The following is a 51,658-nucleotide window of genomic DNA, read 5'->3' as shown; positions in this document are numbered from 1 at the left end:
AACCCCATCTCATTGTCCACTCTCTCCCCCACCCTTAAATATACTCCTTCTTACATGTCAGCATTTAATTTTCTCCTTTATAAATTTACCTAGAATTTTCCATTCACATCAGCCCATGTCAAAAAAAAAAAAATCAAAGTCAAGAGTTCAAAGGCTGTCTGAAAGAACTGGTTGAAAGAAACTTATTTCAGTTTCAGCACTTTCTGATATTGCAACACCATCTCTGCTTGCATAATCATGTGCTGTTTTTTTTTTTTCTAGAGAAGCGTTACCCCAGTGCTCAAGACAAAGATTATTCAGGAACTGCCTCAAGGCTCTTTAACAAGTCTGTCGGATATGTAAGATCTCTACCCAGTACTTGCTGGGAGGAATAACAATGAGTTGTCCTTCAGTCATCTCATTTTACTGAATATAGAGGCAATTAAAGAGATCCGCTTCTTATATTGGGTGTTTAAAGCACTAACAGTTGATGTTTGGCATATGGAAGTATAAGGGAGTGAAACAAGGGGTGAGCACTGAAGAAAGGAAGTGAGTAGATAGATGTGAGCTTTGCATGGAGTTACATGACAAGTTCACAGGGATGAAGGAATGGGATGGAATTGTCTAGCAGTGAAGTAGAAGACAGGTACAAAATTGGTGGGAGAAACAAGCACGTTCAAAACCTGTAGCTCTCCCATGAATGTGTCTATGGTAGTTTTCCTGTTTTTTCACTTAAAGGGCACTTTTCCTCTTCGGTGTGCAGGACACCACTGCCCAGCCCCTGCCGTCTGCTGGGTGCCAGAGGCGGCCCGAGGGGCTGCGGGGAGAGCCGGGCGCCCTGCTTTGGCTGCCGGGCCACAGAGGTGCTGCTGGGGAACGGACGGCCTGCAGGAGCAGCCGCTAAACTGGAGAAGTCATGTTTTCTGCGAATAACCTGCTTATTTAGCTGAGCGGGTGCTGGTGTGGCCTGTGTGGAAGGCGCCTCTGAGGGGCACCCGCCTGCCCCCTGCCTGCTCCTGCAGCCCAGCAGGGGATGTGGTGGGAGAAAAGGGCAGCACATTTGCACCCATCTCCCCCAGGCTTTTGGAGCTGCTGGGAACTGTGGTGAAACGAAGAAATAACAGCAGAGTCAATTATACTGTTAAGCGTCATTCTTTATTTTATCAGCGTTGGGGAGCTCTGGGGATCATCCTCCATAAGGGCTCCAAAGACTGGATGCTCTTGCGTTGCTTATGTTCACATAATTATTACATGTGCATTACAGTTTTTGAAAATTTTGACATACCTCTATACTAAGAAATAATTGATGATGTTAGTTATAATTGTTTAGTTTCTTACTTACATCTATTAATTAATAGTTAAATACAAACTAAGCACTCTGCCTCTAAACAGTATATCACTTAATCTTCCATCTCCCTCTCGTCATCTAAAACTTGAAAAATATCCCCTCGTTTTGCAAGTGGTCGGAAAGCATTTATCATGTCAATTGGTTAATGATGGGTACGTCTTCTGTAACTTATTCGCAGTATACCATAATTTAGCAGCTTCTCTTTGAGCCTACGGGCCATCTGGGCGATGAGTCGCCGGGGCCGCTCGAGGGGCAGCGCCTGGGCGGGTGGACGCAGCCGCCGCAGCCGGGGCCTGCCCGGGGTGGGTGTTCGGCCGTGGGCTCCCTGGGAGCCCCGTCCTTCCTCCCACCGGCGCCGGGCGTTGCCCCCGCTCCCCTTCTTCTTCCCATTACGGTTGATACCGAAGGGAGTCCAACCCGTGCCGTCCCCGAGGCGCTGCGAGCCGAGAGGCGCAGGATGGCCAGCCTGCGAGGAAGGCGAAGCCTCGGGCGCCATCTTGTGTGCGCAGTTTGCGTGCTCCTTTTTGTTTGCCCGGCTGATGTATCATGTACAAACACGCCGAAGGGATCTGGAAAAAAAAATAAAAATATGTAGGAAGGTTAAACCGTTCTCTCTCAGGTTAGCTTTTCTGTACATTGTATGATAAGTACTGGATTTACAGCATGAGTCTGTCCCCAGCAGATTCCCAGGAATAAAGCACTAGTAAGGGCTGACTAAATCCTTGCATCAGGTCCCTTTATATTGCAGGTATTTGCTGAATATATGTTTAATCCAGAAAAGCCGACAGCACCCAGGCTTTGTATTGCCAGCCAGAAAACCATTTTCCATCAAATATAAGTTGCGGTGGTCTGGTCGTGGTGCAGGACAGAGCTCTGGGCCCTCTTGGGGTATGGACTGACCCCCACCGGGCTGAACAGGGAAATGAACCAAAATCATAAAATAACGGCTCTCAGCATTTATTGCTGGTTACTATCCAAAGTAGAACAGCTTCAGGGAAGGTGAAAATAAGCTCTCCTTTAAAAAAGAAGGGTCAAAATCAGTCATCTATGGCAGTATTGACACCCTAGCCCAAATCACAGACCCGGTATCTACACCTGGGTAGGCTGCAAGCCAGACTTAAGACACCTGTTTTATGTCGGAATTTACAGGCTGAAAAGGCTTTTGGCGAGTTCACCCCTCAGTCCCAAGCCCGACATCCTTCCTTTGCCCCTGCAGTGTAGGTGAGCTTCCACCGAGAGGTCTGGGCCCCAGAACCGAGGCGACGTGCTGTGCTGCCTGCCCCAGGGGGTGAGCAACACCCCTGTGGGATGGGGAAGCTTCAGCTGGCAGTGTTTTCCCAAGCTGACGTAAGCCATTGGACTGGTGTTCTCAGTGACACGAGGCGTCTCCTGTTTGCCATCACACAACATTCTGAACACACACACACACCCCCACACCCCCACACCCACCCACCCTCCAAGGTACTGCACCCTTAGCAATACCCTTGGAGTGAACGTCTCAGATTAGCTGCAGACTGTCGACCTCGCACCAGGCCAGCCCGCACCTTCTTTGCATTTTCTCTCTAAAGCAGCTGCCTCCCAGCTGGTTTTGAGGTCTCTTAAACTGTCTCCATCCACTTACGTGCACAAACTACCTGGCAGGCTGAGGATCCCACTAGATGGCAGAACAGTTTAAGCCCTTCCTATTTCTACCCAAACCACTTCAGAGCAAGTGCCCTGAAACTCCAGTGCGCTCAGCCCCACTGGCCTGTGCTGTGTGGACCCTGGGGAACCAATATGTACCACAGTGGGTCTGGGGCTCATGTTCACATTGCTCAGCAAACACAGCCTGTGCCAAAACAGTGGAGAAATCCATGCAGAAATCTCTGTTCAAGTCATTTTCATGGGCTTTATCACATAGAGCACCAGCAAACAGAATCATAGAATGTCCTGAGTTGAAGAGACCCACAAGGATCATCGAGTCCAGTTCCTGTCCCTGCATATGACAACCCCACAGTTCACACCATGTGTCTGAGGGCGTTGTCCAGTCTCTCCTTGAATACTGTCAGGATTGGGCTGTGACTACTTCTCTGGGGAGAAGAGAGGGATATGAACTGGTCCTAAGTAATTTGCTAATTCTTGCAGCATTCCTCTTTGTAGACATGATACATAAAGAATATTTGGAATACTGGTGGTAAAGTGTAGTTTAAACATCTTCTAACCACTGCTCTGTTGTCATTTTTAACTAAGGCAAGTGCAATTATATTATTTTGTATGATCACCATTGTATGAAAATTGCGCAACAGAGAAGTGGCCACTGTGGGTCAGATCGTAGGTCCATATAACTAAATGTGATGTCCTGGATAGTGCAAACATATATGAAGTTTCCACTGACTAGCCTCCTTACCTCCAAGCATTTGTGTTCATGGACTGAGTTGGAAGAAATTTTCTGTATGATTAGTAACTCATGACTTCAAACTAAAGTTAGATATAATTCACACTGTAGTTAGTATAAAACTAATCTTTATCTTCAGTGACACCTAGATCTGGCCTGTATGTTGCTGTACTATCAATGGTTAGAAAATTTATTTTAAAATACATCACTTTGCAAACTGCTTTGCCACTCATTTAATCCATCCAAGCTCAGCCTATGCAGTATTATACCAGAATTATGGTATATGGCACAGGTGGAGATGGATGTATGAGGAATCATAGCAAATAAGCCTCATTTTTAAAAATGCTTAATTACTTCTCTTAATCTCTCTAAATGTGAACATTCTAATAATCACTCAACTGCCTCAAAACATATTTAGTCCTTTATTGCCTTCCAGATAACAAATTGAACTTGTCTGTTTTATAGCAACGAAAGGTGCACCTCAGCATGTTCATCTGTCTCTTACATGAAGCTTCTGATGAAGGGCTGACCCAAAGAAAATTACCTTCTTAATGACATTTGGAAAAGATTGAGGCCAATTTTCTATTTATTTAAAGTACCTAAATTGTTTTATATATGCACAATGAAGTTACAAGAGTATTTCCTGCTTTTTTTGCCTTATTTTTATTTTTTTAATAGGCAGAGTGGCTAAGAATGAATAATTGCTTCACTATGTTCTAAAATTTGGACACAACAAAGTTACCTTTTTTGCTTAGTACTGAAATGAACGTCTTTATAAAAGCCCAGGATAGTGCTGTAAGCTGATGAAAAAGATGCTATTACCTGTGCCTCACTTGCTGGAATGGAAATTGGGATTAATGCATTATAATACCAGATTAGCCTTAATAGAAGTTTGCCGCAGTAATTTATCACGGTAATTAAGTATGTACCTAATTTTAGGCACAAAGTAGTTCTGTTGACTTCTGTGAGACTAGTCTGCATTTAAAGTTAAGTATGTTTTAAAATACTCTGCTGTTTCAGGGCCATAACTTTGTTGCCCTGTGGATGAGGAGAATGCACTGCCAACAATTACAGTTGAGGGTGGTATGGCCTGGATAATGGTTGAAAATGGATATACTTGCTCAGTGAAAAACTGAGTATTCAGAAGCACTTCATTTGGTCTTTACAGACTCAGCCAAAGTTTAATAGGACTATTACCTATATTCGATATACAAGAAAATGAACCAGAGCTTTCCCAGCTTCAGCTGTGGTTAAAATAATAACCCTGCCTAAACCCCAGACTGCTGGACAGCATGGCATAGAGATCCCCAGACAGCTCTAAAGGGGCTAGCTAGCTCCTGTCTGGCTGAGACAAGCATAATACACAACTAATAAATTCTGCTGGACCAAAGTTTATATGGCGCAATGTCTCCCACATCAACCAGTATTTGTGGTCGTTTATACTGGTCAGAAATATGCAGCTGGCTCAGAACTGGAAAGGTTTATTTGACAAAATCCAGGGCATAGCTAGATATTCCTCTTCTATGTCTGAACTAACTACAAAAGAGCTCTCTCATGCAGCCTAGACTAATAATTGTTTAGACACAAACTGTACATGCTTGTGGCAAAGAAGTACTTCTGCATCTGTAACTTGGTTAATCTGCATCTAGACAATACACAGGCAAATGAGGACTGTGTAATATGTGACCCACATATTATAGATAAAAAATGTTCATCCTGCTTTTGAGTTGCATTTTAAATCTTCCTGTTAGTCTTATATGTTTTTTCTATTTTTCTGTTAAAATTCTTCTTTCCGTGAAGCATTTCCTCAATGACAGGTTCATGCATCTCAAAGTGAGCACCAATTTTCCAGTGCTGAGCACTCTAGTTCTAAGCTGTACATCTGTGAGCAGCTAAGTAACTCCATGTACGTATACAGCTGTGGAATGGTTTTTATACAGAGTTTAGCATATTAATAATTTGCTAAATTCAGATGGTTCATAATTGCTGTTTTAATAGTAAAATACTTCAAAGCACCTTAGGCTAACTAACACAATACTTTAAAAGTATCTGTTCTTGTAACCCAAATGTCAGTGTCTGTATTCTGTAAGAGAAGAATCTAAATATACCCAGCGCTGCAACTGTGAAAGAGGAGAATTCAATATAGGCCATGACCCAGAAGAGCACTTTAGCATATGCTCCACTTAAAGCATATAAGGAATTTTGTTTCAGTAGTACTCGGCTACTTGATTTCCATGGGATCATTTTAACTTCTTAAAATTGGACAATTTTATGTCTTGTGATGCTATAAAGGAGGCTGCTATATGAGAATGGGACTGCAAGCCAGAACAAGGGTATGTACCACAAATGTAGTTAGCTCCCTCTCCACTGCAGTTTTTGACTCTGGCTCTCCAGTGTCGGCTAGTTCAGTCTCTCAGGCTTTCCTAAACAACCTGTTTTGCTCCAGTGGAGTAAGTTATTTTACCTTTCCAAACCTGAAAGTAATTCTGGGATGTTGCACTTGTTAAATGAATACAGGTAAGTGGAGGGAACCAAGTGTCCGTTCAGTTGGATGTGTGAGTAAATGCACACTAAGGATGGCCAGCATACAGAAAAGCCTCTTACAAGCTCTCTGCCACTAATATTTTACAGATGGAATGCCAGTCAGATGTGGAATGTACCCATCAGAGATGCTTCCTCTGTCTGGCTGCAGCCCAGCAGAGAGGTTTTGTGGGCAAATAAAAGCATTGGATTGGCAGTGATGGTTGGCTTCAAGAAGTACCTGAATGGCTGCTGTCCCACGCTGCTGTAAAGGTCCATGTCTGCACCTGAATCCTAGGTCTCCTACAATAAGGGAATGAATGCTAAGTATTTTCAGGAGCATGACCTCCATAACAAAACAACTCCTCTCAGCAGAGAAAAACCTTTGCTTAAAAATCTTTGTAAAAATCACGACGATTGAAACGTTTTCATTGTCAGCAAATAGTAAAGCAAAAAACAGATGAAATAAAAGAAATATGTGTTATGAGGTTCTAAGTCTTGTCATACAGGAAAAACATTAAGGAATGGACAGAAGACAGAAAAGATGACAGCTATTTAATTTCCACAGTGAGATTAAACAATTGTAATCACTTACAAACACGGGTACTTTATTTTAGATACACACGAACAGCTACAATATTCAGCCTGAAAACAGAAATGAGAGAAGTGGCAATGCTGTTAAAGTGAGAGAACTGAAATGATCTACCGTAATTAAATAGAGTTTAAAGAGAGTCTGAAAACAAACACTGGTGTTGAAGTAGTTTACAAAACATCTTGGAGACAGGAGGAAGAGAGAAAAAAAATGTTTTGTGTTTTTTTTTTTTTTATTTCTCACACCATTTACATTTGCCTAATGAGAACAAAAATCTCAGGAAATAAATTACAGATAATGTCTGTAATCTAATATATACTTAGTATCATTTTATGGTGGGGAGAATGAATACACTATTTTGGTCAACTGAGAAACAGGATTTTTATTCTGAAGCAATTGTTAGTTGGTGGTACATCTGCTAGGTATATTAATTGAAACTGTCAAAGAAGATTAGTTAGGATGAATACTACAACCATAAGAAAACCCAAAACAAGAGATACATTCCTTAATTGTCTTTCCATTTGGATGTGTAGAACATTGGTTTTGAAGGACAAGAGTAGAAAAAACAGTAGTTCCACATCAATGTCATCTAGCTACAAGTGTGTTGCAAAATCTTGTCTGTGCTGCTAAGGTTGCTACCACACTTCAGACAGGGTGACACAGGGAAACTGGAAAGTCTGTCAGTGGGTTTCATTAATCCAGCAGTCCTTAGGTGTTAGGAATCATTGCTTTTTCCCTCTGCCTCTTGACTTTCCAGTAAGGCTTTGGATGATGGCACTTCGCCACCCTCTGCTCCTTCATCTAAAAAAAGACAGAATTAAACATTTATACCACACACATTCATGCAGCTTTTTTAATGCAGACAAATATTTGGGTTCACTGATCACCTCTGGATTGGCTCTTTTATTACCACACTCATAGGTCCTTTAGAAAGAGAGATTAACTCAAAAGATAAAGAACTTGCAGAGGCATCTTCCAAAAGCAATTGGTGTTGATTTGCCTGCTCCTTGCACATGCTTATCAATGTGCATTTGGCTGTAAGAAGCAGATTGGAGATAACTTTTTATTATGGTTATTCTTTTCATTTCCAAAGTCAAGTTAGAATATTGCATTCCTCTGAGCATTTTTTGGTTTCAGGCAGATAACATTACAGTCTATGAACATGCCAGCTATCTGGCTGACCTCCTTTGCCAAATAATACGGAGAAGAATTCACCCTGTCTTCACAAGATGATTTTTTGCTACTTTGATTTAGAAGTTCACTCTTCCATAGGTTAGAGTTGAACGCTTACATGACTAATACAAGTAAATGCTCCCCAGTGTACGTGATCATTAGATGAAGAATTCCATGCTGTTGCTTTTGATGCTCAAATTCTCTCACTGAGAAACAGGAACCCCTCTTGCCTTCATTTCCTTGCAAAGCATAATCATTTTCACATTACCTTCCAGTCCCACATGGCATTTATCAGTGCTTACAGAACAGTTTGTACGTGCAGATCTAAGACAGCCCATAGCTTTTGAGGTCAAGGAGAGGTCTGCTCAGCATATTTGGCTCTACTGTCTTCCACTTTAATAGTCGTAATCTAAGGAGTACATTTTCAGCTATTTGCCCTGGAGACTTGCCGTAAAATATCACAAACAGCCAAGAGTTAAATATGTTGGTCTCGACATATCACAGCAAGTACATCCTGCTGTACACAATTCAGCAGCTAAAGCTCTTTGCAGAAACCACTTAATGTTTTAAGTCTGCTCAGAGGCTTGGAGACTTCAGAGTTTTATACTGGTAAATTAAGAACTGAGTTAGTTGACACCTTTCAGCATGATGTTGTACAGCACTATTGAGGAAAGGGAGACAGAGCGACCTCCTCTTTTGGCTGTCTCTGTGTGGGGCTGGATGTGGAGTCTTTCAGACAGGGTAGAGGAAACCAATTTGTTAGAGGAAATCTAATCTGATAGTTGGTAGCACTTAGAGGTGCAACAGGTGCTAAGCTGCTGAGTATATGAAGATAGTTATACACAGCCACCTAAAAAAAATTCAGCAAACAATAGAAGTTATTGGCAGAACGGTGCCCTAGAGCAGATTATCAAATACAAGAGGCCAGTGTAGCCTCTTTGCTCTCAAAGTTCTTGTAGACTCCTTTTCAACCTCTGGATCACCAGTGACACCAATCAACTGTTTAACATGGTTCCAGTATAGCCTCCCACCACAGCACCTGTGGAAAGTCTCAGCCTTCCAAAACTTAGGCAGCATCAGAGAATGATCAGACAGGAGAGACAGTCTCGTTTCAGAGTTAGGCTCTGAGACAAACAGCTGGTGCAAAAAATCTCTCCAGTCCATCTCATGAGAACATCAATTTGGTGCAGTTTGCAGAGTACCTGGGAATTTATATCTTACAGCTCCAATCCTTGTATATTCATAAATAATAAAGCAAAGTCTCTTTTTCTCTTCTAAGCCAGACAAAAGGTATTAGCACATCCTGTTCCTGACCTTCCACTATGAGAGCAGCTGACAGCATTTTAGAAAGAGAGGAAATGTATGATCCAATGAGCATTAGCTAAATTCGAAGCAAGATGGAGAGAGTCCTCCTCACCATTTCCCATAATCTTCACCGAATCTTTCAGAGTGGAAAAAAATGAGGGCATGCTTTATATAGCCACATGTTCCATCTTCGCCACTTTTCTCATTTACTCAACCTCTTTGTTCTGAGCTGAAAATGGCTTTCATTTTTTAACAACTTATTGTTAAAGCCAGAAACAGGCAAAAATAGATGCCTGTGAGAGCGCCAAACATCTCACAACCAAACTGTTTCCCTGTTACAGCATTTGAATGTCCAAACTTTCTTTCAGTTTTGATGAATTCTTCTCATTTTGTGTGCTGTCTCATCAGAAGTTTAACTTATAACACAACGAGGCTGTAATTCTCATTTGACACTTGTGGAATTCCCAACCCCAAAAAGCATCCAAACAGTCAGAATGGACCTAAATTATCTTGTATCCATTTCCTATTATCACTTCTGCAAACTCCTGATAACAGAAACTGCTCCTCCAGGCATGCTCTGGCACAGCTACCATCAATGACAAAAGCAAAGGATAATTCCATGTTCTTAATTGTTCTTCAAATCCTGGCAGTGCTGTTCCTTGTGTTTGTAACAAAGCAACAGTACATTTTGCTAAAACTAATGTAGCTATGTTTTATTTCCTCTTCTTAATGCACTGGGCACCAGGAGAGAAAGATTATTCTGTCTGGAAGGCTAAGTACTTATTTTATGCTGTGCTGTAACATTTCTTTTAACAAGACTTTCACTCTTTCATGTTTATTTTTATCCAGGGGGGAAAAAAATCCAAGAGAGAAATTTTGCGTGCTTTAAAAAGTATATTCTTTCCAACTGCTAAACTTTCCGGAGGCCAAAACGGAACAAATATGAGGAACTTATCTACAGCTGTTGTATTCTTTTGTGCTTTGTTTAACATGGTGCATCTCCCTCAAGGTTCACTCTTCTGAATAATACAAAGGTTAGTTACACATAATGTAGCAATGAATATTTCAGTGGGCTGGACTGGTCACTTCACCTCCATAGCTCCTGACACTGATAACAATATCAATTCCTGTCTAACTTCTCTTTGGTAAGGGAAATGTTTCTCTCCTGCTGGAGCCTGACCCCTGGTCATGGTGCATGAACTGTGCCAGGCAGAAGAGCTATTTGGAATAAAAACCCCCATAATATTTGAAAACCAAAGCACTGAATGTTAAGCAGCTGTCTATACTTTGGAACGGATTTCCAGTGCTCCAGTCGCACACACCAGAAGGAGAAAATCTGTAGGGACATACTTTTCATATTCCTAAGGAAAAATTTCTCATCAAAATAAAGGAGATCTAACTGCACTCACAGGGCTCCCAGCTTTACTTTGAATGTACTCTGACACAGTGCTCACCGTCCTTCCCACCTGCTCTTCCAGATTCTCCCAGTTCCCCTCACCACCACCCTGCACTCTCAGAGTATCTGACCTTGTTGTTTTTCCCTTTTCTTCTTTATTTCCACCCTCTCTCCTTCACAAATCATTGCACTTTCCTTTTGCAAAAATAATGCCTCATTCCAGCACCCATTCAGATTCTTATTTTCCTCCGTTTCCCAGGTTCAAGCCAGGATGTGGTCATTCACTTGGTCCCTTCTCACTCCTCCTGGAAGTGCTGTTTCTACCTGCCCTCTTCTTCACCAGCAGTCCTTCAACAGGGCCATGTCGTGTTTGGGTTACAGAACCCCAAATACATGAATATAAATTAAATAACCAAAGCAAGAACAGCTTGTAATCAAAGGAATCCCCCCCATTCCAGCCTTCATGCTGCTTGAGGAGGCTGTAAACTCAACATCTTATAATTGCTTTGAGCAATGTACAAGCAGGAATCCTCAGAGCCTCATCCTCAGAGCCTGGGCAACCTTCCTGTAACCTACTTCAGTTCAGATTCATGGACACTCCAGCACAGGCCTCCCTCCCACTGTGCTGCCCCCATACCATCACTGCTCCTGGATGTGGGACCACCAGCTGTGGTGGCATTTTCACAGCAGCAACAGTAATGGGCATGAGAAGAAAGCTACTTCCAAATCAGAACGTAAGAAGTAGGGGCAACCCAAGCTCAGGGCCAACCTATAATTCTCACTTCATACGCATCAGAAAACAGATTTTTCTGAATATGAAAATCCCCCTGAAAGTAAAAAGAACTCAAATGTAAAGCTGGTGTTGATTAGACCTGTGCTAAATTAACAGAGCACCTTATCAAATTAAAGGACATGACAAAACAGGACATTGGTCTCTGATAACAAAGTTGAAAGCCTACTAGCAGGAGTAAATCACTGTAGACCCTACTCTTAAAGTATATGCCTGAGTCAGGATGATACCTGTAATTGGATTAACAGTGCAGCTTGCTGTGTTGTGTGAAATTATCTCAGTGCAGGAGTAGACCTTAATTTATAGCTGGAGTGACGGTTCTCCAAGCTGCTCAGCAATGCAACTGTGTTTGCTCTTCCTCGGGGGAACTGGAATTCAGTTCCCAGCACCCTTCCTCAGGCTGCTGAACACTGGGTGGATACAGCAGACAGTCTGGGTTAAAATTAGTTTGTCTCATCAGAAGGTACAAGCGGTAACTGCTTTGGAAGGTTGAATTTAATCCTAATAGAAGAAAGGAATATTAGTATTAATGTCAAAACTGCATGGTGGCAGGAGACTTAAGGAGCAAAGGATGACTGCATAAGAATATCTGCTTCTTGAATGTGCAGACATTACCTTCTGAAACGGAGAGCTCGGCCAGTTTGTGTGGCAGGTCTGAAGTCCCAGCACCAGCAGGAGAGCCCAGAATATCTGGTAAGGCGTTCCGACGGCCTGCCCGTCCGGATGCTGCAAAATCTGTGACCACAGGCTCCACATCAGTCATTGCTGACTCCTTTTCCTCATAGCAACATCTGCATATGGAAAAAACATAAGAAAAAACAGCTGTGGCCCGGATGGATGCTTATCACCTGCTCAACAACACAATAGCCATAGGCTTTGCCCAACGGGTCTTTTGTTATTAAAAGCCATATATTTAAGTACTAAGCCTTAAGCTTTATTTGTGCCCCAGAAGAAGATAAAAGAATCTCTGTGCATTTCCTTATGCTGCCATTTACACATCAGACCAGCACAATGAGCAGCTCTGTACCTGCCAGGAACCTGTGGACAGGGCCAGCAACAGCTCTTTCTGCCAGCCACTTGTATGTCTTTTTATTACCTGATCCTTGTTTTTAAAGTGGTTTTACCATACAACTACTCAGAAGGGAACTGAAACTCTATTTTGTCATACTGTCTCTTACGAAGCAAAGCATGTTTTCTTTATTATGAATCTTGTTTAGATTCTTATTTAGAACCTTGTTAAAACAAACTCCTTTCACAGAGGAGCAAACTATACAAAAAATACCTCTCAAAAATCAAACTAAAACTCTTCATAAAATGTCTTCATCCTGCAGATATCAGACCATCTGTTTTCCTCTGCTCCTTGTTAGTTTGGTTTAACCTCAGCTTGTGCATGTGACTTTTATCTCATAAATAACTGAATTCTGGGAATAATAGAACCAACAGTGCTCTGCTCCCTTGATCCCTGTCTCAAAGCCCATTGAATTGCATGGGAAAACTCCTCCTGACCCAAACGGGCTTTGGATCAGGCACAGAGGTGTTTGGAGGCTCATACCCCAGGGCAGCAGCTAGAGTGAGAACACCTGGAGCAGGAGGCGATACTCAGCTGCAAGTGGCACACAGGGATAGCGTGTGCAAACTGCCATTAGAATCACAAAAGATTATCATATCAGAATTGTACACTATTTTTTTATAATTACCAGATTAATTTCTAATAATTTGACATGAATTGTTCCATTAAAAACAATATTTACTTGCTCTATATGAATGCAGTTCTGTGTGCAATGTGGGAACAGGAATGTTGTCTCTTTGTGTAACTATGGTCAGTGCTTTATGAAGGAAGGGATACAGATGGGCCTGGAGCTTTCAATACTGACTGTATTTAGAATAAGAAGTGGATAAGGAAAGTCTCAATCATTTTAGTGTTGTTCATAGAAGAAGCAAAGTATCATAGTCCTCTTTCTAAAATACTGCTAGGATTGGGAAATATGACTGTTCTTATTTCATGGACAGAAAAACTGAGGAAAAGAGAGATCAAACATGACTTGCTCTGATGTGCACAAAGAGAGGGGCAGAACTTTGATTAATGATGTTGACCTGGTGTTTATACCACAAATAACATTTTCCATTCCTCCTTCAAAGTGCCTTTCAGCTGTGTCACTCCAACAGGAAGAATAAATATTCTTAATCTTCTTTGTATCTCTAAATACTTCATAATAAAGGGAACGAATCCTTCTTGGCAAGAAACAAAGGTATAAGTAAAATCTGCAAGCCTGAAAGACGAACATGCAAATAAACCACCTTCTTTAACTGAAGCCAGTAACTGAAATTTCTGACCTGGAGATTTAGCAGAAAGTTCCTGTCTTGCATGAATAGTCAGGTCAAGTCCAAATTAATCTCTTCCACAAGTAGCACAAATATAAAAACTATACGTGGACATACAAGAATGCAACTTTGAGAAAATATACAAAGCGTGTATATCAACATTCTCGGTTAGATCTAGCATTGTGCTATGTGTTCATTAAAATGGGTGAGGTCAGCACTTGACAACAAATACCAAAATAAGGAGAACAAATCCATATTTACAGACACAGTCTCATGGCATTTTGTGGGCATTCATTTTTACTCAACTGTAGGTGTCCTAAATATATTTCTCTACATGCTCACCAGAGCAAGTAAAGAGACTGTAAATTACACTTCAGAATAGAAAATACTCAGGATCTCCTTTTGCTTAGTAAAGCTGCTAAAATTTGCTCCCAATGCCAAAATATCAGTGTTGCTCCAGTTCCTGCCCATTTCTTTTCAGCCATTTAGTTGGTGAGACAGTAACACTGTTGTGAGCCGACTGCTGTTCACGTAAAGATCCACAGAATGACATTAACATCAAAACGCACCAAAGACTTTCTCAAACCTGTATTGTGGACTTGTCTTTTTTTTTTTTCCCCTCTTTTCTCTCCTGCATAGATGTTTTGGTCCCTAAATGGTTACTTCTAAAATGGAGAGAATCTGCTCTACAACTCATGCTATATGAAACTACTCTCTTCTGTAATAGTTTCATCTTACTCACCTTGTGCACTTGTTTCAGATTCCTCCCTTTTCTCTCCAGCTCATCTCTTTTTCCCCAATGTAATCTCCCTTCATTGTATAATACAAGACAACCCAGGAAGATGATGAAGGACACAGCCTGACTCTCTTTTGTGTATGTGAATTTTGATTTATGTGCTTGATTAAAAAGCGTGCAGAGATAAATCTAGAACGTCTGTCAGAAAATCAGCTGATCATTATCCATCAGTCCAGTGGCCAGAACTCAAATGTAGCTATCTAAAAATAATAAAAGTACAACATCCTTTATATCTGTAGCAGTTACCATCATGGTTTTTTCACTTTTGTTTTTTCTATACTGCACTTAAGGTATTAGAAGCTGAGGAGAAGACTTGAGTTCAAAAGCTCAGGGCTACCTACTGCGCTAGCACAGGATGTTCTAAGTATATTTGAAAGATGAGGGACTACCCCAGCAGGCTTAGAATTGACATTACAAATCAAAACTTAAGTCCATTTAGGTGCATATAAATCAAAACTTAAGTCCACTTCCAAATATAAGACAGACCATATTCAAAACAGCTTGCTCCTGTACTTTAGATAGATGGCATTTTTTTCTTTAATGTTCTAAGGAATTTGTTCAATTTCATTCTGATGCTCTCTTACAATAGTATTTTCTAAGGCCTACATCCAAGTAAGGATGTAGAGTTTCTCCACTCTTCATCTGTTTCTACCTTTAACTTTTTTAACATATCCATCAGGAAATAACTATCTTTTTGGCATCTTCTTGCATTTGTTATGTGTCGTATTTTTTGTGCTTCCTGACAGAGTAAATAATCACAGTGTGCACAGCATCTACTTTCCCAATTCCACTCGTCTTCCCGCTGGCAACATCTCCTTTAGCTTCACTGAACTAATTTCACTGTAGCCTCATCCAAGTAGAAGATACTTCCATCTTGCCAATGCCTACATGCAGTTGCTTCTCTCAGCTTCCAAATTACTGTTGTCATTTTTCTCCTGTGTCACAGCTCGCCAGACTAATGATGCGCAGCTCTAAAAGAATAGTGACAGATTTCCAGAGCAGAAGGTTCTGTACTTCCCCGGCTCCCTTTTTTCCATGGCAAAAACCAGGCCTCCCAAAAGCTGAAGGTGACTAGGTGGAAAACAGAATTGAGCAGGGATGCTGGCTGTTTGCAGAGGATCGGTAGTAGGAAGGCAGGTGGACCTCCCAGAAAAGCCCACCTACTAAAATTAGAGACCAAAGGCTTTGACTGATAGCCCAGCTAGTTCTCCATCAGTACTCCATGGCACCAGACTGACTTCACAGCGCATTACTGGGCCATGAGATAGCACTAAAGGGTTTTGGGGAGTACTGGGTTAATTTTCCCATAATATGCCAATGAAATCCTTGCAGGACCACCCAGCATGTGTAACAGACCACTGAGGTGTGCAAGGGGGAAGGAAACACTCTGCTCGTGAAAACTGGCTACAAGCAAAAGTAAAACTCAATTACTGGATCTATCAGACATTTAAGTAAGTATCCTCAGACAAAGCAATCGCAGGTAAACTACCAGTGGGATTTTCTCTAAGCAAGAGAGCTAGTTTGTTAATCTTTGAATCTTCTTTTGTTGGCAGCATTTCCAGCCTCTTGGGGGAAAATGAGTCACAGAAGCTGATGAGAATTTATTTAAGTAAATGACAAAGGAAAAGAACAAACAAGTCTCCTGAAACACCTCGTGTTGAGAATAAAGGGAAAAAACGGTGCTCAGTTGTTAGCAGGTGCCACAGTCCATATTAAATGTCAGTGCTGTCTCTTCCTCACCCTATCTGTTAGGAAGTAGATAAATCACCAATATATGCATTAGTGAAAGCTCTTTTTTCTTCTGATCTTTTTACTGTCTTACACAGAGACAAAATACTGGTTTTGTTCTGCTTAGAAGGACAAACTATTCTTCAGGAAATGTCAGAAGGTTCCTGACATTGGTATTGTTGCAAGTCCACGCAAGAGACTGAAAGACTGAACACATCACTCCTTGCCATGCAGCACTTGTCTCCTCTCAAAAATTTTCCTCTTAGGTCTTACAAATAGTCTCTGTCTGCAATATCAGAGAAAGCTATACTTCCCAAACAGTGTTCATTTTGAATGCCCCTTTTGTAGGAACAAACTGGAAAGCATTAAATCCTCTCACAAACACCTGAAAAATGCAATAGCCAAGTAGGACTTTTAGAACCAGATAGATCGATTTTGTGTCTTGATGCTCTCTTACTGTAAGATGCATTTCAGCATCTTACTTTATTCAGAAAGAACTTTAGTCCTTTTAGTTGTGTGTAGTTGGATTTTGTTTACTTGTAAGTAACGAGTATTCTCCATGCATCTTTACCCCAGAAGTCTGTAAATTCAGAAGTTTCTAAGGAGAACAGAAAACTTATTGAATGGAGTGGTTCCCCTTGTGCAGCTGAGATGAAAACCATGTCTCCTTGCCATGCAGTTGCCAGGCTTTCACATCTGCTGCTGCAGCTTCACCCTGACGGCTTTGCCTCCTCCTCCCAAAAATCTTGGAATAGGAACATTTTCATTATACGTGCTCATGTAATCCTTACGCTTTATCCTGCAGTATTACTGGACCACAGAAAAGGAAAAACGTTAGGAATATTCATGCTTTTAAGGAAGAGGGTCTAGAGATTATGATGATAACTAACAGTAACCTAGACACTTGCATGGCAATTTTTGTGAGGAAAATTTCTGTTATGCATTTTTTCTCATCAGTAACATTTGTAACACGCTCATTAAGCCTGGTGCTGGGAAGCACACAGAAAAATAAGCAAGTGGTCTTTACCATACCTACATCAAACACAGGAGTCTCGATTCTGTTTGGGGTTTAGGACAAGAGACCACACATTTCTTAATATATGAAAGCAACATAGCCTAACTATATAGCTAACTATATGGAAGTTAGAAGTGAATCACCCAGGGGAAAAAAAAAAGTAGACTTGTTAGCTTTCAGGTTTTTTAATGCATCACTAAAGGTGAAACAAGAGTTCCTTTTATTATTTCATGTTAGAAAGATGATTTGGGTTTCCTGTATCAACAGAGATGGCCTCGCTAGTGTATGTTCTCTGCAAAATTCATGAGCTGTTTTCCTATAACAGGGAAACTAAATTATATCCCATCTCCGTAAATCTACAGTGCAGAATCATGTCTGAGTCCTTTTACATCTTCTGCCTCAGTGTGAATGTTACAGCTGATAAAACACATTATATTTTTGGGAAGATACTTGAAAGTTTGGTACATTGCATAACAGGTTTTCACTTTTGGTTCTTTGCAGTGTACACAGCTGGACAGACATTAGACACAAATGTCTTGTGTGTTTTTTCCTTTCTGGATATGTGACCTACTCTACAGTCTTGCACTAGGGGCAACATCCTTACTGATTGTGTGCAAAAATGGCTTCCATACATGATTTTCCCAGTCCTAAACTGGTCAGCCTGGGATACTAAGATTACACCATTCCTCCATCTCCTGCCTTGGTGCTCTCAGAAGCTCTGAATGAAGGTCCAAGATCTTCATCATGTCACTCAGATGCTCAGCAGTTTGGGGTACAGAATCTGAAAACCTTGGGCAAAGCTGTAGGATAAAGACAGGAGCTGACAGATTTTGCCCCTTGGTAAGTCCAATTTCTAGATAAATCTTGTCTGTGCTTTCATAAGGAATGGTTGAACATGAGGAAATAATTTTATTAAGTATTAAGGACCATCACAACCCTCATCCATCTTCAGCTTAAAATGCAACACATATCTTTTGCTGTCTGCTAAAAAGCATATGTGCACTTGTATAGGTACTGCAGCTGAAAGGACTGGCGTAAGCCAGGATGCCATGCCAGTGTTACAAGTATGTATGGTATGAAACCACTTTCTATACAAATTAAATAGGATGGACTTTTTTCTTCCTCAGACTGGTACTTCAAAAATTTCAGTTCAATTTCCTGATCAGCTCCATAAAGCCAGTATTATACTAGTGTAAAAGACAAGAGAAAAAAAGCCACATAACTTATTAGTCATACTGTTGTTACACTTCTGGAGAACACACAGATACCTTGGCGTGGTTCACCCTTTAAAAAACCTGTCCAGAATAGAACAGCTTTACTGTGAGCTGTGTTTGACCCTGAGTACGCAGAGTGATCTGATGTACGGAAAAACACATTAAGAAGCCAATAGCAGTTCTAAGTAATGGTACAATTTTCTTATTGTGAAATAAAATAAGGAAGAGAGGGGAATGGGTCATGATACTGACCACTGAATCAGAAGTTATCTGCAGCAAGTAATAAATGAAGTGACATTAGCTGAAGGCAGTCAATACAAGTGAGCAAGGCACCTTCCAAATGTCTCTGAGTGACCAAAAGCAATGATAGACATAAGCTTTAGTCAACTTCATGGGAAACACAATTCGACAGGGAAGAAACTCTAATGCATCAGCAATGCTGGAAAGAAATCAAATGCATCCCCTACTATGGAATAAGAAAGGAAGCTCAATGGAAGCAAACCAACCTAATTCTTTCTCTTTAATTTTGGCCATTCGCCCCTCCTAGAGTTTTCATTTCCTATTGCAAAATGTATAAATATTACATGCCTCACATACATACGGTACCCTTTCTGAGCTCAGCCAGAGCTCCACCCTTCCAAATCCTTTCTTAAAATTTGCTTCTGGCCTGAAATCCAAGAGAGGTTTGCCCACCCACAGGAACACACCTGAGGAGTAATTTAGGAATTATTTAGTAATCATTTTGAATGCTAATTTCGCAGTAGCCCTGCAACTACAACATGGCAGTTAACTTTGTATTTATCGTATTTCACATTGCCGAAGGCACACAAGGAAATGAGTATTCTTACAGTACCACTTAGTTTTGTTACTAGTCATACATGCACTACACCTTCCCTGCAACCTCTCTGATCTCCTTGTTCCTCAGCCTTTGAACTGAGAATTCTTTAGGGAAGAATCAAAGGCCTTTTCTCTCTGCTTTGACACCTGCTGCCCCAGCATCCCACAAACACTTCCTGCACCACAGACAAGTCAACAGCTCCATAAGCCAGCACATGCGTCTGTCGGTACTGTATTCTTTATTAGAAGCGGCGAGGGATTTGCTTCTCTGCCTGCCAGCTCTGGGGAAGAAAACTGCTCTGAGAAAAACCACTGGGAAAGGCTGAGGCAAGCAAATGTACTGGAGTCCACTTACGCGATGCCCTCTAGTAAAGCAATGAGCACAGTGCAACATAAAAAGCGATTGAGAGAAGATGAATTTACAGTTTAGCAGACGTATGAGAATGGGACAATCCTATGCACATAACCAACACACCTATGTACCAAAATTCTCTTACTGGACAAGGCCCAAGTCTTCTTGAGATCTTACTGACATGAATGAGGAATGTTGCCATGTAGTTCAGAATGAATCAAAGGGTACTGGTGCGGACAGGAGGTCCCCAGGAATGGAGCTCCTCGTGGAAGTGCTTACAGAAGAGAAGGAGTTGCAGAGAAAGAGGAGTTGCCTGGTAGCCGCATGTGGGCACAAAGGGCTGAAAGGCAGGAGCACAAGGATGACAGAGAAGGAAGAGGCGTGGGGAGCCTGCAATGGTGGTTTTGTACACAGAGAGAGGGGAAGATTAACTGAGGGTCTGTCTGAGATAAAGAAATGACATGGCAAGCTAAAGCGACACAGGAAGAAGTCTCTGGAACCTTACTGAGGAAAAGGAATGAAATCAGTAATCTGGAGCATCTTTGGAGGACAAGGGGTGTGGAGACAGGGAGGAGGAGAGGCTTGGTGGAGTCTGGGGAACACTTCAGGGGACTAGGTCTGCTGGAGGATGTGCGTAGAGATAGGCACTATGGAGACCCTAAGGATTAGCAGCAAACTAGCTAGAGAGCAGTAAAACAAGCATTGTTTTGCTTAAAAGATTGTGTGTAATTATCCCAATATGCCCACATGTGGAAAACCTGAAGAGTCTGCACAAGAAATACACAGACAGTTTACTACACCAATTAATTTTTTTTTTTTATTTTGAGGGCGATATATTATTTTGCTAACATGACACGTGCCACAACACCTATTTAACTGAATACCTAGTATTTGTGATGATCTTTGCAGACAGATGTTGTGCAGACCCCTCAGAAGAACAAGCAACTGCAATGCAAGCTTCCACACAGACATGCCACCATGAAGCTCTGCATAACTATTTCCCCTCATAATTATTTATTTTGTCTCTCGCTTCAGTTGCTTCTTCTACCCCACAAATGATCCTGCATTTCTTCAGGCTAATCCATGAATGCTTCTGGAAAACCAATCAAAAATATTTCATTTAGCATACTTCACTGGATAGGGTGTTGGAGAGAAATTAATGTTTGCGCAACTCAAATGTTTAGTTAGTTAATAAAATATTATTTTATTAACTCAGTTCAAGGGTAGTAAAAGGTCTCTGACTTTCCAAATATAAGTGAACTATTGTAGGATAATTCTATAAAGGCTTCTCAGATGGAAGAAGAGCTGGTCTACCCAAAAGTTTTTCCAATGACTTTTTTCTAACTAATAAAAGACATTTTCTCTTCCTAAAAACATGGTCTTGACTGTGTCCTTAGGTGACCACTGATGCTGGGAAGTTCTACAAAATCATTTTGGTTCAGTTTCCCCTCAGAGGAAGATGAACCAACAGAGATCACTGTGCTTTTCACAATAATATGATGACTTTAAGTGAGCCCAGTCAGAAAACAGCCATTTGGGATGCAAAGTCTAATACAAACCAAATGGAGCTAAGCCCCAGCTGCAAGACACCCCGGTGCACTGAAGCACCCTTTAATGAGTTACTGAAGTTTCCTATTGCTGTGTTTGACATGTCAGTGACATGTCAGTTAGCATTCGCAAAGATGAAAAATCAATAGGACATGTAGCTACATTTTGAGAAGTCACGTCACACAACTTTTCTGCACTGTCTTCTAAAATTGCATTTTTAATCTGGACCCTCAGTTGCCTGCTCTGTATGTTCCATTTATATTTAATTTATGCTTTAGCATATGTCTTTGCTTCAGATACAATATTTCTTCAATATTAAATGAATAATTTTTCATTTTCATTCAACATGATGCCTACTCTAATACAATTCCACTCAGGTCATATCCTCTAGAGCATACCTGTTCAATCTTGGCAGTAGTCCATTTTAATGACTTTAATGAAATTACAGGTAGAAAAATCTGCCCCATTCTGTAGTGACTCACCAAGAAAATAGACTGAAATTTGAGAAATGTGTCTTCCCATAGCCTTATAATTTAAGTTAAATAATTACTTTGATTCACAAGACTTCCCAATTATATTTACAATAGACTTTAACTTACAAATTAAAAAATAAATTCAATTAATTACAGTTCACTGAAACATATCTGGATACTATAGGTTTACATTTTGATCCTGCATTTATGCATGTACTTAGCTTCATCTAACTGCAAGGCTTCTGTTCCTTCCATTGAAATTCGATAACACAGACAGGAGACAGCACTAGGTATGTGCTCATCAACATTCAGGAGCAGGCCACTGGGTCAGATTTGTCCCGCTCAGATTTGGAGATAAGAGTTGTCTCCAGTGGTTCACACACCTGCTGACACAGTCCCTGGTTATTTGTCTGCACCAGGGAGTCTGTGACTGCACCTCAATGGCCAGAGACTGCGGGGTATTTACATGCACACACAGGCACAAATGACCAGAACACGGCAAGTCGCGGATTTACTCCTCCACTAGAAAATTTTGAGACTGGAGGAGAAACTTAAAAAATTTTCCATGGAACGGGGAATATGAGGGAACAAATATTTGAGAGCATCTTGTAATTAAATTTTCTGGGAATGAGCCTGCTATACCTTGCTCCAGTGAATAGCACCGATGAAACAAAATTTCAAATAAATGAAAAAAATAACCCCGAACACACAATGTCTTGGGGACTAATGATGGAAATAAAAAGGCTACATGATTAGCCACAGTACACACTAAGAACTTTTTCCTTGCAGCTTATTTTGGATTAATTTTACGCTTCAGGTGAAGGGTTTATCCACAGTACTACACTTGCTCCTACCTTCCTATTTTTAGATGACTCCATTTGTTTCCTCCGCATCTCTGCTGAAAGGATATGACTGATCACAGTGATTTATAAACCTCTCTGACTTTCATGCTATTTCAGACTGTCTCTTTTTCCTATGAGAATAGGCCTAATAGGTGAAATTCATACTAGTTATAAGCCTAAGCCAGTCAGTGGAATTACACCTGGGGTTCATTTAGTTTAATTTCTTTAGCCTTTCAATATAATTCTATTTTATGAAAGTATGAATCATCTCTATTACCCTCCAATGCCCTTACCCTAGGACATTAAAACAGCCTACCTGTCTTAGAGCTTCATGGGTACAGACTAGTTTGGGAAAATAGACATATTTCGATCAAAAGTCTAGTAAAATATACTAAGGAAATTATTTTATCGTCTCCCTGAGCTTACTTGGCAATTGGGAAAAATTATTGTCTGTCAAAAAAGTAAGCCCTAAAAGCAAATCCCTACTTCCAAATATTATAGCTATTGTTCGAGAACAAACACCAAACAGTCATTTCCAAGGCGTGTACTGGGCTGGCAGTCAGATAATTTCCACACAGATGAATTAATGTATTTTAAATTAATTCAATTAAAATGACCTCTAATTAAGGCAGATGGCTTTAGAAGAGTCTTTTACATTTTGGTAAATGATCCTTCAGTAAACATGCCCTGCTATTGAAATACCTGGATAAAGTGCTTCAAATAAGGCCCAAAAAAAGTATATTTATATCCCAAATTATAATGAGGCGGTGAAAACATCCAGCAGACATAGGACCATTTAAAAGATGACAGAGTAGGAAGTTAACATGTGTTTTTTATAAATGACTTGAATAAAGTACAGCTTGACCCTTAAGCTATTTTCAGTTGGAATGCCACGAGGCACAGAATTTTTATTTAACTTCCTTAACCTACATGGGCTATTGATACTTGAGGAAAAACAGAAGGTTCGAACCCAAAATATAAGAAAGCCATCAAGTCTTGTTCCTATTTGTCATACAAACAACGTTAGCTGGGAGGTCCACATACTGAATGTTTTTGTTTTAGAAGTTTAACATTCAGCTTTCTTTTTCCATCACCTTTATTATTTTTAGTTTAACATTTAGTCTGCTATACTCTGACTGAGAGGTGGGTTTAGTTTCGACATGTCAGACCACATCCATTCTCCCAAAAAGGAGTTGCAAAAGCAACAAGTAAGATTTGTGTGAGCAAATGCTTTTACTCTGCTTTCCTTTGGAGCAGAATTGGGTAGGATTTTCCTACTGAAAACTGTTTTCCGTCGTAAAGGAATCCACACTTCCGCTGCACGGGGGTCTGTTAGAACAATGCCATCCCTGAATCAGATCAATTTTAACAAAACTTTTTCCCTAGGTCCAGGCAAGAGAGAGCTTGCCAGCTGCTGCTGAAGAGTTACTTGGATGTGGTGAGGGGCTGGCACGGGCTGGGAGGACAGCCAGCTTGAATGGATACAGCGAGTGCTTTAATTGCGAGGCTCTTCATTACCTCTGAAGTTCTCATTTGCTGGTTATATCCCTGCAAGCACACCAACATGACCTCACAGGGCTTCCTCACCCTGCAAAGAGCCTGCGTACAGCCTTGGTGGTACAGGACATTTCCTAAAATGTTAGGAGGCCAGGAAAGCCCAGACCTCGCTTGGCTTTATCACAGGGTGGCTCCTTTGCGCTCTTATTGGCACTGAGACCAAGATGGTCAAACCCTGGCAGCCACACAGGCCATGTACGGGGACTGGGCATCCTCCACGTCAACTCCTCCCTCCTTCACCCTGAAAGATGCAGCACCAGCCCTGCCTCCCCTCTTCCCACCCTCCCGCGGCAGCAAATGCCCTGCCCTCCTCTTTCTCCGCTCCTCTGCAGCAGCGAATTCACCCCCCGGCAACATATACCCCCACGACACTCCCACTCCACCCAGAAAGTCCCAGTGTCCCCACCCAGCCCCACAGCACCCCAGCAAGAGCCGACCCCGTCCCCGCTGGGGCTCTCCCCCAGCATCGCCACGCGGAGCCTCCCGGCAGAAAGGCAGACGAAGGAGCGAGGCAGCCCGGAGCCGGGGAGTCAGTCACATCTGCCACATCACTCACCCAACCGCAGGCACGCCGATGCCGAAGAACGAGGTGCCCGAAAGAACCCATTTCCACTGGCTTAAAGATAACTGCTCGGCGCCAGGGTTTTGTAGCCTTCAGATTTTATGTTAAATTGGAGATACCCCACCCTTGCAAGCTCCTCTTAGGATTTTGCTGCCTCGGCGGTGTTTGCCCAGCGTGTGTACATACCTGTGTAACATGTCGTGTGAGTTCAGGAGCTGCTGCACGCTCAGAAACAAATTTTTCCCATCTGCTAAGCTAATGACCTCTTCTAAAATGGCTATGAGCTCTGAACATTTCCTTTTTTAGCTTTGCCGGCATAATCATATTACAGCCTCACACCTGGCAGTGTAAATTAATCTCTCTCTTTTTTTTGTTTTTTCCCCATGCAAATTCCTCAGAAGTGGCTTTTTCCCCCCATCATATTGTCTTACTAAGCACAGACAAGGGAGAGAAGGAGGAAAACAGACAGGCACTACCACTGAGCAGGTCTTTTTGCAAACTGTTACTTCTGTTTCTAGACAGATTGAAACCAACACCAGTACCATTCTGGAGGACACATTCTACAAAGATGCACCTTGCCCACAAACACACAGACCTAATTGCATTGCTTAATGGAAACTCCAGGGGAGTTTTGTTTGTGGAAGTGTGGAGTTAAACTTTTCAAACCAAAAACCTGGCAGTGATACTGACTGACTGCAGATCTTCGGTGGGGTTATGCTGATGTTGTTGTTGTACTCAAAACATTTACTCCTTGTTTTAGGTACTGGCATTTACTTCTGCATTAAGAACTGTAGCTTCGAAAGTTGGTCAAAAATAAGAAGGATGCTTGTCATGCTTTCCCGTTGAACACATATCCTTAGAGACGGTGGATTCCTTTTTACTAAACTCCACACAACACTGGAGGTGAGTAGAGCCTATACCTCCTCAGAGTCTTGCATGAATCTGGGTGGAGAACTGCAGATGTTGCGATTTCAGAGGACTTTTTTCTGCAGATGACCTCCTGTTTTTGAAGAGCTACGAAAGACTACAGGCATCATGGGAAACATTTTTCTCTGATCTGTGCTCCGACATTTTTATGGCTCACTTTAAAGTGAGCAGTTGAAAGGTTTTAATTATATCTTGCATTTTTCTAAAAAAAAAAAAATAGAAACAATTCTGAATTTTTTTGAGTGCAGATGTGAGAAGACATGACCTTTCACTGAACAGAAATGTATGCTACACTTATTTTGAAAATATGGGTCACATTCTGTTCCTTATAACATCAACCAAACCACTACAGATTTGTTCAATTAAACAGGTTTAGGAGTGAGCTGACAGCAAATAAATCTCTGCTGATAGCCCTCCACAAAAGCCCTGCTCATTTATTCATATTGGGGGGGGGGGAGGAACCAAGATTTGTTCCTGCCTTAGAAGTTTCAACACTCCTCTCTAAACTGTAAAGAGTCCATCAAATTTGTGACGGCTGAGAGACGACCCAACAGGCCAGGTCCAAGCACAAGCAGCTATTTGTGCTCAGTTCAGAGCTGTTTGTGGCCAGTGCTCCATCTCAGACTCCTCCTGGTCACAGAGAGCTCCAGAAACCTGGCTGTGATGACTCTACAGGGCAGACACGACAAAATGTGTTTGAAGGGCCGTGGACGGTGGGTCTCCCCAGTTTAGGCTGATGAATCCCTCTTCCCCTCTGAAGAAGGAAGAAAGGCACCCACAGAGAAACTGAACCCATTGCTGTACTTCTCTGCAGGGAACTCCTTAAAGCACTGACTGTCACAGACAAAGAACAGCATTTGAACATATAATCTATAGTATTTTTTTTAAATCTAACCACATTTATTATACCAAACAAGAATCTTACTTTAGCGTTTCAGCAGAGAGCCTTGAAAGAGAGAGACGACTTCTGAGGTGTGTGAAGCCCAGCAAGCAGGAAAACATTGGCAAGGCTACGAACATTTAAATAGGGAACTTTTCTATTTGCTGAGTTTGTTCAAAGCAGTATGGAGACAAGCACAGCTCTTTAACTAAAATTCATTAGGAATGCTAAATGCTTATGAAATGTTGTCACAATAGCTTAAAAACAGCCTGAAAGAGGTAGAGAACACAAATTGTAGAATACGTCTAATGAAAGCATAAGAAAAAAATCTACTTACAGGACAGTAAAAAGGGGTTGATGAATACCAGAAACACCCAGAAACAACTAGAATGTGATCTCAATGTCTGGCTTTCAGCTGACTACAGCAAAACACCAAAGGAAAGCTGAACAGTTGCCAAGAAGGAAATGAAACTTGAATACATTTAAAATAAATACACAGACTCCAAATTCACATGCAAGTACACATGCCTTACAGGCAGACTTCTGGACTTCAGCCTTTCCACTCAGGGCATTTCTGGTACAAAAATAAGTCCTTAACAACCACGTCATAAAATTAATTCTCCATCCTCCCGTAAGGGAGGACAAATCTCTCTGCACCAGCAGTGCTGCTGTGTTCACCCCAAAAGTGGCAACAGCTGCCTGGATGCCACGTAGGAAAGCCAGCCGTGTCTGTGCGACGGCATCCTGCTGTCCAGAGCAATAACACGTAACTGTGGTGTAAAAATTGCTTTCACGCTGTAATGAGAGAAATCATATTTTCCCACCGCATTTTCAGCAAACGTCTACAACAGAGTTAACATTTCAGTGTCTACACACAGAGAGTTTCACAGCAGACAAGAAAGCTACTTGGAAATAACCATACTGCTTAATTTTCTATTAGCTGCCAGCCGATTTGCATGGAGAACCGACCAGAGGGTTGTCTAGCATGGTCAGCTGGCCAATCTGCCCCATTCTGCCCCCGAAAAAGCCAAGTACCTTAAAGTTCACCACTCAGGTATGCCTTCAGCCCCACAGCATCGTCTTTCTTGGAGAGCGGCTGGGCGTGAGCTACAGAAGAAAGCCACCGCTCAAGCTGTGGGCAGTCACGGAGAGGAACATCCAGGAAGGTGCCAGCAGCTCTGGCTTCCACTGTCTCCTCAAAAATAACCTGCCGTCACACAACTATCAGAGAAGTAAATCAACACTGGGAAAAAAAAACCAAACAAACCACAAACCAGAAAGGTTTGAAGCTATACCAATAAAAAAAAGCTTCTTGTGTGCTGAGTACGTCAGCAGGGGAAAAAAAAAAAAAGGAAAGGAACACTGAAGAAGAATTAACTTCTCAGTTGAGGAAATGACTCAACATTTTGTACAAAGTCAAGATATCCTCCACCTGACATTTTTCAAGGGTCAGTCACCCACAGATAGGGAACTCCAGGGAAGGTGGGGTTTTATTTAACACTGGATAGGTTTCTTCCATCATAGAGGACCCAAGCTGAGTAAAACTCAACTGCTGCAAATCTAGAGCAATCAGGGTCTTAACCACATACTGTTCACATCAGCCAATTACTTAGTTACTAAAGTACTGTGTCATCTCTGTTTCAAATGTTTAACCTATAAATAAAGATTTAAAAAGGAAACAATTTGCTTAAATGGTTATATTAAGTTAGCCTTCAAATCAGTTATGTATTTATTTGGGTACAGTATGAAACCACATTGAAGTCTACACTGATCTATTCCACAATTCAGCACTTGCCAAGTATAACATTTTCTTCCCCATATTCTCTCTCAGATTAACATTCTTCCCTCCGCACTTTCATATTAAGTGATAATACTTCATGAAACCCAGTACAAACTTTGTGAAGGGCTCAGAGAACCCCTGCCTGTTCCATAGGTACTAGTTAGAAAAAATGCTGCTCCAGAAAGTTATTAGAATAATAATACAAAGATCAGCATTTTGAAGTTGATAAGGGTTCATCATGGAGAGATTACCGGATTTCAAAATACTGCGAAATAAACTGCACCAATTCTCAACCTCCACCTCAACATTTCTGCAATAGTAACTGATATAATAAAGAAAGCAAAAATTTACAGGAAAAAGTGCGATCTTCCCTGAGGCTTTTATCACTCTGTAAAATTAGTTTTCCTCTTGTAGTTGTCGATTATGTCTATTTTATTGGTTTTGCTTAATTAACTATCCAGAAGAAACTTCAATGACATAACTGTCCTTGGCCATCGGTTACAAGATACGCTTCATTTATTTTACAAGAATAGTTGGCAAGGCAAAGCAAGAACGGGTTTCTGATTAAGAACCAGGATCTGAAGAGACTAACGTGAATAAAGGGAAACAGAAAACGTTATCGGGGTCACAGCTGCAGTAGCCACCATGCCGATGCACACACACAACCCAGCTGGGGATGCCATGGCTAGAGCCCCATTAGCCCCCTTTCCAACCTATTTTCTCTCCTTCTATTCCCCCCTCCCTTCAATAAATCATACCTGATATCAGCCGGAAAGCAAAACGTTGTGAATATTATCTCAAGTTAACACCATATCTTCTTCCAAATCTGTTGCTCACCTGAAGACCAAAACCTGTGCTTTTACTTCAGCTGATATATTAGTGAACAAACCACTGGTACAGTCAGAGCTCCGAACCACGCGCTTAGCCCGAAACGCTTTCTTTGCACACGTGCCCTTTCAAACCTGACGTTTTCTGTGTTGATTTTCGCTGCTTTATAGTTACCTACATGCCGAGGAGAGAAAGAAAACAACATGCACATAACAGAAGGTCTGTTGATGGGTTCTCTCTTTTCTATTTTAAAGTTAAGAAGCATATATATTGTACGTCTTTACAGCTCTTCAGGGTTTCTACCAGCTAAAGGACATTTTTTCTGAACAGTCACTGCAGCTTCCAAAGCTGTGACTCAGCAACCACACTTTCACACTCAGAAGTTTAAGTGGCTTGGTGCCAGATAGACTTATGAACTTACAGCTTCCTAATATGCAGCAGGATGCTTTAATCAAAGTATGCCCATTACATTTGTAAGGACAGATTATTTGCTGTAAACTAAGAAAAACCTTTTTGGTCTTGCAGTGCTGACAGTATTCAGAATCTCCCAAACAACATAATGTTTGGGTTGTGGAAAGTCTATTCTGGTATATCATCACTTATCAAGATATAACTTTCGTATTTCTCATTTGAAAACATTTACTTGCCAAATAATATTGCTCAGACCTTTATTTGCTGACTTTTTCTACAATAAGAAGTGCTGTTTATTAATTTCTTAACAGATGAAGAAAGTCCTATCAACTTAAGTTCAGTGCACCTGAGAAGCTGTCAAGTCTGAACCATTCCTTTTACAGACCAAGTTTTCTTGTATGAAGTTTTTAAAGAAATGAAAACTAGACCATGAGATACATTATTGGCTTGATGTCCAGAATGGTCTTAGGTTTCTAAATAAAATGCTTACCTTATAAAGGCATTTCAGGTTATTTGTAATTTGCATTTATTTTGTATTATTAGGTATGGATACCTCCACATTTCCTACACTGAAGTCTAGGGACACATGCCATCCAAATTCTTTTTTCTCTAAATGCTGTACCAGACCTGCAAAGCAGAAAGAAGCTAAACTGCAGAACTAGATGCCAAAGTTTCCTCTGCCAAGGTGGATGCTTCAGAAAACTGCTTCCACCTGCAAATCTCATTGATGCCAGGAGAGCCACCTGGAACTAACCAACAGGTAACCCCTGGGAGAAGGGCAGGCCCAGGGATCTCTGCCTTGCTCTGGGTTGCCAGGCAGCACCCACATTACTCACTGCTCGCTTCAGCTGATGAAGATATCATCACCTCTGCAACGACTCCTTCCAAACGCCAGGCAGGGTTCATTCCTCCTTTTGAAAACATGCCCAGGGGAAAATACCTAGTGATTTGAAGGAAAACTGCCTTGAGCCTCTGTCTCCTGGGTGAATTGTTTGATCCCTGGGGCGGAGATCAAGTTGAGCAATAGCACTTTCCACTGTGCACAAGCGTTGTAACTGAAATTCTGCTCTTCTGATGTCAATGCAAGTTTTGCCCTAGTCTTTACACTTTAACCTCTAATACAATGCTCTCTTTGAGGGGAAAAAAAGTGTGTCACAGAAGCTGGTGGTCAGGACTGACATTCATCAGGCCACCACTTGAAATGCAGAGGAAAAATATTATGCTTGAAACCTAAAGACTGCTTCTGTAATTTATGCAGTAAATATTTCTTATACAAGAAGAAAGACGTCTTGGAGTCAGTCTAACATTTGCAACTTCCACATTTCCAGATGAGTGCCATAATGGCTGTGCTCATTTTGTTGTCCCCACAAACCATGAATTCTTACCTGTCCTCTTCTCTAATTAGCTCCCAACTGGCTGGAAAAAAAAAGTGTCTGCAGCACTGAGCTGTTAGAAAGGGGTTAAACCAAACATGAGTAAAACCAAAACAAAATTAAACCAAAACACTGCATGTTTATTTATATAAGACTTGACACTGAAAACACTGGCCATGCTGTAAGGAACTGCTGAGCATTTCTCTGAAATAATATTTTCCTTGCATTGCCAGTATTACATTAGCAAAATACTGTTAAAGAAAGCACTAAAGAGGACCCCAACAAGACGGCTGTTCTCTTGGAGACAACAGTTGCCAAACATCTTATGACATTGCCATGCTTTTTTGTAACTGAAAGTAAATGAGATGAATCACAACACAGGCCTGCTAATCTGATGACAGGGCAGTCGTAATTGCCTCTGTTGCTATGTGCTGTGCTGACTCACTGCAACTAATAGTTTGACTTTTCTTATCTCCCTCAGAGTATGGTTGTTAGAATTTGTCCTTGCTATAGTGAGGAGTTACCACACCTCCAAAGAAAGGAACAGGATGAAAAGAAAGTTGAAGGGTCAGATTTAAATTATATGTATTGTTTGCATGTGCCCAAATCAAACAGTGATTGTTTACTCTGGAAAGATTTTTTTTAGACAGTTTTAATACAACTAAACTCGGGAAAAAAATATGCCTCTTGCCAGCCTTTGGTGAAGTTTAAATGCATTCCATACATCAGCTTGTCAGGAATACTGGAGTTAGAGTCCTGAAAAAGGTAAAGGAGGTCAGTGTAAGCTGTTAGGCACAAAGTACTTGAGAAAAACAGACCACTAACAGGTCCAAAATAAATATAAGATAATTATGTGATTATTTTGGAAACTCTTAAGCATCAACATCTGTGTTTGTAATCTTAACATCATCTGTGTGTCTACTACTACCACTTCAATCCTGAACCCTGACAAGCCGCACTGAGTTCAAGAGCTGGTCCATCACATAGTGAAGTCTGAACTGCTGCCAACACGTACTTCATCATACATCAGAAAAGGCCCCTTGTTTGGTTCTTCTCGTCAAATAGAAAGCCTGCTTACCCAAGTTCTGCAAAAGCTTATTCGCGTTGCTTTTTTTGGAGATAAGTTCTCAGGCACATCCCAAGTTAATCACTGAATTTGCAGTTGTTGAACTCAGCAATTGCTAAGAAAACACTGATGACCTGTTGTCAAGGCAGCATAACTGGATGAAATGAAGTGACTTTTGATAGAGAAACTGATGATCCTACCTTGCTGTCAACCCAAGGCTCTGTGTTTTCTCAGAGAGACTCTTTGCCCTCCTTATTGTCAGCCAATCTAGCAAATCTCAGCTCCAAAAGTAAGATTGTTGGGGAAAAGATGTAATACCAAACATTCAACAGTGGCCCAAAAAGAAAGTGTCCTTGTTATATACTTTATCACAATTTTAGAAACTTGACATGTCACTAATCCACATGAGAAATCTGACCTTTGAGTCCCTTTAATTTTAGGAAGGAAAACAAATTCTGCAATTTCCCTAACTTCATTTCACATTTATCATTAAGTCACTATTTCAGACCATTCATGGGCACATTTGAGATGATATCTTTGTATCTGCCCATACTGTATGGATTTTAACTGTGCTGCTGAAGAAAAGCACGAGCTTTCTGAGTTTTTCTCAAAGTCAGCTGAGGGGAAGGGAACAAGTGATGTAATTAGGAAGAGTACAAACTAGTTCAACTTTATTCTGTTTAGTCTTCTAAAAAAAGAGTTCTGCATATGAAAAGGAATTAGGGTCACTGCTTTTGGGACAACTAAAACGCCTAATTAAATCAAAGCAAGGAATCCTACTTGACTTTAGGGACAGGTGGGGTGCATCAGACATGAAGAAAGGTCTGGGGGGAGGCAGATTCTGGTGGCTTCTCAGAGGCCACAGTCCACTGATGCTTCCTTCAGAATATCAAACACAAGTAAATTTAGGGATACCCTAAAATGTCAGCCTCCTGAAAGAACAGGAACAATCACCTCTTTCGCAGTGAAAACAAAGTTCTTCTGTTCAGATAGGAGTAAATGGCTGAGGCAGCCAGGTGGAAATCAGTGACTTACACTTCCAGCGTTGGTCGGAACCGTCTTCCTCAACGAGCTGATTTACAAGGCCACAGGGATGCACTGGCACAGGTTTGAACTCCGGTACAGAATAAGTCAACATGATGACAGGGTGTGAAACATATTTTACACGTCCCTGATGAAGTCATTAAGTCTCTTGCCAATGACTACTGTTTTGCTGTATGGGGTTTAAGGGGTTTTTTTTCCATCTGTTTTTGCCTAAATGAACGTGTATCCACTGTCTTGGGCTCATTTCTTGCTCCTGCACCAAGAAATAGCTCTACTTTACTTTGGACCCTGAATACAAGTTCTTTGAACTTATTTGAGGCTAGAACACCAGACATTATTATTTCTTCATTTGCTGAAGCAGAAATAAAACTTCATTTTTGTTATGCTAAACTACCGCAGCTAAGTGTTTGTTGGAAAGCTGTTCTGCCTTCCTGCTAATTATTGCTATGGCTTCTTGCCAGCCATCATTTTCAGAAGTTAAATACTAGCTTCCAGATGAGCAGCAACACTAAAGACAACAGAACATCATTCTAAAGAAAATAGATGGCAGCAGGAAAGCAAAGCAAACACCTTCCTGCCAAGACAGTCGCCTACGAGTCCTGGCTAAGCATCTGGCATATGAAGACAAGGTAGGGTTTTGTCAAAACAGGAGTTTTTCAACATCTCAAACCCAGCATACTTTTAATCATGTCAAGGATCACTTAGTAGAGAACAGCAGTGATATCCTGCGTCACTTGTAGGCCTTTGAAAGTGGGACAGGCTATGCAGCCAGGAGGAGATATCTGGGACAGAGCCAGAAGTAGAGGATAAAGCAAGGCTGAAAACTCGATGATAAAAAAAACCACAGAATAATTCAGGATGGAAGTGACCTCAAGAGGTCATCTGCTCCAACCTCCTGCTCAAAGCAGGGTCAGCAATGAATTCAGACCATGGTACTCAGGGATTTGTCCAGTCAGCTTTTGAATATCTCCAAGGATGGAGACTTCACAACTTCACTGGGCAACCTGTGCCAGGGCTTGACTGTCCTCATGAAGAAAAAGCTTTTTCTTAGCTCAGGTCCAAATCTGCCCTGTTCTAGTTCATGACCATGATCTCTTATTCCCCTCCGGCACAACTCAGTAAAGAGCCTGGCTGCCTCTTCTCAGTTACACCTTGTAGATATGGGAAGGCTGCTCTTAGGTCACCCTAAAGTCTTCTCCAAGCTGAACAAGCCCCTGTCCTTCAGTCTCTCCTCACAGGGCAAGTGTTCCTTCCCTGACCAACCTGGTGATCTCCTGCTCCAGTTTATCAGCATCCTTTTGGAAAGTCAGGAGCAAACCTGGGTGGTCTTCCATATGTGGTCTAACGAGTGCAGCCCTGTATGTCATTACACCTTCCTTGGTGAGTAATGTTAAACTTGTTGTAGGGAACGCACAAAGCAGGATAAGACGGTTGCAGTTACCAAGAGTTTTCAGGTTGAGCAGCTCACTCTGACAGGTGTGCAAAAGATGGGGAACTACCAACTGATCCGGCAGGACTTTGTACTGTAAGAGCCTCCAACTTTTGGAAATTGGGCACAGTGGCAGCTTTGCAGTTCGGCTGTGAGACATGCAGAGCAGAGCATGCGGTACTCCAAATCAGGCATCAAAAATCAGCTTTTTTATTCTGAATGGGGCTGGCACTGTCTGGTTTCCAGATGGTTTTCTGGTTTTTCTCTTGCTCAGAGGAACACAGGAAAATCAGAAAAGAAAGCCCCTCCCCACAGAGAAGTAAGAAATCAGGGAAAGAGAAGTAAAAATGTGAAGAATAAGGCAATAATTAGTAAGTTAAGTTGCCTCCTCTGTCACAGTTTTCTCAAGTAAGGAACCAGCTGTGGAAGCTTTCACTTTCATGCCAAACAATTCAGCATTTGACTCTCCTGTCTGTAGGGTCTTTGGTTGGCATCTTCCAGTCTTATTTATACAGTTAGATGCAAAGCAGCCAATTAACATGCTTGTTATTTCTTTATTAACAAACACGGTCTTTGAAAGGGCAGATGCTCTTGTTTACCATCCCTTCAGATTTCAGTCAGTCTCCATATTGGTGTTTGAGCCCTATGTTATATGAAGTCTGACTTCTTTTGCTCTTTATCTGCTTTTGATATTCAATTTTTCAAACTGCTCAATGCCTGTACTAGGGTCTGTTTTAATTTTTTTCATATTTGGAACTGTTCCTTACAGCTCATTGATCTCAAATTCATTCATGAATATCATTAAAGTCAATGGGAAAATTCGGTTTAAGAGTTTGACCCCTGGATTAACTCTGGCTTCTAAAAGACTCCCAGCACAGCTGAAGGGCACATACTTAATACAGTGGGGACATGACAAAGTTAACTTAAAGGACTGCTAACTACACTCACCTTTAATTATTTGACTATGTTCCATTTATTTATTGTATTAGAGCCCACTTATTACCTAGAGCAAAAGACAACTCAAACACAGTAGGGGGTAATGTCAAATCAATAAACTGAAGTGCAATACACAATCAAATGCTACTTTAACTCCGAGCTGTAGCACTATACACCATTGCAATGCATAGCTTCAGTACATAGGAGCACTCAAGTGTTTAATTTTTGCAGCTGCATGCTTAAAAGCACATGCTTAAGCACTATGTGCCACTGGGGCCATAATCACTTATCTTTTTTTCTAATTTCGTCTTTCAAAATAGCAGTTGCAGGCTTAAGAGAGACCACCAGGATACATCAGGTCCAAATGTTCAACCTTCTAGCATTAACTCTGAAGAGTGCTGAGTGTGCTAGACTTATACCAATATTCGAGAGAGTTGAAGTTATCTAGCAATTTAAAGGATCAAGCCTTATTAAAATTGCAGGAATGTGCAAGACTTCATCAGAAAGGTTTCTTTCATCACTAAACTCCAGGGAAATTTTCTTTTCTAATGGTAGACCTTTCCGTGACATCCGATCTCCTGTTGACAGTCCGATACACCAACACACATTCTTGTAGGTCTGTCGTGCTGCGGTGGCCTAGTGCCCAGCACTCTGACGAGACCAAAAGAGCGAAGATGCAGCAAGTCATGGAAAACAGGATTCCCTCGGCTGCTCATGCCACCCTGCCTAAGGGCAACCATAGGAGGCTGAGCCTGGAGCTCCTTGCTGCTGCGGAGCAGCAGTAGCTGGGACGGAGGAATCGGGGTGGGACAGCACGTCACCCTCTAACTCTACTGCTCCTTCAGCCCTTGCCTTGACCTTGAACCCACACCATACTCTCCTCACTGCTTTTCCTTTCATCTCACTGGTGCAGAACTCAAGCTAGTAAGTTTTGTGAGCTTATTACTTTTCATGTCAACGACAACTTCCTTGGCTCAAAGCAGAAACCCAAGAATGTACAGGCTTTGGCAGCCAAAAGGTCAAACTACCTTTGTAGGGACATCAGCAGTGTAGGGACAGAGCGGCCAATTAACCTGTGCCCTTGACCCTGCAGAAGTTAATGACCAAGTGATACATTACTACCAGCTGCACTGTAAAAAGGAAAACGCGTGGCCGCAGTGTTAGGACCCATGAAATATTAATACAAAGGGTGAGCATGCAGCATTTTGAAGGGTAATTTAATTTTAATCACTGGTCAGAGCTATGCAGAAGGCAGAGAAGGCGTTTTGGGCTTGGCAATGTCTACAGTACAACCAGGCAGACGCCAGTATGGCAGCAAAGCACCTTTTTTCACATGCCCTAGCAGAAGCTGGGCACAAGCAGAGCCACATGGATGGACATCAGCAGAGCACCGACCTGGCATATCTGCAAGCCTGAGATGCAGGAAGAGCCACAGACTCAAAAGGGGCTGAGGAGGGATGGTGGTCAAAAGGATTTAGTCTTTCCTCTTCTAGTGCAGAGCAAATCCCGCCTGTTCATCACACAGGAATGGAGAGGGGAGAAAAATCTCCCCCAAACATCAGCATGCAATCTTTGGCAGCTTGCAGTCACAAATCAGCAAATTCACACAGACAGACCCAAGTCTGAGCGAGGCTACAGCTTATTTCCGTGCAGGTTATCATACTGTGCCCAGGATTTTCTAAGTGCAATTATAGTCTCTGACATCCTACCTAAGAGTGGTCACCATAGTAACGCCTGAATCACATGGTACTGCACACCTGATACCAATCAATCTCGAAAACATCTTTTTAAAGAAACAGACTCCTGGAAAACTGCAGATGGAGGCTTCTTGTTGAGACTAAGAAGATGCTGTCTGACAACAAAAAATGGAAATTGCACCGTATAATCTTCTCATTTGACTCTCTCTCCATGCAGTCACATTCTCTATCAGCTTACAAAAGTGATAGAAAATGAAAAAGGGCAACAGTTCTGTGCTGAGAAGAGTGACAAACAACAAAGTACAGCTGGCATATAAATGGTATGTTGCATTTTCCCCCCACAGCATTAAGCGTGACTTCTGAAAATACAGCCATGCTCTGGTTGCTGAAGCAAAACATGCCCACCACAGTGACTATCCACCTTCTCAGGACACCAGATTTCCCCTCAAATGTTACAAACCAGAAATTTCATCAGCTTCTTTCTCCCTTTTTGCTTTCCCAGTCTGCAATTCAATTTAATTGTTTAGAGTTGTGTTCCTCTGTGTGGGTAAAAGAAGAACAACATGTTTAAGGAAATGATGTTTGCATTTAGCTGGGTACCGTGGCTTTCTGAAGTGCATTCTGCCACCAGCCCTCCAGGCATATCCAGCAGCCAAAGAGCTGATGAAGTTACTGATGTCTCTGGGGTTTCTGGTGGGTTGCTTTGTTTTTACAGCTCAGGTCTACCTGAGCAGCCTTTGGGCTGTGAGTGCTGTGCCTGCTCCAACAGCCTGCTGCCTCTCGTTGTCCCAGCAAGGACACTGCTACGGGTTCATTAAAATAATCCCAGCAAATGACTCAAATGACTCATGCACAAAGTTCAACCAGCCTCAGCAGTATTTCCAAGATAGTCTTGATATTTCCTGTTTGATTCTATCCCAAATTATTGCCATTTTCATTATTTGAAAGTCTACCACTTCTTCATTTTCCTTTGAAAAATACTGCTTCAGTTCTGATGGCTTCCATCTTTGTCATCTTCCATTCCACCTATATTTTATTTTTCAAATAAGTCACAGCTATAATAATTTATTCTGACAGTGCCTCTCCTTTATTCGATGTGATTTCAGAACAGTCGAGTAGAGGCACTGGATTTGTGAATGCCGCTGACTGACCAGAGCTGGATATCCAACTGCCAAAATGCCAGTAACAAATCTGCTTAGAAATTCTTTCAGCATCCTGGAGATGAGTGTAAAAACAACAGGAGCAGGCACTGTACGAGTCTAAGGAGGTAATGAGACACCCTTCACTAAGCTTGCTGAAGTCACTAGAACCTGCCCCCCCCGCCATGCCCTCATTGCTGACCCACCAGAACAGATTATGTGCACATGAACTGCTACCGCAGGATGTTTGAGTTTATATGGATAACTGTACACTAAAATTGATTACGAAAATGCTCCCACAGCTCATTCCCAGCTAGACAGTCATATCCAGGACTGACTAACTACTTAAATCTTCAGATGACCTCTTTAGAAAAAAGCTGGAACTACTGCTCTTCAAGAAGAGTGCTATCAAGATTTTTGTAATAAAGAAAGCGCAGTAATTGGATGGTTATGATGTATATGTCACTTTGCATGTATCACAATTGAAATGTCAAATTGTACTTGTTTTGCATAGGTAGGAAAAAATTGCAGTTGTCTCTAATTTTAGTGTCATATTGGCCTCTATCCTACAGGTCTGTTGCAGGAGCAAAGCAGGGAGCAGAGATAGAACTAATGCATTTTGTTTTGGAGCTAGAAAAATAAAGGGAATTGATGATATGTAAACATCTGTGGCAGATGTTGTCTGCCCCCAATATGTTGTCATGTAATACAGATCCCTCCTAACAGCTCTAATAGGTATTTGTGCTATTCATAACACTTTAGGAGTCAGCGCTGGAGGAGTCCTATTATACATAAGGAAGCCGGGCTTTAAATCTGCTTTCACAGTGTAGGAGTTATTCAGCTATTCACCTATTATTTATTCAGCTGCACTTCTGCTGTGTGTCTCACAGTAAATGGCATTATTGTTCAACAGGGCAACAGACCTCAACAGATAAAAATGCAATGTTCCAGAATCAAAATTAAGAAGCCACTAACAGTTTATTGAGTTTTAAGCTATGCCAGGGCCCTGTTACAGTTTTCAAACTGCACAGGAATCGATAGCAGAAGGGATCCATTGATTTTGGCAAGGGTCACTGACCATAATTAAATCATTTTAGGTGTCTTTTGCAAAGTAAGTGGCAAGGGAAGATCAGGAAAGAGCAAGTGAGTTGTCATGGGCAATTGAGAAAGCTGCCTGTGACCTCCTGTGCTTTAGCAGCCTGTAGGAAAGAACTCAAAACCTGCCCTTCTCAAATCCTTGGTTTAAAGACAACAACATAATCCATGCAGTGAAACATAAAACCAGTCTACTGAAAAACAAAACACAAAACCCTGAAAGAGCTTTGTTGTAAATAACTAATTAACCATGTAGTGAAGCCTGAGAGGCATTGGGACACAGGCATGCAGCAAAAACACAGTTAAGGAACAGAATGTCACACACGTTATACTTGCTACCAGAAAATTATGATTCATTTGTTTTCCATATCCATTCATAATTTAAGGGTCAGGGAAAAAAGAAAAAAAAAAAAGTCAGTGAGAGTCAAAAACTTCACAAATATTTTCATTACCTTCCCTATCAGGTCTTCATATGCTCTTGCTGACAGCAAGATCACAAATCATTCACCCTTATACCGCTGACTCAGCAATGCTGTAGAAGCTGTCGGTACTGCAAGTTTTGAAATGTATGCTAAACTGATGCTTTCTGTTAAGGTTGCCTTCCTTTACTACTGTCCTTGTCTGTATCAACTTCAAATACCAAATAACAGACTGTGGACATGGAATGTGCCTTTTAGGCTGGGTTTTTTTTAGTGTTCCCTTAGGAATACAATTTTTATGTAAGCACATCTATACTGTGACTGTTATCTCCTGATGCTGTGCAATAGAAATAACTAATGAATAGCTTGCTAAAGAGTTATTTATACAAGTGCAAACACAAAACTATTAGATTTGATAATGTATTTTCTTTTTATACTAGTGTAAAATTGTAGTGAAATAAAAATCTGGCCCGTAAAGTGCAAACACAATCAGAACAGCAGAACAAGCAAGCAAAACAAGTAAAAAAGTCTGTCTCCTGAGCTCTCCTTTCAGATTCAAACTTGCACCCTTGCACCTATAGCCCAGTTTTAATTTCTGAGTCTTGGTACTATCGCCTAGAAGCATTTGATAGCTCTTTTCCTTTCCTCTTTCTGTGTGTCAGAGAAGAGTAAAAAGCAAAGATGAAGCCTGGATTCTCTGACAGGATTTGTCTTCATACCATGATTGATGAGGCTGATGCTGTACTGAATTTAAACTTGAAAACCTCAAAACCAAAACATCCCTCTGGAGCAGAGGGAGAAGGGCACCAACTTGCCCATTGCTGTAGGTAGCACAGACTGAAGCTGCTTGAATAGGCTCATTACACATTTGAAGACAAAGACGTGCCTCCTATAAGAGGATTTCTGATATTCATTTACCTGGAATTTGGACTGAATGACCGCTGTTTTCTAGCTGTGGAATGTAAAAAGGAATCGCTAGCTGCTGCAGCTCAGCGCTCCCGTTCTCCGGCTGCGTCAGGGAAGGGTTCCAGCCACACGTCCCCAGCGAGAGCCACCTCTCCCAGTGAACAGGAGGGGATGCTCCCTGCCAACCCGCACACAAAGCTCCTTTGTCCCCGGGGACTCCAGTTAAGAGGATGTGTGCACCTTACCATCACTCGTGGTTGCTCCCCACCCGTGGAACACACAAACAGGAGCATTGTGCAGAAATCTCTAGATAGCTGGATGGTGAAACAAGAGCGACGTCCAGCCCACCCAGGGCAGGGAGGGGCATGCACCCCTTCCTATAGGGTCTAAGTCTTTAGATCTTTAATGCACACCATTTAGGAGTCCACCTCCCCACTCCATCCTCACTTATGTCTGTGCTCTAATAATTCGACCTATTCAGAGTAAAATGAAACTTCTGGGGGATTTGAACGTGATTTTTACCAAGAGCTGTTAAATGACAAATACTTTTGAGCACGGCCTTAAGGACCCAGATGTCTGATTTATGAATCATAGAAAGTCAGGACAAATACCAGTGCACTCTCCAGATGCTCACCTGTCACTGTTTTCCCAATGTAGCCATACCTTTCCCAATCATTCTCAAGATAAAAATGTAAAAGGCAACTGGCACATCAACAGAGAAGAAAGAAATGGCATCTTATAGCTACTCTTTTGATTTTTGTTCATGTTCTGTTTCCAGTAAAGGCATAATCACTCCTGCTTCTTTCAGAACGAGGGGTGAAGGCACCTCCAAACACTTACCACCCAAGTGCACCTGGTCCTTGTCCATACCATGGACTGGAGAAAGGTCACCCAGAGCAGACATCTCTGTCCCATCACACAGAAAGAGGTAGCCTATAAACACTGCTAAAGAAGTGATTTTTATATATGGAGGCCCTCCCAGTTAGGCTCTTGATGTACTTACCAGTTGTCTCATTCTCCTTCCGGTGAGTTTGCATCTTTGTTAGGAGCAGCCTCAAAAGTGCTGACCTCTGCTGAAAGGCATTTTTTGCCAACTATTGACATCCACAGGCTTACTGGCTGAGTACAGCCCTGCATAGGGGAGGGACCAGAACTTCAGCCTACAGACAAACCCTTCTCCTTAGGCTTCTTACCTATTCCCATGACTGCAATTACAGCATCGCTTTGACCATAAGAGGCCAACTTGCTCTTTCTTCTTAAATACGTAAGTATGCCATCAGTTTAGAATGTGCAGTGCTTTCATAAGGTATCTTTAATGTGCATGCAAAGCAGCTTTAGAGATCCCACCATCCTTTCATCCTTTTTGTGAGAGGCTTATACATGGTCTCTCCAATGCAAGAATCCTTTACCACAATTCCTGGATGAGTGTTCCCCACTTCAGCGTGGTGCCTACACAGACTTTGGAGGCTTACAAACAAACAAAAAAGGTGTCTATATCGAAGAAATAAAGATGTGAAGTTAACATGGATTGAATACTCAATCCGACACATGTTGAAGCCAGGGGGAGCATTTCCAGGATCTTAGGTGCAGGACAGGGCTCAAATAGGGGGATTTTGTATAGGCTTGGAGTAGCAGTGAGGAATTCTGCCTTCTGTGGAGCATCTTTGAACTTTTAGAGGATGCACAATGACTTAATCCTCCTCATACAGCCTATGCTGAACATGAAAGATATTGGCAGGCATGATTTCCACATTGTAAACTCACATTTGAGTTTATCTTTCAAAAATGGATGGAGCTTATCGATTTGCACATTTTTACCATTCTCCAACACAGAGATATGTGGGCTCTACATCTGAACAGATAAAGGAGGTCAATTTAATTTCTGATCCCATGTTGTAAACTATTAAGCTACATGACTTGCATCATGTGCAGTGAAATATTAAAAAAAAAAATTTCATGAGTTCTTTTGTCAAATTTATAAAAATGTCTATAGCTAATCCGTAGGTTTATCATATGCTTAAACCACATCTACTTACAGTTGTAGCTCTATCCTCTACCAGTAACTTCCATAAGCAAGGGCATTCTAGTACTTCCAAAAGAAATTTCACAGATGCAGAGAAAAAAATATTTTCTATACCCAGTGTTATTGCTACTTATTGATAAGCATTTTAAACTCAAAATCTATTTGAAACATTCAGGAATAAGCACCTCAAAGAAGCTTGTTTTCAGCAACAGAAAAACATTTGTTCAAAACCTGGTCCATCTATATTAGTGAGTCCCAATTAAGCATCTTTTCTTTAACAATCCTGGCTGCAAGTACCTATGGAACTACTTACTGGTTTGCAGAGCCACTGAATATCTGCACTTCTCATGTGGGGGCTCTAAGAACTTAGGTTGAATGACGCAGTGTAAAAATAATCTTCTGTAATTAGGCTTTAGTTTTAACTACACAACTTCAGATATTCTTGTTAACATGTATTTTCTTCAGATCTTCAAATACAACATTAAGGAGCTCTGCACTCCTTCTCAACAGGATCTTAAAAATCAGCAGGACTGGTTATTTTTCTTCCAGAGCTATGACTAGTTCCTGTTTCATTCTCTTCTGGGACATCTCAGTGTCTACCTTTTGAAAGCAAAACAGCAGGTAGATGTTCTGAAGGGTGTTCACTACACATAACACCTTTTCTCACCTCAGTATTTCTTTGTGTGCTGAGAGGCACATGAGCAATGCTTCTGCCTTCGAAACTGCTAACCCTGCAAAGCACTAGCAACACCCCTACGTGCCTGAAGTGGACAAGAAAGCAATGGCTGCAGCTGGGGTAGGGACAAGGAGACAATTCCACCAGCTGGCGGAGGGCGATGAGGAGGCAGCAGTGACATCCAAAAGAAAGATGAATTGTGGCAGCGCTGAGGCTTGGCTTTGAGAAGACTGGGGCTGTCATTCTGGATGTCCTACACCTTGGCCAGGATCTCTGCCAGGAACCAACACTCTGGAAATTCCTGCACCTCCACATAGTCACGGTTTCCTTACGATTGCACGTGATCTTAGTATTTCAAATATCCACAGAATCAATAAGCAGCAAATCTCAGTTGTTTCCGAGACAGAACTTGCTTGATCTGGTGCAGGGGGCTTCAGGGAGCAATTTCTGGATGTCTAAGGCAAATCTATCCTGGATCTGAAAACTGGGTTCAATCTAAAGAGATGATTGACAGGTCCTGGAAGTAATTAACAATGTTGAGAAGGTCATTAAAAAAAATTAAGTGAAATCTATCAACAGCCATTGAACACAAAGATACTGCGTCTGGCTCAACTAAGCCATAAGCTGCTGAGCACTGGACACATGGAGAATATACAGGGGAAAGTATCTTCCTGTGTTCATAGTGCCTTTCCTAGGCACTTATTTTTGCCCTCTCTCAGCAGCAAGACACTATGCACTAGACAGCTGTTAGATCTGAATCAGTTCAAACGTTCTTATGCTCTGGAGGAAAATATAATAATAAAAATTAATTACCTACAAATGACATTGCCATTGTGTCACTTCAAAACAAATTGAAAACTTCCTTCCCCTTCCATACCAAAACGCAGTTCAAGTCATTTAGCAGAACCCAATCTTTTCTGGACACTCAAGCAGTGGAGCAGCGCAGAACACCGAGGTTTGCAGTCCAGTGTTTGCTGCCCAGTGCTGTGGCAAGGCAGAACATCAAGTTTCTAATGAAGACCACAAAAAACCATTTTCAGTTTTGATTTCCACCCCCAGAAGCTGGTGTGTGAGACCACCTCCAACTAGCCCCACAGCAATCCCCCGCAGAGGGGAAGGGCTCATCCCCTCTGTGGCAAGGAGAAGTCAAATGTGTCTGCTGATTCTGTAGAGGTAAAAAGCAGAATCTAGAAGTGGAAAATTACATGGGTATTTTGGGCTAATAAGACATTACAGCTTTCCAATGAAAATGGGAAAGGATCCTATTAAGCGTTCATTCAGTTTAGTTTTTTTATTTCAAAGAAGCATTACAGAATGAAAAAGCACTCTAAAGACTGAATGAGCTCAATCAGAAAAGAACATAAGGTTATCAACTTTGTCTTCATATTGAAACTGTGTGACCTCTCCACTGCTGCTGAACTCCGCTTGAATGGTAAAATGGGAAGTTTCACCGTGCACAAAGAGATGAACACACAGGTTTTTCCATGCTGACCATCCCTGAAGCCCCGCAGCCCTGCAGCGCTGCAGGTTGCCCTTCTGAAAGGGCAGCAACAGGAGCAATCAATTCCCGAAGCGGTGCTCTTTAGAGCAAGGTGATGCTGAGGAAATTTAAAAGTCAAATGCCCCAAAGAAACACCACCTGCTGTCCTGTCTACAGAGACATCCCTGACATTGGGCAGTCAGGACAAGAGAATTTATGTGCTGTATCTGCCGTAAATAAAGCCATCAGCATAGATGTGAGAGCTGAATCAGCAGTTCCAAAACTAAATCTCTCTTTAAAAAAATGATGATTAGAAAGACAAGGGTATCGGAAGCCCAGACCCTCCTAAGCAGCAGCTTGTGGTCGCTTGCCAATGTTCGGCTGAAGCAATCTGCTGGCACACAAGGGCTCGCCAAAGGCTGAATGGCATTTGGAGGTTAGAAGTAGGTCCCTGGGAAAGATCATAAACCTCATTTCATCCCCCAAGAGGTGCAGAGGGACAGCAGAAGTGGAAAAGGTTTTCTTCAGTTTTTTTTTTCTTGCACTGTGCAGAGTAGACACAGCTGCAGTCCAAGGGGATCCCTGAGGATTAGCACTGCACCTCTTAGCTCTCCCTGGATCAACAGCATCTCTGCAAAGAGCAGGAGAAGCAAAGCAGGAATCATTCAGCCCCAGCCCAACCTCTGCATACTCCATTATAGCTTCCTCACTCAAACTGGATTTTTACAAGTGCTTTGTTTGCATTCCCCCCTGCAAGACTTCTTGGTGCTGTCAGTAGAGGAATGCAATTTTGCACATCACGAAAGCACAGTATTTATATTTTCATGTAGGAAATAACAAAAAAAAAGATGCGTAACTGATGTTAATGGCAGAGGGATGATAAGTCTTAAACCTTGATGACAAGCCTGAAAAGAAGTAAACGCATTTAAAAAACACTGTCCTATTTTCAGAGTCACTGCTGAATCAACCATTCATTTTCCCCGTTCCCAATTTCATGTCACTTTATCATCGCACTTTCTCCTCCCCCCAAAAAAACCCTGTTCTGCACAACAACTATTGCGCTTGTTAGCACAAGGGTCTCCATCATGCAGGCTCTATAATCGCATTTGCTAACATTTCTTTTAACCCAACAGGCTGTGACTGACCACACGTTATTTCACGTCTGGCATCACCAAGATCAAACCTGAAACACAACAACGGAAGGCAGCCTTGGCACACTGTGCATCCAAGGATGTCACATTGATAAGTGAAGGTCACCTCTGATTCAGCGTGCTGTGAAACCAAACCTCAGGCAAGCTGGTGGTGTTCTTGCTCTTCTCTCTGCTATGTAAACCACTTAAATGATGGGAGACTACTTATGCAGCTTTTAGCAGCCTGTAACTGAACATAATTCTGATGTTAATTCACCATGTATTATTCCTGGTCTACCTCTCCCTCAGGTATGCACAGCAACAGCATTCCCACTGGTCCTTCCAGGAAAGAAATCTTCCCTGTACCCATATTCAGGAAAAGGACGAATGCACCGGCTTATTCTGACCGCAGTTCACATGTCAGTGCTCTACACAAGGATATGTTCGGGCCAGACATCAATCAACCGTGCAGCTTTACAGCCACAAGCACACAGATCTATAGATTTTTTTAATCGCCCTTGGTATGGAGGACATCACCAAAGAAAAAGCAGAGCCAGCGTACCACTGTGCTGCAGAGATCCATCTGAGAGACTGATGCCACCAGGCACAGTTTATATTCTGAATTATGCCAGAAGCCAAATTTGCCCTCATTTACTCTCAAGCTCAACAAGGCAGACAGGCACCAATACAAGACTCTACCCTTCAAGTCCTGGGTGGTCCATTCCTTAGGCCTTGATGAGCTGTGGGTCTATGCTGGTACTTCCTGAGGGAGGAAACTCTTCTTGAAAGAGCTGCTAAAAACAACTTCTAATGATGCACTGCTTCCAAAGAAATGCATTAAAAAACCAATTAGAAATAGAAATAGGGTAGGATACATCTCAGAGAAATGAAGGGACACATGGCATAGACCTCAAGATTTTTTTCTGCCAAGTTCCTTTCAGGGTTTTATTCAAAATCAGAAAAATAGCACTCAAGCATGCCCATTCCCACTAAAGGATGTCCAAGCTTTACAGCCAGCTTCTCATACAATGCTCTGAGTTTTCTCTCGCTATTTGTCCTTCATGAATTTTTGCTCCTCTGAAGAATTCTGAGGGCAGCATGAAGGAGAAGAGACAGCAGGTATTTAGCGGTAGTATCATGTCTGTTAAAAGCACAAAAGCTACCCTGCCATGAAAACCATTCGTCAGGGGTTTGTGCCTAATGCTCAGGCTCTTCCTACCACGTGTTCTTCTTAGGATGCATCAGTCAGCCAGTCCTACACTGTCCTCTCAGTTTTCGTGCTCACTGAGTTTCATGAGCTAATATTTGATTCTTCAGAGATGTACATTTTGAACACATTTGGGAGCTAACTCTCAAAATACTCAACATATATATGAAAATTACATCTGGATGAAGAAAAAGGGAGGAACATCTACAAACAAAGTACTCTCCTGGAATTGTGGTCTTTCAACTACAGAACTGGAGGCTGAAAAATGGATACCAGATATCAAAAATTGACACAGACAAAATAACTCGGTCGAAGGACAATGAGCTTCAACTTTACACCAAGTCCTTTACCAGTCCAAGTGGAAATTTTCTTTGAAACTGTAAATGACTATAAAAAGAAAAATCGAAGTCAGGATATACCAATAGCCTTCCTAAGATTTCATGTAGCAGAAAATATGCTGAACGTACATATCCAGGAAACCTGTATTTAGCAGAGTGTGGTTTCAAGTTGCTTACTAAGTGATCTGAAATAGTTTGATGGAACTGGAGTAGTTCAGTGGCTGTAGAGAAAAATAAACCAAGTGAAACAACAGTGCCCAGTTGGTGCGATGGTAGAACACTTGTGTTGTGCAGCATGTTTTACACACGTGCCAGTAAATGTTTCCGGAATCATCAACACTTTCACAGACAATTTCCATTATCACCTGCTTGACACAACTGAATCTGGAGTATGTCACTCATTTGCCTCATTAGAAGAACATAAATACCTCAGTCTTTCCAGAAACTTCCCTGGTGCCACGGTTCTCTGTGCTTTGTTTTGAAGGCTTCATTTCACAATCCAGAAGGTAACATTTTTCCCATTTTATTCTCAGGGGTGTCATGGACTGGAGGACAAGGCAACATTTCTTGGAGAGCACATCCCTGTTCTAGTGGCCTGCTTTACAGGCACTGTGAGCGCTGCAAATGCTCTTTCTTGAGACCGAAACCAGTACTGCTGGCCTCTGCGCTTTCCTTCTCCAGCATTAAAAACATAGAGAGGGAAAAAAAGCTGGTTTGAGGCAAAGAGGTGAATGTGAAAGAGATGGGTGCAAATCTCCAGATGTTGCAGAGGCAGCAAGAAAATCCATGAGATAACCCACCCCTACCTCACAGATCCCCAGCCATAGGGGAACATTTCCTATGCAGGATGCCCCATAACCAACTGGGAGAAGCCTCATCACCAAATCACGGCATGGAGGGATCTGTGGGGTGCCACAACCTAAACCTCAGCATGGATCAGCTCTGACAGCGAGATGTGGCTCATCAGCAGGCTGGAAAAAATGCCAAAGAATGGTGCAGCTGCTGGAGCAAGTACCACAAATGGTGACGAAACCACCAAGCTAAGGAGGAACCGTGAGGCTGAAGCCAGTGGTGTGAATACTCAGTAGATGCGATACAACAAAGCAGGAGACAAAGAGGTACAGGCCTTTCTCCCCTTCCCCAAGTCCCACACTCTTGGATGTGGGGAAGGAGGTATTTGCAACACTGCTGGGAGGTACTGCTATGCCACGCATCAACATCTGGGATCTGTTGGAGCCCATTCTGGATTAATTGGATAGCCACCCTCACTACTCAATCCCAGAGAAACAAACACAACTGAAAAATCAGGGTGACATAGTAAAAACTGCCTTTCCAAAACCAACTTATGAAAGATAAAAGAAAGGCTTAAATTAATTTCTGAATTAGAAGTAATTACTTTGGTGGTAGTAGAAAAGCTCTTTTGATCGGTTTTCTTTAGTTTTTGTTAATCTGAACCATCCCTCAATCTAAAGCTCCATATAATTCCTACATTATCTGAGCAGGCACTGCTGATTCAAAGCAAGGATTAGTAACAAATCTGTGCTACCCCAGAGCAAGTCAGTGGATGAGAAAAGGGCAGATGCATCTGACAACTAAAATGACCTTTCCTACAGATTTCCATGTTTGATTCTTAGTATCATTTCTGGTTATACAGATCCACTGGTTCACTGTAACATCAGAGCTCTTCCTGAATTGCAGAGACAAGAGTATGTACCACCAAAACAGGAGAAGTCTCACACAGTGCAATTCAGTACTGCATAAACAGTGCAATATAGGGAAAAACCACCGTTAAAAATTTATTCTTCTGAACCTAAGAAGCATCAGTACCAGTATCAGCATTAAATCGTTGAACATAGAGCAGTCTTTCCGTGGGAAATTTATGACCAGAGGCAATGTTCTAGCCTCGGTATTTTTATAGCATCCATTCATTTTTCAATGGAGATGGGGGAAATCCAACATTTCAAAGGCTATTCAAAGCCTCCTCTACCTTGATGAAGGAAAGTAACCAGCATTGGGACACCTGCCACAGCTCCTGAGACATCAGATGACAACTGCGTACAAGTGCTGTCACCAAGGCACCATCATTTAGTGAGCCACCATCCTCTTCAATAGCCCAGGTAAGTATTCATGAGGTCTCATTAGATTCATCCTGCCCACTTTGGTTATAAAACCAAACCATCCCGACCTTTCATCTCACTCCTCTGCCCAGTATTATCATCGCACGTTGTCAAAGCCACGGTGCACAGCCGCAAGTCCAAAGGCCACGTAACATGGGGTCCCCCTGCCCCTTCCAGGCACCCCAAACCTTGCTCCCTGTCACCCCAGCTCTGTCCCCTCCCCCAGGCGGCTGCCTGTCCCAGGGCGTTCAAGTGAACATCCCGCAAACTCAGCACCCCAGATGAGAAATGCAGACAGTTCACGAGATATCTTCTGGCAACATATTGCCAAAAGCAGCATGATCCGAGAAAGAAAAAAAAAAACCAAAAACCCTGTTATTTTTTGTTCCTCTAATTTAGAAAATGAGGGTGCAATTTCCTCCAGAAAGCAGACGCCACAGAATTAGTGGTGGGGTTTTTCTGATGTTTTTTTCACAATCTAAACATTCAAATTGGAGTCTCAATAAGTGTTGAATGTTTAGCACAGTTAAGCTCTATTTTTATCCACAGAAGTATCATTTCAGATGTCGCAGTTCACCAACAAAAGCTGAGCACCATGGTCATGCGGGGTGGCATTTCTCCTAGAAACTACAACTCCAGAGCTGTTACTGGTAACGCTGCCTCATGAGCAGCAGCTTTTCCCTGAAACATAATTAACAATATAACACATCACTGCAGCTCCTCTGCAGTTTCCATTTGCAAACAAACTGCTGCTAATCTCTGTCAGATCCTATTATAGCATTGCTGTCTCCTCAGCTTCCCTTCTTCCTCACCCTCCCTCCCTAAATTCAGAGGCACAAATCTACAGGAAAATATGTGAAGATGTTTTCTGAAGAGATGCAAAATGGAGAACAGAGTGTCTGCTATGTTCCTCACTCAAAATAAGCCTATGTGCCTTTTATACAGTCCATATGCTTATTTTCTTAACAATTTTTGAAACTCCCATCCTGATACCAGACGTGACTGTGCTGTGATATTCCTTCCTCAGCTTCAGGCCTTTTTTTCAGGTTCTATCTCCCAAAGGATCCACTCCTCTGAACAAACCCAGAACAGCTCCAGCCGCCACCAAGTTAAGGACTGGCTGTGCTGGCTCTGTGCAAGCGCAGCTCCAGAACTACCGAGCCGTTTTTAGCTCCCATGCTGCTGGAGGCTGAGCATCTCCTGCCTCCCTCATCACATCCCATTTAGTGATGAGCCATCTATCCTCTTGCTTTTGAACCCTAAGCTCTCAAAAGATCGAGCCTTAAAAAGGTCTCCACCAAAAGAGCATGTTTCCATGTGTGCTCCTTTCAAGGCTTTTGCCCCAAACCAGAAGGGATAACAACACAGATGCCAGAAAATCAGAATTAGGTCTTATCCTGCACATATTTTGTTCAGCTGTGTAGACTAGTTCAGACTGGCAGGAGAGGCGTGGAGCCAGATCCCCCTGCCAGCTCCTGGTAAGACATCTGAAGAGACATTTTGGGAAAAGTTTTAATTTCAAATGGTAATTCCGTCCCACCTTCGGTGGGCTCCTGCTCTTCTAAAGCCTAAACCGCTGGGCTGCCTCGCTTGTTACCGACACAACTAACTCATCCACTGTCAGTTGTACACCACGTGTGACTCCCGTCAGATGGTGGCTCGGGCTGTCAGGCCCACTTTTCTTCCTCTATGAAATACTGACGTTGGAAAGTCTTAACAAAGAAACTGAGACTAGGGGAAACTTCCTTCACTCCCAAGAGGGCAGCGCTGGCTGTTATCTCTGCTCGCCAGTTCTCAACCAGGAATAGAGCATTCAATCCTACCCTGAATGGTAGCTCTACAGAAAGGCCAGGACTGGAAATCACAGCCCTTTGGCAGCTTTAATGGAATGGAACCAAGGCACAGAATTGGACTGGGGAGGAGGGGGGTGGTTCACTATCCAGAATTTAAATTGACCTTTTTTAATCTGCTTTGATCCACCTTTAATCTAACACGCTTTTTCCTAAGTTCTGAAACAGTACAGAAATGAGGCCA

General features: G+C 41.9%; 1 protein-coding gene across 1 annotated transcript; it reads right to left on the bottom strand.

The window, feature by feature from the left end:
• Window positions 1-7,070: 7,070 nt before the first annotated feature.
• PKIB (cAMP-dependent protein kinase inhibitor beta) lies at window positions 7,071-26,938 on the bottom strand. The gene is made up of 3 exons (XM_065632374.1): window positions 26,868-26,938; window positions 12,093-12,268; window positions 7,071-7,614 (listed from the first exon to the last, which is right to left on the bottom strand). The coding sequence occupies exons 2-3, from the start codon at window positions 12,238-12,240 to the stop codon at window positions 7,529-7,531; spliced, it is 234 nt and encodes a 77-aa protein (XP_065488446.1). The 5' UTR covers window positions 12,241-12,268; window positions 26,868-26,938; the 3' UTR covers window positions 7,071-7,528.
• Between the last annotated feature and the right edge of the window lie 24,720 nt (window positions 26,939-51,658).

The sequence above is a fragment of the Caloenas nicobarica genome, chromosome 3 (genome assembly GCF_036013445.1).
Source record: "Caloenas nicobarica isolate bCalNic1 chromosome 3, bCalNic1.hap1, whole genome shotgun sequence".
NCBI lineage: Eukaryota > Metazoa > Chordata > Aves > Columbiformes > Columbidae > Caloenas > Caloenas nicobarica.
This window is presented reverse-complemented; position numbering and strand designations above follow the sequence as displayed.

Bases quoted from the DNA above. Each gene is read 5' to 3' on its own strand.
- PKIB (XM_065632374.1), bottom strand. From the start codon at position 12,240: ATGACTGATGTGGAGCCTGTGGTCACAGATTTTGCAGCATCCGGACGG. The intron at 7,615-12,092 runs GTAATGTCTGCA...GTCTTTTTTTAG, and splicing joins CGAGCTCTCCGTTTCAGAAG to ATGAAGGAGCAGAGGGTGGC.